Raw genomic sequence first — 69390 nt, forward strand, 5'->3', positions numbered from 1 at the left:
AGGTACAGAACATAATATCCAACATTAATAGAACACATGAATGGGGATACAAGCATCATAACCTCACCCTGGGACACATATACATAATCCCCAGGCCGTACATCATATACTGGTCCATCTAATTCTCTGCTTCGAGCCCCAGCCACATGTTTCTCAATTTCTCTAAGTTGTTTGTTTAGGGCCACCACATATTTGTGTAGGTTTTCTTCCCCTGCTTGAGTGGGTGTTGTCCCTTCTTGAATTCCATATGGCCTTCCATACAGTATTTCAAAGGCACTCAGTTTCTCCTTTACTCTTGCTTTGGTCTGGATTCATAATAATGCTAATGGAATGTCAGAACCCAGGATATTCCTCTGACTGCCCTGAAGGACTCGAGACCCTGGCAGGGGGCTCAGAGACCTTGGCATGAAGTCAAAGACACCCATGCCTTCAACTTTAACCCATGGAAACAATTACCAACTTTGTGCAAAGATGTACAGGCCACAAGAGTTTGAATAGAATGATAGTGAATTTATCACCGGGTAAAAATGTAGAATTTGGGGGTTTTTAGAATGGGGGTTCAAGAAGCAAGATGGAGGAATCTGGGCGTGTTCTGTCTTTCTCCTTCTTCATCTTCTTAGCCTCCATCTTCTGCTGTGATGGTGGCACTTTTGCATTGCTTTATTAGAGTAGAGACAAACTGTCTAACATAGGTGACAGGTATTGGAAAATTATTGTAAATAAAGTACACCTAGTTTTTAGTATAATAAGATAGCACCACCCTGAGGGCGGTCAGTGTGCCTGAACCCGACCCGCTAGACAGACCTCAGCGGGTCAGAGAAAGAGTGTTAGAGATAAGAAAAAATGAACAACCTTGAGAACGAGAGCCAAGGAATCCCTTCTTCTTCTTCGGTCTCGGGGCTGGGAAAAAGAGACATTCTAACACCTCGGGGTCATCTCGACCTCAGAGACCCCATCAATGGAAGAACCTGAGGCCAAGGTAACTGCACCTCTTGTCTCAGTATTATTATTTGCTGCTTTATCAAGTGATTCATTTTTTCCACTTGACTGCTTGACTGAGCATGATATGGAGTATGAAGTTCCCAGTCTATGCCTAAATGGTGGCTAGTTTGCTGCACAATTTTTGAAATACAATGTGGCCCTCTAGCTGAGGACATTGTGGCTGGGACTCCAAAATGCGGTATTATTTCTTGTAACAATGCTTTGGTTACCTCCCGCGCTTTGGCAGTTCTCGTAGGGAAACCTTCTGGCCACCCTAAGAAGGTATCTGTTAACACCAATGGGTATCGGTACCCCCCTTTCCTGGGCACTTCTGAAAAATCAATTTGCCATTGCTGCCCTCAGGTCCATAGCCTTTCCCAATTTGCCCAAGTTTTGGTTCAGGAATATTTCTGAGATTAGTTTGGAGGCAAAGGGTACATTGACGAGTCATCTGAATCAGTGTACTTTGCAAGTTTCTGGCTAGGATTCTGTCTTTCCAGTAATTATACAAGGCATCTATTCCCCAGTGTATTTTCTCATGTTCGTCTTTGACTAATGACCAAAGCATGGAAGAGGGGATCACAAGCCTTCCTTTCCCTTCATCTGTAACAGCCCATCCCTCTTGATTATAACTTCCATTCTCTTTCTCAATCAGCCTTTTTTCTTTTTTACTCTACCTTGGCTTACCTTCAATAGAATTTAGTCCATCTATGATTAACGCTGCCTCATGTGTCTCAACAACCTCATCTTTAGCTGCTTCTTTTGCCTCTCTGTTGGCCAGCTCATTTCCTTCCCTGATTCAGAGCACACTTTTTGGTGTGCCTTGATGGGCATGATGGCTACCTTTTCAGGTAACTGGACTGTCTCTAACAGTTTTATTATCTCTTGTGCATGTTTAATGCTCTTTCCTTGTGAGTTCAAGTCCTCTTTCCTTCCAGATAGCTCCATGCGCATGGACTACCCCAAACGCATACCACGAGTCTGTGTAAATATTGATTTTCTTTCCTTTTGCCACCTCTAAAGCCCAGGTTAAGGCAATTATTTCAGCCTTCTGTGCCGTGGTGTTGGTTGGTAAGGATCCAGACTCTATTACCTCTTGCCTTGTGGTAACTGCATACCCAGCGTGCCTTTTTCCGCTGACAACGTAGCTGCTTCCATCAGAAAACCAGGTCTCAGTGTCCTTGAGAGGGATGTCCATCAGATCTGGGTGACTGGAGTAGGTAGCTTCCATAGTCTCCAGGCAATCATGGATCACTGGTTCTCCCATACTACCACTGAGGAAAGAAGCTGGGTATCATAATGTTAGATTCCACAGTTTCTACATCATCTTGTTCTACCCTTATGGCTTGGTATTTCAAGAATCTCTGTGGGGAGACCCAATGTCCCCCGTTGTTGCAGTGCGGTTTCCTGTTTGACCCGTCCCAGCCCCCTCAGGTGCGCCAACCTTTCCTCCTCCCCCTTTTGCCCTCCTGCCTAAGAGCTGTCCATCAATCTTAACATTCCAGCAAGGCATCAAATGGTTGGCAGAATTTCAAAAGATGCCCCCAGGTCCGGGCTCATTGGCCTGTATATCCCCTGAGCCTTCCCCTCCTCACACCTTGTTGGCCCTCACCTGTCCCTCCCCTCCCCCTGTCCCCGGGGCTTAAAAGGATACGAGACCATGCGGCCAGTGTGTCTGTCTGAGAGCTGTTACCACATTCAGAAGTCTACCATGCTGAAAGAAAACTCTGGATTTAAGCTGTACGGCAGAACCCGCTTCTTTTCTCTTCACCATCTGAACCTTTTCCATCAAAGGTAAACTGAGTTCCTATTTTGCCTGGATTTGTTCTGAGCGCCCAGCTGCAGCACCCAGCCGGCCAAAGGTATCTCTGTGGTGAAAACACCACAGCTGCCGCCTTTGGTCCAACAGCAAGGCCAGACAAAGCCAGGCAGGACACACCCAGAAACATTCGGGGTCCAATATTTAATACCCCGTTTACTTCCAGCATTGCAGACACTGTGTGGGACACTAGCACAGTCCTCTTCTGGCCCAGGGTGAGTTTACGTGCTTCCTGGATGTTCACTGCCACTGCTACAACCGCTCTGAGGCATCCTGGCCATCCCTTAGCCACTGCATCCAGTTGCTTAGAGAGGAAGGCGACTGCCCTGTGCTACGGGCCCAGATCTTGTGCCAGCATTCCCAAAGCAATTCCCTGCATTTTGTGAGAAAACAAAAAGAATGGTTTGCTCACATCTGGAAGTCCCAGGGCTGGAGCTGACATGAGGGCCTTCTTCAGTTGGCTGAAGGCTTGTGTTGCTTCTTTTGTCCATTGGAGATCTCTGATTCCTTCCGTGATCAAGGCATGCAGGGGTTTGACTAACAGTCAGTAATTACAAACCCACAGCCTGCACCACCTGGTCATGCTTAAAAGGGTTCTCAGTTCTTTACTGTCTGGGGCTTTGGGGTCTGGCATATGGCTTCCTTGAGATCCTGTCCTAAAGTTCTTTGTCCAGCACTAACCTCGTAGCCCAAATAAACAACTGTTTGCTTCACCATTTGGGCTTTCTTCTGGGATACTCAATACCCCTGTAGGCCCAAAAAGTTTATGAGACTTTCCATCCATTCTATACATGGCTCTTGAGTTTTGGTAGCTACCAGAAGGTTGTCCACATTCTGTAACAGCTCTCCTTCTTCTGATGGAGCTTCCCAGGATTCCAGATCTTTTGCAAGTTGTTCCCCAGATGTTGTAGGGGAGTTCTTGAAGCCGTGAGGCAAAACTAACCATGTGAGCTGGGTTTTGTGTCCAGTTTTGGGATTTTCCCAGTCAAATGCAAAAATTTTCTGGCTTCCCTTATGGAGAGGAAGGTAAAAGAAACCATCGTTCAACTCAAAAACAGTAAACCATGTTGGTTCAGATGTTAAACGAGTTAACAGAGTGTAGGGGTCGGGTATAAATCCTCAGTTATCTTATTAACAGCTCTTAAATCTTGAACTATTTGGTATGATCCATCAGGCTTTTTAACAGGTAAAATAGGAGTGTGGAACTCAGACTGACACTCTTTCAATAGCCCTATCTGTGAAAAGTGTTCAGTTACTGGGCTAATCCCTTCTCTGTCTTCCTTTCTCAAAGGGTCCTACTTGACCCTAACCGGTTGTCTTCCTTCTTTAAGCCTAATTTGCACTGGGGGTGCATTCTTTGCTCTCCCTGGTATGTTAGAAGCCCACACCCCAGGAAATGCCTGATCCAGAATTTTCCTATGAATCTCATCTTCACTTTCAACTTTAGCCTCATTGGTTATTAGCATCAGGCTTAACATATTGTTGGTCCTTAACTGTGGATATTCTCAGTTCAGTCAAAGAAAGAACAGAGATAAATTCTCCCAGGCTGAGCCTGGGAAACTTAGAGAAAAGATTTAAAACAATTATTCTCTCTCTCTCTCTCTCTGTAACCATTGTTTATAGATATGGTTCTCCAGAGTGTTCTATTCACGGTTCACCAATAGTGTGAGAGGTTTTTACTTTGAGACCAATCAAGTCTCAGCTTAGCGAGTCACATTATAAAAGACCTGCTGCCTTCATTAAATTGTCTTCTGATTCATCTTCTGAAGACTGGAGTCTTTCATTCCGTCCCTGACTCAACAGTGTCACTTAACCTCCTTAACCTCCACAGTAATCTGTCCATTTGCTTCTAATTGTTCCAATAGATCTCTACCCAAAAGTGCTGATGGAGTATTGGGTAAATATAAAAACTTGTGAATTCCCCACTGTTTCCCAAGTTTATATTTCAATGACCTACAAAAATAAGCTCTTTCAAATTGGCCAGTTGGCCCCTTTACCATGACATCATCATCTGTTATTGGCATTAAAGCTTTATTTAGCACTAAATATGTTGCCCCTGTGTCCATCAGGAAATCCATTTCCTTTTCTTTGTTCCCAAGTTTCATTATAACCAGAGGGTCTCCTAGGGTAAGATCCTCGGGTCCATATCAGTCTTCCTTAACATGGGCAACCACCACCCCCCTTTTTGATCTCTTCTTTGTCCATCACCTTTTCTTTGTTCCGGGCACTGGTTCTTCCAGTGTCCAACTCTCTTGCAGAATGCACATTGATCTCTCCTTAGCCAAGGTGCTCCCTGCCTTTGTGGCCTTTGTCCACATTTCCCTTTTTCTTCTTCCCTTACTACTGCTAATAATTTTTTCATCCCTTCTTTGCACTTTTCTTCCTGGTTACTAAATACTCTCCATGCCTCCTCTAGCAAAGTCTCTAAATCTCATGCTGTCAGACCCTGTATCTTCTGAAGTTTGCGTTTAATGTCCCCTGCAGATTGTCCTAAGAATAAACTCACTAGATGTTGTATCCCTTCCTCAGATTCAGGATCTAAGGTTGTAGAATGACACATTGCAGCCCACAAATGTTCTAGAAATTCAGAAGGTGTTTGGGAGGGACCTGGCTTAATTGTATATAGGGCTGACCACTTCATTGTTTTAGGAATTGCCCTTTCTAACCCCCTTACTATGAAGTCTTGATAATCCTCTAGTCTTTCAACATCACTACCATCATTAGCATTCCAATGTGGATCCTGAAGAGGAATGTCATCTCTTCTATCACTCTGTATATTCTACAAGCATCTTCTGCTAAGCCCCCTGCTACCTTTAACATCAATTGTTTTTCTGTTGCAGTTAAGGCATCCAATAACAACTGGAGATCTGACCAATCAAGTCGATGCTGTTGAATCATAAACTTTAATTCCTTTGCAACACCTATCGGGTCACTCTGATAACGTTTAGCAAGCTTTCCTCAACCCTCCAAATCCATTGTAGAAAAAGGAATTTTCACTAACATTGTCTTCCCTTCAGGGCTTAGTGCCTCCCTCAAAGGTGCTTGTATCATTTTCTTAGTGTGTTTCCAAGTCCAGGAGGCTATAGGACCCTCTGGAGGGGACTCCTCTCGTTCGCTGTCTCTGCTGGGTAGTTGGAAAACTTGAGGAGTAGTTGAGGTGGGGGATAGAATAGAAACGGGAGTTGAACTTGACATAGAAGCCGGAGCTGGTTCAGCTGGGCTTAAAATCAGAGCTGGAGTTGAAATAGTAATAGCTTTGTTTAAAGCTGGAGCTGGGGCTGAAATAGTAGTGGCTTTAATTGGAGTGGGGGATGGAATATGAGCTGGAGTTTGGACAGAGGTGTTAGAGGGTGGAGCAAGAGCTGGAGTTGGACTTCAGGGTGAAGTCTTAGCGGGTGGAACAAAAGCTGAAGTCCAGACAGGGATGTCAGGGGGTGAAACAAAAGCTGGAGTTGGAGTTGAAGGTGTAGTCTCACAAGGTAGAATAAGAGTTGGAGTTGAGGTTGAGGTTGTTCCCAAATTTGCTGCCTCTCTCTGTCCCCCTTGCCTCCTAGGGGGTGGTTCAAACAGATCCCCCAACTCTTGCTTCAGTGAGTCAGCTGGGTATACCTCGTCTGGGTGTGTGCAGCACTGATTTATGGAGCATGCATTACAACACCATTTCAGCCTTCCCCTGTTAGCTTCATTATCTTTTTCCAGGGCCAACACAAAGGGGTTAGAGGGAGACCTGAGTCCAAAATCCCTCTGCCACTCAGGGTAATTGGGAGAAAAACATGTCAGCATACATCACCTCTTCCCATTCTTGCTCCCGCCTCAAAAACAACATATGCTGTAACAAAGTCTCATAATGTAGGGTTCCAGTCGGGGGCCATCTGACCCCCTCTTCGAGCCTATAGAGTGGCTTCCACTGTGTGGAAAATTTCACAAGGGTCCTTTTATTTTCTATCCCTCCATACCCTACTAGTTCCTTCCAGTGTGTCAAAATACACCCTAAAGGACTACTTTTGGGGATCTCTTTACTCTGGTTGCTTCCCATCGAGCCCAAACCAATGAAGCAAAGGAGTTCCTCCTGTCTGTCTGGCCAGATTGGATTCTCAGACCAAAACTATCCCTATTATAATTACAAACACAAACCCCGTACCTAAAACCACAAGTGAGCCCTTAGCAAAGGCTCCAAACAAACCAGTTGAACAACTTCACACTCAACGTGTGCTACACTTACAACTTTTGGCACAGGTTGGCAATGTTGCCTCAAAAATACATCACAGCTCCAAACGCGACTACAACAACACAATCTTCTTATTCCCGCGGGAAACACTTCATACAATCTAACAATATAGAAATACATTACACTAAAGCACTCAACTTGTATATTTCAATTCCACAAACATAAACACCCTTTTACCATGAACTCCACCTGTTACCATAAATTCTGTCCCCCATAACTAAAACGCAGACACACACACAGTCACAGTGGGGAGGGGATTTTATTAAGGATCATGCACCCCACTCACTTTGTTTTTCCCCAGCTGTTTCAGTCGCCCAAAAAGGGAACCGTGGGCCCAAACTTGCATCATGCTAACAGCACGTCTCAACAAATGCTCTCACAATCATTCTCACTGTCAGGACACATTCACAACAACAGAACCACTTTAGACCAGGATTTGCCCTTATGACTGGTAGCCCCAATTGCTACCCAACTGAGCCCTCTACGATGAAACAAATGGCAAAATCCCCTTCTTTCAAAAGCCCAAGCTCAGTACAATGGTTCAACAACTCTTTCTGCTGACAACCAGATTTCAACTGCAACTTCAGCCTGCAAGCACACTACAGAGGCACAAGTTGCGCATGGAACGTCTCCCACAGCTTAACAAATGGCCTTTCCTGACCACATGTACACCTTAGAGATCACTACTCAAAACTGTTTAAATTTTTTAACGTACCGTTTTGTTCAGTGTTTTAGTAGTCAGAGGTCCTTGTCTCCTGCTGGATGAACAGGCTGGGCAGCAGAGGCTGCTCTTCCAGGAATATCCCTGGGCTTACCCCGAGGACGTCCATGTCCTGAGCTGCTCTCACAGCTGAGCAGTGTCTCCTCCTGCCTTGGCTCGCCAATTGAATCGTTAAAACCGAAAATCACAGACAAAGACTCTCTAACTTGTCAAAGTTAGAAAGTGCTATGTTTATTACACCGGCGGGTGGCACCGTGGGGATAGTCCCCAAATGTGTGATTGTGCCACACAAGGATTTTTGCCTTCCATTATTTCCCAAAATAATACATATGCATACCCCCAGCACCTCCAATCCCCTCTCTGTAATTAAAATGAGTTTATTAGTCCTTCATGCCTCCACAATTCTTCCCTTGAATTGGGTGGGTGATCTCAAACTGGGTCAGTGGTCCCAGGGATTAAGTCAGGAAAGTCTTTGTCAGGTCTCTGGGACCCTCTGGCATGATCCAAGCCCCTCTGCTTCATGATGGATTGACATAGAGTCCAAGTGATGGGCATTGTCCTGTTGGTTTCAATAATGGCTCCTATAATGGTTCACTTGCTCCACTTTCTTTTACAAATGAGCTCATAATATAACAATTAGCTTTAGGTTAAGCATCTAATAATCATTAACCTATCGCTGGTGTATCTAACTTCAATATGAATTGGCTCTAACCCTCAGCTGAAATCTTAACCATTTAAAATGATGATTCAATTGGTTGTTGCTGTTGGCTCTGCCCCTTTATAGCAGTATATAACCCTGGACCTCTATATCCCACTGTCTTTGTTCCTGGACCCTTTCAGAGTGTAGGTGAAATAAACTACCACTGGAAACCTAAACAATGACCCTTCCTGCCTCTGCCATCGTCGATATTAAGCTGCTGTGTGTGAGCGTGGTATTTGCTGTGTGCTTGGTGGTGCGCTCTCCTTGTGGGGACACTTTAGGAAGACTGCAGCAACCAACCATCAGCCCACACTGCAACATGCACCCTCCTGGAGCTCTCTCCAGCTGGCAGAGGAGAGGAGCCGAAGGGCTGAGCACTTGCACCAAGCCCTGCCATACTTGGACAGCCCACAGGAGATCGTGCAACAGGAAGGCATCAGGTTCATCAGGAAACCACAAGCCAAAGATCCCCTTCATTATCCGCCCCACCCAGCCCTGCCCTCCTGTGCCCTGCCCCAAACTTCCTCCCCAACCCAACCCCATCTAAGCCTGCCCTATCCTGCCCTGCCCTGTTCTGCCCTGTCCTACTCCACGCAACCAAACCCCACCTTGCCCCTCCCCACTCTGCCCTGCAATCCCTGCCCCGGTGCCGAGGGCTCTGCTCCCTGTGCGCAGCAGGGCTGCCGTGGCCACAGCCCACACTTTGATTTCAGGCCCACGTGGGGCAATAGTGTCCGCTAGCTTCGGGCTCATCCCCTTGCTCCCTGCTCCCTCCTGGCCATGGCCAGAGCTGGCTGGCATGGCCCTGCCTCAGGGGTCTCCTTGGCTCCCTAAAGATCCGGGATCTGACCGTGCCTCTGTTCCTCTCTCTCGCAGCCCTTGAAGACAAGGCAGAGGACATCAGCCCTGCCACCAGAAGCCTGGCTCTCGAAACAGCCTTTGTCCTCCGGGCTGTGGAGAGAGCTCTGAGCTCCAGGCTCCATCTTGCAGAAGCTGCAAGATCAGTTTCACAGGGCCCGCAAGAAACGGCCTTGTCCCTGGGGCCACAGCTGGCTGTGCTACTGGAGCTCTGAGGAGAGCTGATTTGAGAGTCTCTCTGTCTGCTGGGGCCATCTGAGCCCCAGGGGCGATTTTTCTTTTCTTTTCTTTAAGATTGCTTTATTCCTTCTTTTTTGTTGTTCTTTAGGATATAAATATAGAATGTGTTCTAATACCCAGACTCCCAGGAGCTCTCTTTGGTGCCCAATGTCTGCAGGGCACGGGGGAAGAGGGGAAAAGGGGTCCTTGTGCCAAGCGAGCAGCCCTGGTGTGGAGTGGGAAAGGAGAAATGGCCAGAAGCCCCTTGGCCTTGGGTGGTTCTGCTGAAGCCTTTGTGCTGGCGACAGAGCGGCCGGGCAGGGGCCGGAGCTGCAGGGATCCCTGCCGGACTGGTGCCTGGAGATGGCCACAAGCCCTCCTGCCCAGCCAGGAAGGGCCATGTGTGTCCTCCTGCCCGTGTCTTGCTGGCTGCATTGCTGAGGCCTCTGAGGTGCCTCTCGATGTGGCTCCTCTGGAGCTCCCTCGGGGCTGTTCCACTGCCGGGCAGCTTGGCCGGGCTGGGGGAGAGCCTGAGGGGATGACGGGGTGATGGGAGGCCATGAAGGGATGAGGTGCTGCAGAGGCCCTGATGGGACAAGGAGCTGGGAAGGCACGAGGGCCCTGTGGGAGGGAGTGGCTGGCAGGAGGCTCCAAAGGGACAGGAGGCCCCTGAGGGGCCGGGCTGCTGGGAAGCCCTGAGGAATTGGGTGTCAGCCTTGTTCCTGACAGCCGGGCGCTTCCCCAGAGAGGCTCCCACGCCTCGGGCAGAAGCCCTGGAGGCTGGGCCTCAGCAGGAGGATGGGGACCCCCCGAGGTGTCCAGACTGGCCTGGCTGGGGACAAGGAGGGCAAGGGGGCCCTGCCGGGGCACGGTCACTGCTTGCTGCCAGGGCAGTGGGCAGAGCAGGGCTGGCGGCCAGCCCAGGCCCCCGCGGCTGCCCAGGCCATGGTGCTGAGGATGAGGCCCTGCTGACACAGAGCTCTGGGCCCACAGAGCTTCTGCCTCTGTGGCCAGGGCGGCGATGTCTCCTCAAGCAGGGCTGCTGAGTCGCTGATGCCAAAGCGGCTCTGGACACCACAGAAACAGCACCAGAGCGTGCACAGGAACAGCAGCAGCCCCAACGCCGGCACCTGCTCCAGGAGGCGTCTGCAGCAGCCGCCATTCCAAAGGGGCCATACTCTGGGCACTATTGCGTGTGATTTAGCAAAAGCCTTCAGCGCACTCAGCCACAATGGCTTTCCCTTGGCTTGCCAGCCTCACGGCAATGCTTGGCAGCTGCCGCTGCAGCCTGGGCCCCTGACTGACTACAGTGACTGTGCTTGAGGGCAGACTCGCCCTCCACTGTCAGGCGTCCCAAGGCAGCGGCATTGATGCCATCGTGAGAGGCAGCACGAGCCCTGCGCTGCAGCTGCCGTCCCTCTCCTCTGTGCAGGCACCTTAAAAACATGTGCATGAGCTTCCAACCTAAATCCGGGATGGGCTTGGAACAAAGGAAGCAGTAGCAGGCGCTGAAGAAAGGCAGGCACTTGTGGCCAACATTCAGGGCTGGAGGGAAGCACTTTGGTGTCTGCTGAGGACATGGCTCGCTTCACAAGCTTAGGCTTTTCTGCTGGAAGATCCTGCTTTGCTCTTGCTGGAGCCCCTTCCCTACCAATGCAGGGGCTTCCATTTTTTCCTGGATCAAGTCTGGTGGACCTGTGGGCAACAAGTCTGTCCCGTGTGCATCTGAGAGCAGAAAAGAGCAGGACATGGCTGCTTCCAGCACTTGTCTTGGCCGTGCCTTCAGGGGGCTGGCAGCATCATCAGAGACACAGAACAGCTTCTCCTCCCAGAGTTATCCCTATCCTCTGCACTTCCCCAGGTGTCTGTCTTGATGTTCACCGGGGACCTCCCTGTTTGTGGCCGTCCTTTGCCATGCTCAGCAGGCAGCCAGTTGTGTTTGCACGTGAGCTGCCACAGGAAGACACACAGTAAGTGGAGCGTTGAATAGCAGAGGCTGGGCCAATTCTTTTTCTTTCAGAATGCAAGAAAGACAAAAAAGCAAAAGGAACATGACAGTGTTTTGGTGGAGTCTCTTTGTCCTGTGAAATTCTGTAGCTACTGGTCTTTCTGTGCTACTGCTAATCCCTTCCTTGAAAAGATCATTCCAGGAAGGAGCAACATCATCTGACACGTTCCAAGTGTTGCCACCAGTTGCTCCAGGTGCTCCTACCAAGAGCCCCTGTAGGATGGAGCCCAGGCCCCAGTGCACAAAGTCGGCTTTGGCTGCCCTCTGGCAGAGAAGCCCTCTGGAGGCACAGGTCCCTGGGGCAGGAGATGGGCACCAGCACTGCCAGGGGCTCAGGGGGACTCTGCTTTGGCAGGGACTCTGCCACACCTGCTGATATCAGGGCTCCCTGGGCCCCAGGGCTCAGAGCAGCATTTGTGCTCTGGCTCACACATTCCTTGTCTCTGTCACACGGTCACACTTATCAGCAGTGTCACTGAGTCCTGTTCAGACGATGTCTTTGCCTTTCAGAGTCACTTTGCATTGGCATGTGGGGCACTGATATGTAATACGTTGTGTCCAAAATTTCTGCAGGACCCCTGTGGAACCAACCCCCACCCCTCTGTTCACCTATCAGGGGTGCAGATATGGGTGCTGTTGGGGAAAGTTTTGTTATAAATACATATTACAATATTGGCTTTTTGCAAATATTAAGATGGATTCTATATGTGTATTAGAGTAACTTTGCTATAAAAACATAGGGTTTTTTCTGTTGTTAACTAAACCTAGACATAGTAGTTAAATAGCTGATATAGCATGTTTGTGTTAAACTGCCTGCTTGGTTGGGATAACATTCAATAAACCTATGATGGAGACCCCTGCTGCTGACATGCCAATTATCAGCACCCACCATCTCTAGAAAAAATGGACCAAAGCCCAAACAGGAGGTGATAACAAGGGCGAACTCAAATCACCGCCACAAAATGCACAGGCTCTGAAAAGGTGGGCTCAAAGAGGAGACATGCTAAACAATTCTTAGAACATGTAAAGTAATTTGGGGAAAAGTTTAAATATGCATAATTGCTTATGACTATGCAGTAGACTGATGTAATAGAAAGGATATGTAAAGGACATCTCTGAAATAGCACGTGTGCTCTTGGCTGAATGCCAAGCACCTGGCCACAAAAACATTGCTTTATTCTCTTTGTCTCTTATTGTCCTTTATTCAACTTTTAAATTTTTACTGGAGAGTGAACCTTGTTTTTCACAATGAGGATGTGTAAAATGGGGCTTGGGGTGCTCAAATGCCTCAAGAAAGCACCAAAAACACCCAAGCACCACATTCCCCTCATGGCTGGGCTGGTGGTCCAGCAGCTCAAGTAGAAGAGGCCTCCAGGAGCTCAGGGGAGCAGCAGCCCTCGTGCTGAGGCACAGCCTGTGGAGAAAGGGGTCAGTGGCCCAAATGCGTGCTTTGGAAATCTGAGCTGGGTTCCTAAATCCCATTGGAAGTGTCTGTAATAGACCTGTGGTGGCTGAGGGATGTACGTGGGAAGGGTTTGGCAGTCTGGAAGTGGACTTGTTGGTGCTCTGAGCTCTGTTGTGTCTGGGAGCCTGTTCCTTTGCCCTTGCCCAAGGGCAGAGTGTTGGTGAGGGCTGGAGTTGGAGGCTGTGTCTGCCCCGAGAGCCGGTACCGTGGGGCTGCAGGTGCTCCTGCCAGCGTGGGCTTGTCTGAGCCGGGCCTTGTGCCTCTTTCAGGTGTCCCTGCTGCAGTCACAGCTGGCCCAAGAGCGACAGCAGCGGCAGAACTCCACTGAGAGCTGCGCAAGGACCAGGCAGGAGCTGTCAGACCTTCACCAGGAGCTGTGCTGCTCCTTTGCAGCTGTGCAAGGAGCCCAAAGCTGCTCTTGTGGAAGCAGAGACTTGAAGCTGCATCACTCTCTGAACCTTAACTTGGCAGTGACATCCTTGGGCCGTCCCTCTCTGGAGAGAGAGGCCTTACAGAAGGCAGCTGCAGCTCTGCTCTTCCACACAGGATTTGTGCCCTGCTCAGAAGCCAATTCCTGTCAACGCGGGCACAAAAATCCTCCCTAGGACACAGATGAATGCAACCAAAAATGAGGGCAAAAATACCTGCCAAAGTTTCTGCAAGCAGACCCATTTGGTTCTTGAAGATCTGTTCCTAGTGAGGAATCTTTGATGGAAGCAGCAAGATTTTCTTCTGCCTACAAGACCTAGTGATATATTGCCAAACAGAGAGCAGAGAAAAAAATGTACTCGTGGTTGTCTCATTTTATGAGCCTTAAAAACTGCAGCTCTCAGCATTTCTCTGTAGAAATTTGAAAAGCCCCTGAAACACCATTCTTCCTCCTCATATGGCTGTTCTAAAGGCAAAGCTTTATTTTCCATGAATATTTGTAGGCACCAAGAACCTTTTTAGGCTTTTTCTTTCATGTGCCCTTTGTCAGAGAAGACAGAAGAATTCCTGTGACTCAGGAATGAAGTGCATCCCTAAAGAGCCTGCAAGTCTTGAGAATGCTGAGCCTTAAAACTGACTTCTGAGCCAGGTCCCTGCCCAGCTGCCCAGGAGGGCTCTGGGGACATGGGGGAGGCAGGGCCAGTGCCAGGACCAGCAGGGAGCAGGGATGGGGGAAGAGCCAGGGAGGGCCTCCCAACAGCCCCTGGAATGCTGGGCTTTGGGCCCTGGCAGCCATCACAAAGGCCATGGAACATTGGGGGTATGACCCTGGCAAGTGTCACAAAGGCCATGGAATGCTGGGGGTTGGATCCTGGCAACAATCAACAGCTCCTGGCTATTGGGGTTTGGACCCTGGAGCTGTCAACAGCTCGTGAACTTTGGGGCTTGGACCTTGCAAAGGCCAACGGCACTTAGATTGTGTGCTATTGACCCTGCAAAGGCCAAGAACCTTTGAATATTGGTGTTTACACCCTGCAAAGGCCAAGGGCCTTTGGATATTGGTGTTTACACCCTGCAAAGGCCAAGGGCCTTTGGATATTGGTGTTTACACCCTGCAAAGGCCAAGGGCCTTTGGGTTTTTGGGGTTTAGACCCTGCAAAGGCCAAGGGCCTTTGGATATCAGGGTTTAGACCCTGCAAAGGTCAAGGGCCTTTGGGCACTGGGCTTTAGACCCTGCAAAGGCCAAGGGCATTTGGATATCAGGGTTTAGACCCTGCAATTGCCAAGGGCCTTTGGATATTTGGGGTTTAGAGCCTGCAAAGGCCAAGGGCCTTTGGTCACTGGGGTTTCGACCCTGCAAAGACCAAGGGCCTTTGGTCACTGATATTATCTGTCTCTGATATTATCTGTCTCTTCGTGCGAGGGGCGGATGGAGACCCGGAGGGTGAGTGACAAAGCCGCTGCTCTCCTTGTGCCAAGCCCAGCAGGGACCTGGGTGGGCCTGGGCTGTGCCTTAGGGAACAGTTCCCTTTGGGATCTGCAAGGGATTAACAGTTGGCTGTTCCAGAGCTGGCAGCAGCTGTGGTGCTTGCCCTGGGGACAGGCCTGGGAGGGAATGGGGGGCTCCTGGCTATCCCAGAGCACAGCCACATCTCCTCCACTCTCTTTGTCCCACTGGAGGCCGTGGGCACAAACAAGGGAGCAGCTTTTCATTGCCTTCCCCTCACCCAAATTACAGCGCAGCCTCAGCGCTTCCCAGAGTCAAGAATGAGTTGCTCCCAGACATCTCCAAAATGATCCCCAGTGGCCCAGAGGAGGTCACAAGGATGATAGGAAGATGCTGCAAGGGCTGGAGCACCTGTGCCAAGGGAAAAGGATGCAAGAGTTGGGGTTTTCCTGACTAGAGAAGGTTCCAGGGTGACCTTAGAGTCCCTTCCAATGCATGAAAGGGCTGCAAGAGAGCTGGAGAGGGACTTAAGCCAGGGGCCTGCAGGGACAGGACAAGGCTTCCCAGTGAGACATGGCAAGGATGGATGGGATATTGGGAGGGGATTCTGCCCTCTGAGGGTGCTGAGGCCCTGGCACAGGTTGCCCAGAGAAGCTGTGGCTGCCCCTGGATCCCTGGGAGTGTTCATGGCCAGGTTGGATTGGGCTCTGGGCAGCTCCCCTTCTGGTGTTCTTAGAAGTGATCAGACACCTTGCAGCATGTTTGTTTGCACTGCTGTCAAACTCCTGGGCTGAAAATATTGCCAAGGAAGGGAGGAGGAGCTCAGCTGGAAGTGCTGTGCTCTGGGACAGGCTGGGAAGCACTTAGAGGCAACTGCCTGAGGGGCAGCCATGCAGTCTGAGTGTGCTCTTGCCTGTGCACTTGCAGGGAGCTCGAGGGCTTTCTCACCAGGGACGTTCCTCCAGAGCCCCTCAGGTGAGTAAACTGTGCTGAGCTGGCTGGTCTTTTGAAACTGGTTCTCCATGAATGGACACTGGTTCTTGTGGGATCAGAAGAGGCATCTCAGTGCTACTTTGGAACAGGAACAGAATACCTGACTAACAGCTGGATGTGGCCTTTCAGGTGCTGGTAGACGGCGGTGACAGCATGGCCAATTCCATCATCTGCACCGACAATCCTGGGAACATCCTCTCAACTCTGACATCCACTGATGAACAGCATCCCTTTGAACTGGCTCGGGAAGCTACAGAGAATTGTGAGCGCATGTGGCAACAGTTTGATCAAGTAGAGGAGAGAACCCAGAGGATCAGAAGCCAATACCAGATCATAGACTCTCTGCTAGAAGAAATCTGTAGGTGAGCATTTCCTCCTCCTCCTCCTCCTCCTGCATTCCAGAGGCAATCTGCTTCCAGGTCTGGGAGGTCAGAGGTGTCCTGGATGAAGAAATCACCTGCCTACCATGTGTAGGCCTCAGTGTGGATCTCGAGCAATGTCCTGTCTGGGTTTTGGATGCTCTACTGTGACTCCCAAGGCTGTCTGGGAGATGCAGAGCCATATTGGAATAGAAGACTCCTTCTTCTTGCCGTGCTGCTTCCTGAATTCTGTTCCTTGCATGCCCCTGCCCAGCCACTGCTTGTCACTGAAGGAAGGCAAAATCCTGCCTTCCTTTCCCTTTGCCTCTGGAGGATTTCCTTGGGAGGGAAAGAGCAAGGTCTTCCTTAGCCCACTGCCCCCAGCTCCATCCTGGTGTGCTGAAAATGGCATTGCTGACTCTTCAGGCCTCTTGCTTCTTCTGACTGGGCCTTGTCTCTGCAGTGACTGTGCAAAAATTGAGAAGTCCAAGGAAATGCTGCGGCAATGCACTGGAATCCCGGAGACAGCAGCCTTTTGTCTGCAGCAGCAGAACACCAAGCAGCAGAAGGAAGCGTCAGTCCAGGCAGAAGAGGCAGAACAGCAGGACTGGATGGAGGTTGGTTTTGGAAATGAGATGGTTTTCCCTTGAAAACTCATCTTGCCCCTTCTTGTACAGTGGAGGACTTGGCTGCACTCGAGGGAGAAGGGCCATCCTTGCAGAGGGAGCTGGAAGTCAAGAGGCAGACTTTGGAGGAATTGCAGCTTCAGAGGGATGTGCTGGAGCAAGGGAGGGATGATGGTAGCAGGGCTCTGAACACCTTATTGCTAGGCAGCACCTGTGGCAGTGGGAGTTGTGGCAGCCAGATCAGCCTGATGCTCTTTCAGGCACTAGAAGACAGGCACACTGCTGTGCACACCTGGCTCAAGAGGGCACACGCATTTCTTAGCCAGGGATATGCATGTTCATCAGCAAAGTGTTGCATGCTTCTGCAAAATGTGTTGCTTGGGGCAGCCACAGAGCCTCTAAAAGAGGGAAGGGAGCTGGGGAAGGGTCTGGAGCACAGGTGTGACCAGGAGCAGCTGAGGGAGCTGGGGGGGCTCAGCCTGGAGAAAAGAAGGCTCAGGGCGCACCTTCTTGCTCTCTCCAAGTCCCTGTGACAGGAAGCTGCAGCCAGGTGAGGGTCAGGCTCTGCTTCCAGGGAACAAGGGACAGGAGAAGAGGAAACAGTCCCAAGCTGTGGCAGGGGAGGTTTGGATTGGATGTTACAGGATAGCTGCAAGAGAAGGCTATGTTTCAGAGGGTCTCTGTCAGACACTCTCAGGTCTGGACAATGTGGTAGGTTTGGCAAATGCACAGCAGAGGTTTTGCTTTGGCCACATCAGCCAGACATCCATCAGTCACTAAATATCTGCTCGTCACAAGAGCCGTTTCCCAGTAAAGCATCCTCTCCTTGCAGAGAATTGCTTGGAGTATGTGAAGAGGTGACACTGTGATGCGGGTTTTCTTCTATTAGGGAGAAGTCCTGTATATTTTCCCTTGATTCAGCTGAATTTCCCTTGATTCACTGAAATAGATCCAGAGAGAAATTTTGTTAGCCCAGTGGCAGTTGTGGAAGGTGCAGTGGTTTTATGTGGCAACACAGAGTTTGCAGTAGGGATGTTTGTTGGGAAGGAGCTGTCTGGGCCCGGGCAAGGCAGCAGGGCCTGCCACAGCACTTCCAAGGGAACACTGCCAGAAGCTTTTGGCAGGCCAGGCTATCAGAGCTGCATGGGGCAGATGCTGTGAAACTTTGAGGCCAGGGCACAGGGGCTCCTTGTCCTCTGGCTGCCTGTGAGGTGGCACTGGCTGGCTCTGCACAGGGCTCCCGAGGAAGGGCTCCAGCTGTACCTTGTCCCACTTGCAGGTTTCCGAGGAAGAAGAGTCATCGAGCTGGTCTCTGGAGCTGCTGAGCCAGGAATCCTCTGGCCAAGGGCATGAAGTGGCCCAGGCGTGGCGAGAGGAGGAGCTGCTGGCCCAGAAGGCTGACCTTGAGGGCCGACTGGCAGCCACCGAGTGGCTCCGACAAGACCTTGCCAGGCAGCTGGAGGAGACCAGGTAAAGGCAGGGAGTTGAAACTTTTCAGATGGTTTTACATTCCGTGGACACAATATGTGGAAGCGTCTCAAGGAAAAAGTATAAATGCCACAATGTGAAGATTGTTTTCCTGTCATGTGAAGCCAGCAAAGCTCCCGTCAGCCTTGGGCTCCTGTTTGTGCCGCCGAGCACGCTCCTGTGGGATGTCAAAAGCAATCCAGCCAGCCCTGAACTGAGGAGTAGTTGAACCATGCAGATGCTGAGTGAAACCTCAAGTTTCTCTTGGGTTTGGTTCCTCGTTCTGGGCATTGAACATCCCTCGTTCCTTTCTGAGTCGCTTGACATGATCCTGACCTTCAGACCAGGAAGCCTCATCTTCAGCATTCCAGGCTCTTACCTTGGCACGTTGGGAGTAGCACGCTGCCATTCAGGGTGAAGCCAGAGGCTCCTGCTGACCATCTTGAGGCATTTCTGCTTCCAAGCACACTCTTGAGAAGTGTGGGACAGGATGTAGAGCTGGTTAGAGAGCAGCAGGGAAAGCTCTCTGGAATTCTCAACAGCCTCTGGGCATTCTTGCTGATTGTTGGTGGGCACCCAGCTGCCAAACCTGCCAAGGTGCCTTTGCATGGTCCCTCTCACTGTGTAAAGAAGGACAAGTCCCTTGGGCTACTGCCTGCTTGTTCAGCAACACTCAAATAAAGGCAGCAAGTCTACTCCTGGACCTTGCAAGAGTTGAGACTGCAGTCTCTGCATCGAGGTAGTTGTTGTTCAGACAAAAGGGTGATCTGATTTTTCACAGGTGCTGCCACGACCATGAGATTTTACTGTATCTGCCAAGTAGTTCTGAAGCCTCGTTAAATCCCGGGTGTCTGGAAGATGATGTACCTTTCTGTCCATTATCAAGAGCATTAAAAAGTCAGGAGTCAGCCAGGACAAGAGTCTGTTCTGTCCCCCTGCAGAGCAGCTTGGAAGTGCTGATGAGAGAAGGGCTGTGAGCAGGGACTGGGCTTTTGCTTGTTGCTCCAGCCTGTTTAGGCACAGCTACCCAGAGTCATAGGTCAGGAGCAGCAAGTGAAGGTTTGGCTGTTGAGGCCAAGTTGGGCTGGGCTGCCTGTGCTATGGCAGGCCATAAGGAAGGCCTGGGCAGTCCCTCAGAGGCCCTGCTCTGCTCTGGAAATGGCCCAGATGTGCCTTCTCTGGACGAGTTTCCAGCTGAGCCATTTTCCATCCTCAGGCGTGGGGATCTTGAGCCACGTCGTCCTGGAATAACCGGCTGTGGGTGTCTGGAGCAAGCAACTCACGGCTGTCCATCTTTGCAACTTGTAGGTCAGCAAAGGAGAGCCTGCAATCCAGGCTGTTTGCTGCTCAGCAGCAGATGGCTCAGCTGGAGATGACCTGGAAGCGTGTGGAGGCAGAGCTGCAAGGGGAGCTGCAGGGAGCTCGCAGAGAAGGCCAGGCAGCGCAGAGGAGGCACGAGGAAGAGCTACAAGGCCTCAAAGAGGAAAGGAATCTCCTCCTTGAGCAGAGGGAGGCTCTAGAAAAGCAGGTGAGTGAAAGAGCAGTGGCACTGCAGTCATGCAGCAAGGGGTCTGTGGCCTTCTTGCTTTTCCATGGCAGAGCAGCAGCTGCTGGGGTGAGCCCTGGGGCTGTCTCGTGCTCTGGGGGCTCCATGGCAGCTGCTCTGAAGGACACTCAGTGCTCTGCTGAATGTCAGCTGCTGCTCTGGACAGCTGGGCTAGTCCTCTGTGCTGCTGGCCAGCAAGCAGCAGCATGGATTCCTGCTGGCCTCTTCTTGCTAGCCTTGCTTTGGCAGGTGCTTTCTCAGGTGCCCTTGCGGGTGGGCCACTTAGAGAGTGAAACAAGTTGTCCATGTCCTTTGTGAATCTGGTGCTCTCAGGACAGGGAGGAGTGGAAAGTTGTCCTTTACCTTTGCTCACAGCCTGTGCTGTGGCTGAGTGTGAGAAGCTGTGGCTGTAGCCTCTGACTGCTTTGTTCTGTTTGACTGGAGGTGGCAGAGTTGACATCTCAGCTGGCAGCCTCCCAAGAGTGCCAGGAAAGGACTGCACAGAGAGCCCAGCAAGATGTGAGGGAGACACAGGAAGAGTCCAGGCAGAAGCTGTTGGAGCTTGAGAAGATCCAGAAGATGCTGGAGGAGGCACAACATCAGAACAAGGAGCTGCAAGTGCATCTGGAGTACTTGGAGAGGGAATGGATTCAATGGGAAGAAGTGGCACAGCAAAATTCAGAATTGCAGGCTTCTGTCAATGCTCTAGAGAAGGAAAAGGCCAGGTAAATGAAAGCCTGTGGGACTCTGCATTGTGCTGAATGGATTCCCTCTTTGCCATCTTTGCACCTGCCAGGGACTCTGGCAGCATTTCCTACATGGCAGGTTCTGCACTCCCCGTGCAGACACGTCTCATTATCTGAATGCTGAGTTTCATTTTCTTTTCTTTCAAGCCTTCAGATAGAGTTTTTCTGAAGACAAAGTCTTCTGGGGAAGCCCTTTCCCTCTAGGGGTTATTGTGTGGTTAGGTGGGTGTGTTGACACTGCCCGAGGTGCACTGTAAGGAGCTGCATACATCCATCAGCTCTACCTTGGATCCTGTAACTTGAAGCCTTTGGGGTCTGGATCAGCCTGGCATCTGATGCTTTTTCTGGGCAGAACCATCTTAAGGCCCTGAGTGCTGCTCTAGGCCAGCTTGGCCTTGGAGGCAGCCCAGAAACAAGAATGTCTCTGTTGCATGGTTCCTCATCCAATGTCCCCCGCTGCCTGCAGGGGGTCAAGCAGGGTCCCTGCCACCCTGCACAGTCACAGGCATTTCTGACTGTGCAAAGAATGCAAGGAACAGGACCAAGCTATGGGGGGCTCATGTAGCTGATCAAATCCTGCCAGGCTTCAGTGCCACAGGATTCTTCCTCCAAGAAGAAGACAAAGCAAAGGCAGGGCACTCCTGCTTGCCTGGAGCCTTCTGCATCTTCCATCAGTTTGTGCTCCAAGCCTCAGTTGCCCTTTTGGCCTTTGTTTCTCCAGCTGAAAGTAGGATGGGTGCTGGTAAATCTTCGGGAACTTGCCAGAGATTCCCTGGCTCTAGGGTGCTGCTCCTGCTACCTGGATGTGTAAGATGGGGGAAGGAAATGTCTCTTCCATGCTGACCAAGCCTCCCTGCTTTGGAGCCTGGTTAGTCAGAAGAAAATTGTTCCTCTCCCCTAATGTCTGCATTGCAAGACTTTGTTAGGTTTGTATTCACATTCCCATCTCAGAAAGAACGTATGGCATGCAGGCAGGAACTCGCTGTTCATTCTGGGACAAAAGCAGAGTAGGCACATGCTGGTCAGGGACTGCAGGGGGAACAGTCAAGTCTAAACAGCCATATTGTTGAGAGAAACCTCATCAGGCAGAGCAGTTTCCCCCTGAGGTGGTGTGAGTCCTAAGAGTTGATAAAAGGTGATATCATTTAGTAATGTGTTGCTTGCTTTCCTTCTAGGCTGATTCTGTCTCTTGAAGAAAAGAATGTGTGCCTCAGGACACTGGAAGAGCAGAACTTGGCACTGCAAAATCAGGTGTCTCAGTGTCAATCTGCTCTTCAGGAGACAGAGCAGCTCTATTCTGAGCATAGAAGAGAACTGCTGGGGCTCAACACACAGGTAAGCTGTGCAGTGGCATCCTCTTCTCCAGGGACACACAACAGCACCTTTGCCTTGCAGGCCCCAGCCTCTTTCCCCTGCCAGCAGCATCCACAGTTGCCGTGTTTTGCCCGGGGCTGCTGCTGCACCCTGAGGCTGAGCCTGGATCTGGTCTCTGCTGCAGAAGTTTTCCCCCATCCTCTCCTGGGTCCCAGCAGGAAATGTGGGAGGAGAAGCAGCAGCAGACTCCTCTGGAGCTTCTCTGTCCCTCTGTTGGCAGTGTTGTCCCAGACAGAGTTGGTGCCTGTGCCCGGCACTGAGCAATGTGGGGACACAGAGGTGGCTGTGGCAGGCTGGGCAGGGCACTTCCAGCACAGCCAGTTCAGCCGCTGTTCCGAGCTGCAGCCCAAGGATGCCCATTGCCTCCCTTTCCCTGTTTTCTCTCCATCTGTCTCCATTGGCATCCTTGCTTCTGTGCCTTCTGCGTTTGGCTTGAAGTCATTTCTCCTTTGTGGCTCTCCCTGTGGCCCGCTGTGCAGCCTCAGGAGCAGCCCTGTCCCTGAGGCTCTGTGCATCCATCTTCCAGGCCTGGGCCCTGCTGGAGGCAGTGAAGGAGAAGGCAGCTTTCTTGGAAACTCGACAGAAGCAATTGGAAACTGAGGAGTCTGAGCTGCTTGTGAGGCTCCAGAGCTCTGAGGAAATCTCAGTGGACATTGCCACACAGTGTAAGGCCATGGAGCTGGAGCTGAGGAAGAGACAGGCTCAGAGAGACAATCTCAGGGCTCGCAATAAGGAGCTGCTGAAACAGCTGGAGCAAAGTGAGCAAGGTACAGCTTCTCCTCTCCCATCCACTGCCCCATGCTGTCTGACCTGTGGGGATCTCACTGATGCCTCGCAGAGGAAAAGTGCCCAGAGATGGCAGAGGAGAAAAACAGCCAGCAGGAGATTTCTCCATCCACATGCCAGTGAAAGCTTTCTCTTGAGAAAGGTGCTGTGGCTGGCAGTGCCCTCTGGCTGTGCTAGGGCTGATCCCGTGCACAGCTGGTGCCTCTCAGGCTCCGTGTCTGTGCTAAGGAGCTGTAGCTGGATGCCTCAGCTCCATTCCCCCCAAACTCCAGGCCCTGCCAGAGCCTCCAGGCTATTGGCCTCTCTGGAGCAGGGCTGCACAGGCATCCCCTGTGCTTTGTCTCTCTTAGATTGTTCACTCTGCACAAGGCCAAGAGCAAACACACTTTTCTATCCCTCTTATCCTTGCCCCTTTCATGCCTGCCTTTTTCTCTGCCCGGAAGTTTCCTTCATTTCTGTCCGCTTTGGAGCCTTTGTGGGCTTAGGGCCTGGCAAACACAGGCAGGTAGAGAAGACAGTGCTGTTGTCTCTGCAGGATGCACATCAGTTTAACTTGACTTTTCTTTTCCCCTCCTCCTTCCCCTTCCTTCCTCCAGCAATGTTGAGAGCAGAACACCAGAAAATCTCTCATGAAAATTCCCAGAAGCAAGACGCCATCGCCCTGAAGGAAGATGATGTGACTCTTTGTCACTCTTTGCAAAGGAATTTAGAGGACCTGGAGAAGGAAAGGAAGGATGTGCTGGTGAGATTGGCAGATGCCACAAAGGGCCCTTTCCTAGCTATGTTTGGACCTTGTGCTCATAGTTCTAAAGAGCACCTTTTCCCAGTTAAACTTTTCTAATTGCATTCTACTGAATAAGGAGGAGAAGATGTTGTAGTCATGGGAAAGCCAGTTAATGCTGAGGCTGCTGATTTTCCTCCCTGCTGGGCTTCTGTGCTCTAGAACCTTTAGTTCTCAATGTCCTCAGTGTCCCTATTGACATGGCATGGTTTGGGGAATTCCTGGTGTCCAATGCCATGTTCAGCTTTCTAAATATCTGGATGTGGAAAGAGGGAGGAGAACACAAAGTTTGCTGTTAATAGAAAGGTGTTTGGCCTTGGCCATGGGAGAGCAGCCAGTGGGGAGAGAGGAGAGGAAAGCCAAGGTCTGATCCCCAGCAGGACGTGTGCCTGCAAGGGGAGAACTGGTCCTGAGTGGCAGCAGAGAATGACAGACTGATCTGGCCATTGCTGCTCCCAGAGAGGGCAGTGGGGCTCTGGGGCATGGAGCCATGGGAACTCTACACAGGAGAGGTGGAAAAGCACTGCTCTCAGCCCAGCCCCAGGGAATGAAAGGCTGCGGCTGTTTGCTCTTCCCTTCCTCCCTGATGGAGAGCACATCCTCGTGGCACTGCCTGAATCCCGCTTAGCGGGCACTTGAAATCCTGGCTGCAGTTCTGGCAGCTCCTCCCCAAAGGAGCCCTGGAGTGGAGCTGCAGGAGGTCAGGCAAGGGCAGAAGGGAAGCTGGGATGGGCTGAGTGAGCTGGGAAAGATGCAGCATCAAGGGGAGGGGGGCCCAGCAAAGCTCTGCAGCATGCTGAGAGGCTGAGAGAGAGGGGCAGTCTGTGCCTGCCCCTGCAGCAGGAGTCCAGATCTGGTATGAAAAGCAAAGCAAGAGAGGGAATGAGTGATCCTTTTTCTCCCTGTTTTGGCAGCATGAAAGGGAATTGTACCAGCAGCAGATGAGATATCTGGAAAAGAAGAATCAAATGCATGCACCTGAGATGAGCAATCATAAGGGAAATAATCAAGAATTACAAGTGGAGAGGGAAGAGTTGCAAGAAGATTTGGAGCATGGGGCTGCTGCTTTGAAGAAATCGAGGGACAAGACTCAAGTACTGAGTGCTGCACTGAACAAGAGTGAACTTGCCAGAGGGGCTCTGAAGCAACACTTGGGCTCCCTGAAGGGAAAGATTTGTATCCAGGCAGGCAGAGACATTGACCTTCAGTCCACTCCAGTGTCCCTGAATTATTCAAGTGATGTTTCCCATGAAGAGGTGGGTCTCTATCCCTGTCAGTGCAGGCCTGCTTGGGTAAAGAGCCTTGTCTGTCTGCCTGGCTCCAGCCAGAGGCCACTGACTGCCAGACTGATTCCTGGCACACCCAGAATGACTGATCCAGCTCTGGAGCTTGCTGTTCAAAGCAGCTCCAGGCCAAAAGCTGGGCATGGGGAGCTGCTTCTCCTGTGCCCACAAAAGGGGAGGCAACACATGGGGGTTTGGATTGGGTGTGGGAAGGAATGGAGCCGGTGAGCAGAGTGATGGACTAATGCCAGTTGAGTTTTGGACTAATGGCTGAAAATGTTCAGCACAGCTGGTGCTTAGAGTCAATTATATTGGCAGTTATGGAAGATGCAGTGGTTTTGGGTGGCAACACAGAGTTTGCAGTAGGGATGTTTGTTGGGAAGGAGCTGTCTGGGCCCGGGCAAGGCAGCAGGGCCTGCCACAGCACTTCCAAGGGAACAGTGCCAGAAGCTTTTGGCAGGCCAGGCTATCAGAGCTGCATGGGGCAGATGCTGTGAAACTTTGAGGCCAGGGCACAGGTGCTCCTTGTCCTCTGGCTGCCTGTGAGGTGGCACTGGCTGGCTCTGCACAGGGCTCCCGAGGAAGGGCTCCAGCTGTACCTTGTCCCACTTGCAGGTTTCCGAGGAAGAAGAGTCATCGAGCTGGTCTCTGGAGCTGCTGAGCCAGGAATCCTCTGACCAAGGACATGAAGTGGCCCAGGCGTGGCGAGAGGAGGAGCTGCTGGCCCAGAAGGCTGACCTTGAGGGCCGACTGGCAGCCACCGAGTGGCTCCGACAAGACCTTGCCAGGCAGCTGGAGGAGACCAGGTAAAGGCAGGGAGTTGAAACTTTTCAGATGGTTTTACATTCCGTGGACACAATATGTGGAAGCGTCTCAAGGAAAAAATATAAATGCCACAATGTGAAGGTTGTTTTTCTTGCACCGAAAGCCAGCAAAGCTCTCGTCAGCCTTGGGCTCCTGTTTGTGCCACCGAGCACACTCCTGTGGGATGTCAAAAGCAATCCAGCCAGCCCTGAACTGAGGAGTAGTTGAACCATGCAGATGCTGAGTGAAACCTCAAGTTTCTCTTGGGTTTGGTTCCTCGTTCTGGGCATTGAACATCCCTCGTTCCTTTCTGAGTCGCTTGACATGATCCTGATCTTCAGACCAGGAAGCCTCATCTTCAGCATTCCAGGCTCTTACCTTGGCACGTTGGGAGTAGCATGCTGCCATTCAGGGTGAAGCCAGAGGCTCCTGCTGACCATCTTGAGGCATTTCTGCTTCCAAGCACACTCTTGAGAAGTGTGGGACAGGATGTAGAGCTGGTTAGAGAGCAGCAGGGAAAGCTCTCTGGAATTCTCAACAGCCTCTGGGCATTCTTGCTGATTGTTGGTGGGCACCCAGCTGCCAAACCTGCCAAGGTGCCTTTGCATGGTCCCTCTCACTGTGTAAAGAAGGACAAGTCCCTTGGGCTACTGCCTGCTTGTTCAGCAACACTCAAATAAAGGCAGCAAGTCTACTCCTGGACCTTGCAAGAGTTGAGACTGCAGTCTCTGCATCGAGGTAGTTGTTGTTCAGACAAAAGGGTGATCTGATTTTTCACAGGTGCTGCCACGACCATGAGATTTTACTGTATCTGCAAAGTAGTTCTGAAGCCTCGTTAAATCCCGGGTGTCTGGAAGATGATGTACCTTTCTGTCCATTATCAAGAGCATTAAAAAGTCAGGAGTCAGCCAGGACAAGAGTCTGTTCTGTCCCCCTGCAGAGCAGCTTGGAAGTGCTGATGAGAGAAGGGCTGTGAGCAGGGACTGGGCTTTTGCTTGTTGCTCCAGCCTGTTTGGGCACAGCTACCCAGAGTCATAGGTCAGGAGCAGCAAGTGAAGGTTTGGCTGTTGAGGCCAAGTTGGGCTGGGCTGCCTGTGCTATGGCAGGCCATAAGGAAGGCCTGGGCAGTCCCTCAGAAGCCCTGCTCTGCTCTGGAAATGGCCCAGATGTGCCTTCTCTGGACGAGTTTCCAGCTGACCCATTTTCCATCCTCAGGCGTGGGGATCTTGAGCCACGTCGTCCTGGAATAACCGGCTGTGGGTGTCTGGAGCAAGCAACTCACGTCTGTCCATCTTTGCAACTTGTAGGTCAGCAAAGGAGAGCCTGCAATCCAGGCTGTTTGCTGCTCACCAGCAGATGGCTCAGCTGGAGATGACCTGGAAGCGTGTGGAGGCAGAGCTGCAAGGGGAGCTGCAGGGAGCTCGCAGAGAAGGCCAGGCAGCGCAGAGGAGGCACGAGGAAGAGCTACAAGGCCTCAAAGAGGAAAGGAATCTCCTCCTTGAGCAGAGGGAGGCTCTAGAAAAGCAGGTGAGTGAAAGAGCAGTGGCACTGCAGTCATGCAGCAAGGGGTCTGTGGCCTTCTTGCTTTTCCATGGCAGAGCAGCAGCTGCTGGGGTGAGCCCTGGGGCTGTCTCGTGCTCTGGGGGCTCCATGGCAGCTGCTCTGAAGGACACTCAGTGCTCTGCTGAATGTCAGCTGCTGCTCTGGACAGCTGGGCTAGTCCTCTGTGCTGCTGGCCAGCAAGCAGCAGCATGGATTCCTGCTGGCCTCTTCTTGCTAGCCTTGCTTTGGCAGGTGCTTTCTCAGGTGCCCTTGCGGGTGGGCCACTTAGAGAGTGAAACAAGTTGTCCATGTCCTTTGTGAATCTGGTGCTCTCAGGACAGGGAGGAGTGGAAAGTTGTCCTTTACCTTTGCTCACAGCCTGTGCTGTGGCTGAGTGTGAGAAGCTGTGGCTGTAGCCTCTGACTGCTTTGTTCTGTTTGACTGGAGGTGGCAGAGTTGACATCTCAGCTGGCAGCCTCCCAAGAGTGCCAGGAAAGGACTGCACAGAGAGCCCAGCAAGATGTGAGGGAGACACAGGAAGAGTCCAGGCAGAAGCTGTTGGAGCTTGAGAAGATCCAGAAGATGCTGGAGGAGGCACAACATCAGAACAAGGAGCTGCAAGTGCATCTGGAGTACTTGGAGAGGGAATGGATTCAATGGGAAGAAGTGGCACAGCAAAATTCAGAATTGCAGGCTTCTGTCAATGCTCTAGAGAAGGAAAAGGCCAGGTAAATGAAAGCCTGTGGGACTCTGCATTGTGCTGAATGGATTCCCTCTTTGCCATCTTTGCACCTGCCAGGGACTCTGGCAGCATTTCCTACATGGCAGGTTCTGCACTCCCCGTGCAGACACGTCTCATTATCTGAATGCTGAGTTTCATTTTCTTTTCTTTCAAGCCTTCAGATAGAGTTTTTCTGAAGACAAAGTCTTCTGGGGAAGCCCTTTCCCTCTAGGGGTTATTGTGTGGTTAGGTGGGTGTGTTGACACTGCCCGAGGTGCACTGTAAGGAGCTGCATACATCCATCAGCTCTACCTTGGATCCTGTAACTTGAAGCCTTTGGGGTCTGGATCAGCCTGGCATCTGATGCTTTTTCTGGGCAGAACCATCTTAAGGCCCTGAGTGCTGCTCTAGGCCAGCTTGGCCTTGGAGGCAGCCCAGAAACAAGAATGTCTCTGTTGCATGGTTCCTCATCCAATGTCCCCCGCTGCCTGCAGGGGGTCAAGCAGGGTCCCTGCCACCCTGCACAGTCACAGGCATTTCTGACTGTGCAAAGAATGCAAGGAACAGGACCAAGCTATGGGGGGCTCATGTAGCTGATCAAATCCTGCCAGGCTTCAGTGCCACAGGATTCTTCCTCCAAGAAGAAGACAAAGCAAAGGCAGGGCACTCCTGCTTGCCTGGAGCCTTCTGCATCTTCCATCAGTTTGTGCTCCAAGCCTCAGTTGCCCTTTTGGCCTTTGTTTCTCCAGCTGAAAGTAGGATGGGTGCTGGTAAATCTTCGGGAACTTGCCAGAGATTCCCTGGCTCTAGGGTGCTGCTCCTGCTACCTGGATGTGTAAGATGGGGGAAGGAAATGTCTCTTCCATGCTGACCAAGCCTCCCTGCTTTGGAGCCTGGTTAGTCAGAAGAAAATTGTTCCTCTCCCCTAATGTCTGCATTGCAAGACTTTGTTAGGTTTGTATTCACATTCCCATCTCAGAAAGAACGTATGGCATGCAGGCAGGAACTCGCTGTTCATTCTGGGACAAAAGCAGAGTAGGCACATGCTGGTCAGGGACTGCAGGGGGAACAGTCAAGTCTAAACAGCCATATTGTTGAGAGAAACCTCATCAGGCAGAGCAGTTTCCCCCTGAGGTGGTGTGAGTCCTAAGAGTTGATAAAAGGTGATATCATTTAGTAATGTGTTGCTTGCTTTCCTTCTAGGCTGATTCTGTCTCTTGAAGAAAAGAATGTGTGCCTCAGGACACTGGAAGAGCAGAACTTGGCACTGCAAAATCAGGTGTCTCAGTGTCAATCTGCTCTTCAGGAGACAGAGCAGCTCTATTCTGAGCATAGAAGAGAACTGCTGGGGCTCAACACACAGGTAAGCTGTGCAGTGGCATCCTCTTCTCCAGGGACACACAACAGCACCTTTGCCTTGCAGGCCCCAGCCTCTTTCCCCTGCCAGCAGCATCCACAGTTGCCGTGTTTTGCCCGGGGCTGCTGCTGCACCCTGAGGCTGAGCCTGGATCTGGTCTCTGCTGCAGAAGTTTTCCCCCATCCTCTCCTGGGTCCCAGCAGGAAATGTGGGAGGAGAAGCAGCAGCAGACTCCTCTGGAGCTTCTCTGTCCCTCTGTTGGCAGTGTTGTCCCAGACAGAGTTGGTGCCTGTGCCCGGCACTGAGCAATGTGGGGACACAGAGGTGGCTGTGGCAGGCTGGGCAGGGCACTTCCAGCACAGCCAGTTCAGCCGCTGTTCCGAGCTGCAGCCCAAGGATGCCCATTGCCTCCCTTTCCCTGTTTTCTCTCCATCTGTCTCCATTGGCATCCTTGCTTCTGTGCCTTCTGCGTTTGGCTTGAAGTCATTTCTCCTTCGTTGCTCTCCCTGTGGCCCGCTGTGCAGCCTCAGGAGCAGCCCTGTCCCTGAGGCTCTGTGCATCCATCTTCCAGGCCTGGGCCCTGCTGGAGGCAGTGAAGGAGAAGGCAGCTTTCTTGGAAACTCGACAGAAGCAATTGGAAACTGAGGAGTCTGAGCTGCTTGTGAGGCTCCAGAGCTCTGAGGAAATCTCAGTGGACATTGCCACACAGTGTAAGGCCATGGAGCTGGAGCTGAGGAAGAGACAGGCTCAGAGAGACAATCTCAGGGCTCGCAATAAGGAGCTGCTGAAACAGCTGGAGCAAAGTGAGCAAGGTACAGCTTCTCCTCTCCCATCCACTGCCCCATGCTGTCTGACCTGTGGGGATCTCACTGATGCCTCGCAGAGGAAAAGTGCCCAGAGATGGCAGAGGAGAAAAACAGCCAGCAGGAGATTTCTCCATCCACATGCCAGTGAAAGCTTTCTCTTGAGAAAGGTGCTGTGGCTGGCAGTGCCCTCTGGCTGTGCTAGGGCTGATCCCGTGCACAGCTGGTGCCTCTCAGGCTCCGTGTCTGTGCTAAGGAGCTGTAGCTGGATGCCTCAGCTCCATTCCCCCCAAACTCCAGGCCCTGCCAGAGCCTCCAGGCTATTGGCCTCTCTGGAGCAGGGCTGCACAGGCATCCCCTGTGCTTTGTCTCTCTTAGATTGCTCACTCTGCACAAGGCCAAGAGCAAACACACTTTTCTATCCCTCTTATCCTTGCCCCTTTCATTCCTGCCTTTTTCTCTGCCTGGAAGTTTCCTTCATTTCTGTCCGCTTTGGAGCCTTTGTGGGCTTAGGGCCTGGCAAACACAGGCAGGTAGAGAAGACAGTGCTGTTGTCTCTGCAGGATGCACATCAGTTTAACTTGACTTTTCTTTTCCCCTCCTCCTTCCCCTTCCTTCCTCCAGCAATGTTGAGAGCAGAACACCAGAAAATCTCTCATGAAAATTCCCAGAAGCAAGACGCCATCGCCCTGAAGGAAGATGATGTGACTCTTTGTCACTCTTTGCAAAGGAATTTAGAGGACCTGGAGAAGGAAAGGAAGGATGTGCTGGTGAGATTGGCAGATGCCACAAAGGGCCCTTTCCTAGCTATGTTTGGACCTTGTGCTCATAGTTCTAAAGAGCACCTTTTCCCAGTTAAACTTTTCTAATTGCATTCTACTGAATAAGGAGGAGAAGATGTTGTAGTCATGGGAAAGCCAGTTAATGCTGAGGCTGCTGATTTTCCTCCCTGCTGGGCTTCTGTGCTCTAGAACCTTTAGTTCTCAATGTCCTCAGTGTCCCTATTGACATGGCATGGTTTGGGGAATTCCTGGTGTCCAATGCCATGTTCAGCTTTCTAAATATCTGGATGTGGAAAGAGGGAGGAGAACACAAAGTTTGCTGTTAATAGAAAGGTGTTTGGCCTTGGCCATGGGAGAGCAGCCAGTGGGGAGAGAGGAGAGGAAAGCCAAGGTCTGATCCCCAGCAGGACGTGTGCCTGCAAGGGGAGAACTGGTCCTGAGTGGCAGCAGAGAATGACAGACTGATCTGGCCATTGCTGCTCCCAGAGAGGGCAGTGGGGCTCTGGGGCATGGAGCCATGGGAACTCTACACAGGAGAGGTGGAAAAGCACTGCTCTCAGCCCAGCCCCAGGGAATGAAAGGCTGCGGCTGTTTGCTCTTCCCTTCCTCCCTGATGGAGAGCACATCCTCGTGGCACTGCCTGAATCCCGCTTAGCGGGCACTTGAAATCCTGGCTGCAGTTCTGGCAGCTCCTCCCCAAAGGAGCCCTGGAGTGGAGCTGCAGGAGGTCAGGCAAGGGCAGAAGGGAAGCTGGGATGGGCTGAGTGAGCTGGGAAAGATGCAGCATCAAGGGGAGGGGGGCCCAGCAAAGCTCTGCAGCATGCTGAGAGGCTGAGAGAGAGGGGCAGTCTGTGCCTGCCCCTGCAGCAGGAGTCCAGATCTGGTATGAAAAGCAAAGCAAGAGAGGGAATGAGTGATCCTTTTTCTCCCTGTTTTGGCAGCATGAAAGGGAATTGTACCAGCAGCAGATGAGATATCTGGAAAAGAAGAATCAAATGCATGCACCTGAGATGAGCAATCATAAGGGAAATAATCAAGAATTACAAGTGGAGAGGGAAGAGTTGCAAGAAGATTTGGAGCATGGGGCTGCTGCTTTGAAGAAATCGAGGGACAAGACTCAAGTACTGAGTGCTGCACTGAACAAGAGTGAACTTGCCAGAGGGGCTCTGAAGCAACACTTGGGCTCCCTGAAGGGAAAGATTTGTATCCAGGCAGGCAGAGACATTGACCTTCAGTCCACTCCAGTGTCCCTGAATTATTCAAGTGATGTTTCCCATGAAGAGGTGGGTCTCTATCCCTGTCAGTGCAGGCCTGCTTGGGTAAAGAGCCTTGTCTGTCTGCCTGGCTCCAGCCAGAGGCCACTGACTGCCAGACTGATTCCTGGCACACCCAGAATGACTGATCCAGCTCTGGAGCTTGCTGTTCAAAGCAGCTCCAGGCCAAAAGCTGGGCATGGGGAGCTGCTTCTCCTGTGCCCACAAAAGGGGAGGCAACACATGGGGGTTTGGATTGGGTGTGGGAAGGAATGGAGCCGGTGAGCAGAGTGATGGACTAATGCCAGTTGAGTTTTGGACTAATGGCTGAAAATGTTCAGCACAGCTGGTGCTTAGAGTCAATTATATTGGCAGTTATGGAAGATGCAGTGGTTTTGGGTGGCAACACAGAGTTTGCAGTAGGGATGTTTGTTGGGAAGGAGCTGTCTGGGCCCGGGCAAGGCAGCAGGGCCTGCCACAGCACTTCCAAGGGAACAGTGCCAGAAGCTTTTGGCAGGCCAGGCTATCAGAGCTGCATGGGGCAGATGCTGTGAAACTTTGAGGCCAGGGCACAGGTGCTCCTTGTCCTCTGGCTGCCTGAGAGGTGGCACTGGCTGGCTCTGCACAGGGCTCCCGAGGAAGGGCTCCAGCTGTACCTTGTCCCACTTGCAGGTTTCCGAGGAAGAAGAGTCATCGAGCTGGTCTCTGGAGCTGCTGAGCCAGGAATCCTCTGACCAAGGACATGAAGTGGCCCAGGCGTGGCGAGAGGAGGAGCTGCTGGCCCAGAAGGCTGACCTTGAGGGCCGACTGGCAGCCACCGAGTGGCTCCGACAAGACCTTGCCAGGCAGCTGGAGGAGACCAGGTAAAGGCCGGGAGTTGAAACTTTTCAGATGGTTTTACATTCCGTGGACACAATATGTGGAAGCGTCTCAACGAAAAAATATAAATGCCACAATGTGAAGGTTGTTTTTCTTGCACCGAAAGCCAGCAAAGCTCTCGTCAGCCTTGGGCTCCTGTTTGTGCCACCGAGCACACTCCTGTGGGATGTCAAAAGCAATCCAGCCAGCCCTGAACTGAGGAGTAGTTGAACCATGCAGATGCTGAGTGAAACCTCAAGTTTCTCTTGGGTTTGGTTCCTCGTTCTGGGCATTGAACATCCCTCGTTCCTTTCTGAGTCGCTTGACATGATCCTGATCTTCAGACCAGGAAGCCTCATCTTCAGCATTCCAGGCTCTTACCTTGGCACGTTGGGAGTAGCATGCTGCCATTCAGGGTGAAGCCAGAGGCTCCTGCTGACCATCTTGAGGCATTTCTGCTTCCAAGCACACTCTTGAGAAGTGTGGGACAGGATGTAGAGCTGGTTAGAGAGCAGCAGGGAAAGCTCTCTGGAATTCTCAACAGCCTCTGGGCATTCTTGCTGATTGTTGGTGGGCACCCAGCTGCCAAACCTGCCAAGGTGCCTTTGCATGGTCCCTCTCACTGTGTAAAGAAGGACAAGTCCCTTGGGCTACTGCCTGCTTGTTCAGCAACACTCAAATAAAGGCAGCAAGTCTACTCCTGGACCTTGCAAGAGTTGAGACTGCAGTCTCTGCATCGAGGTAGTTGTTGTTCAGACAAAAGGGTGATCTGATTTTTCACAGGTGCTGCCACGACCATGAGATTTTACTGTATCTGCAAAGTAGTTCTGAAGCCTCGTTAAATCCCGGGTGTCTGGAAGATGATGTACCTTTCTGTCCATTATCAAGAGCATTAAAAAGTCAGGAGTCAGCCAGGACAAGAGTCTGTTCTGTCCCCCTGCAGAGCAGCTTGGAAGTGCTGATGAGAGAAGGGCTGTGAGCAGGGACTGGGCTTTTGCTTGTTGCTCCAGCCTGTTTGGGCACAGCTACCCAGAGTCATAGGTCAGGAGCAGCAAGTGAAGGTTTGGCTGTTGAGGCCAAGTTGGGCTGGGCTGCCTGTGCTATGGCAGGCCATAAGGAAGGCCTGGGCAGTCCCTCAGAAGCCCTGCTCTGCTCTGGAAATGGCCCAGATGTGCCTTCTCTGGACGAGTTTCCAGCTGACCCATTTTCCATCCTCAGGCGTGGGGATCTTGAGCCACGTCGTCCTGGAATAACCGGCTGTGGGTGTCTGGAGCAAGCAACTCACGTCTGTCCATCTTTGCAACTTGTAGGTCAGCAAAGGAGAGCCTGCAATCCAGGCTGTTTGCTGCTCACCAGCAGATGGCTCAGCTGGAGATGACCTGGAAGCGTGTGGAGGCAGAGCTGCAAGGGGAGCTGCAGGGAGCTCGCAGAGAAGGCCAGGCAGCGCAGAGGAGGCACGAGGAAGAGCTACAAGGCCTCAAAGAGGAAAGGAATCTCCTCCTTGAGCAGAGGGAGGCTCTAGAAAAGCAGGTGAGTGAAAGAGCAGTGGCACTGCAGTCATGCAGCAAGGGGTCTGTGGCCTTCTTGCTTTTCCATGGCAGAGCAGCAGCTGCTGGGGTGAGCCCTGGGGCTGTCTCGTGCTCTGGGGGCTCCATGGCAGCTGCTCTGAAGGACACTCAGTGCTCTGCTGAATGTCAGCTGCTGCTCTGGACAGCTGGGCTAGTCCTCTGTGCTGCTGGCCAGCAAGCAGCAGCATGGATTCCTGCTGGCCTCTTCTTGCTAGCCTTGCTTTGGCAGGTGCTTTCTCAGGTGCCCTTGCGGGTGGGCCACTTAGAGAGTGAAACAAGTTGTCCATGTCCTTTGTGAATCTGGTGCTCTCAGGACAGGGAGGAGTGGAAAGTTGTCCTTTACCTTTGCTCACAGCCTGTGCTGTGGCTGAGTGTGAGAAGCTGTGGCTGTAGCCTCTGACTGCTTTGTTCTGTTTGACTGGAGGTGGCAGAGTTGACATCTCAGCTGGCAGCCTCCCAAGAGTGCCAGGAAAGGACTGCACAGAGAGCCCAGCAAGATGTGAGGGAGACACAGGAAGAGTCCAGGCAGAAGCTGTTGGAGCTTGAGAAGATCCAGAAGATGCTGGAGGAGGCACAACATCAGAACAAGGAGCTGCAAGTGCATCTGGAGTACTTGGAGAGGGAATGGATTCAATGGGAAGAAGTGGCACAGCAAAATTCAGAATTGCAGGCTTCTGTCAATGCTCTAGAGAAGGAAAAGGCCAGGTAAATGAAAGCCTGTGGGACTCTGCATTGTGCTGAATGGATTCCCTCTTTGCCATCTTTGCACCTGCCAGGGACTCTGGCAGCATTTCCTACATGGCAGGTTCTGCACTCCCCGTGCAGACACGTCTCATTATCTGAATGCTGAGTTTCATTTTCTTTTCTTTCAAGCCTTCAGATAGAGTTTTTCTGAAGACAAAGTCTTCTGGGGAAGCCCTTTCCCTCTAGGGGTTATTGTGTGGTTAGGTGGGTGTGTTGACACTGCCCGAGGTGCACTGTAAGGAGCTGCATACATCCATCAGCTCTACCTTGGATCCTGTAACTTGAAGCCTTTGGGGTCTGGATCAGCCTGGCATCTGATGCTTTTTCTGGGCAGAACCATCTTAAGGCCCTGAGTGCTGCTCTAGGCCAGCTTGGCCTTGGAGGCAGCCCAGAAACAAGAATGTCTCTGTTGCATGGTTCCTCATCCAATGTCCCCCGCTGCCTGCAGGGGGTCAAGCAGGGTCCCTGCCACCCTGCACAGTCACAGGCATTTCTGACTGTGCAAAGAATGCAAGGAACAGGACCAAGCTATGGGGGGCTCCTGCAGCCAATCAAGTCCTGCCAGGCTTCAGTGCCACAGGATTCTTCCTCCAAGAAGAAGACAAAGCAAAGGCAGGGCACTCCTGCTTGCCTGGAGCCTTCTGCATCTTCCATCAGTTTGTGCTCCAAGCCTCAGTTGCCCTTTTGGCCTTTGTTTCTCCAGCTGAAAGTAGGATGGGTGCTGGTAAATCTTCGGGAACTTGCCAGAGATTCCCTGGCTCTAGGGTGCTGCTCCTGCTACCTGGATGTGTAAGATGGGGGAAGGAAATGTCTCTTCCATGCTGACCAAGCCTCCCTGCTTTGGAGCCTGGTTAGTCAGAAGAAAATTGTTCCTCTCCCCTAATGTCTGCATTGCAAGACTTTGTTAGGTTTGTATTCACATTCCCATCTCAGAAAGAACGTATGGCATGCAGGCAGGAACTCGCTGTTCATTCTGGGACAAAAGCAGAGTAGGCACATGCTGGTCAGGGACTGCAGGGGGAACAGTCAAGTCTAAACAGCCATATTGTTGAGAGAAACCTCATCAGGCAGAGCAGTTTCCCCCTGAGGTGGTGTGAGTCCTAAGAGTTGATAAAAGGTGATATCATTTAGTAATGTGTTGCTTGCTTTCCTTCTAGGCTGATTCTGTCTCTTGAAGAAAAGAATGTGTGCCTCAGGACACTGGAAGAGCAGAACTTGGCACTGCAAAATCAGGTGTCTCAGTGTCAATCTGCTCTTCAGGAGACAGAGCAGCTCTATTCTGAGCATAGAAGAGAACTGCTGGGGCTCAACACACAGGTAAGCTGTGCAGTGGCATCCTCTTCTCCAGGGACACACAACAGCACCTTTGCCTTGCAGGCCCCAGCCTCTTTCCCCTGCCAGCAGCATCCACAGTTGCCGTGTTTTGCCCGGGGCTGCTGCTGCACCCTGAGGCTGAGCCTGGATCTGGTCTCTGCTGCAGAAGTTTTCCCCCATCCTCTCCTGGGTCCCAGCAGGAAATGTGGGAGGAGAAGCAGCAGCAGACTCCTCTGGAGCTTCTCTGTCCCTCTGTTGGCAGTGTTGTCCCAGACAGAGTTGGTGCCTGTGCCCGGCACTGAGCAATGTGGGGACACAGAGGTGGCTGTGGCAGGCTGGGCAGGGCACTTCCAGCACAGCCAGTTCAGCCGCTGTTCCGAGCTGCAGCCCAAGGATGCCCATTGCCTCCCTTTCCCTGTTTTCTCTCCATCTGTCTCCATTGGCATCCTTGCTTCTGTGCCTTCTGCGTTTGGCTTGAAGTCATTTCTCCTTCGTTGCTCTCCCTGTGGCCCGCTGTGCAGCCTCAGGAGCAGCCCTGTCCCTGAGGCTCTGTGCATCCATCTTCCAGGCCTGGGCCCTGCTGGAGGCAGTGAAGGAGAAGGCAGCTTTCTTGGAAACTCGACAGAAGCAATTGGAAACTGAGGAGTCTGAGCTGCTTGTGAGGCTCCAGAGCTCTGAGGAAATCTCAGTGGACATGGCCACAGAGTGTAAGGCCATGGAGCTGGAGCTGAGGAAGAGACAGGCTCAGAGAGACAATCTCAGGGCTCGCAATAAGGAGCTGCTGAAACAGGTGGAGCAAAGTGAGCAAGGTACAGCTTCTCCTCTCCCATCCACTGCCCCATGCTGTCTGACCTGTGGGGATCTCACTGATGCCTCGCAGAGGAAAAGTGCCCAGAGATGGCAGAGGAGAAAAACAGCCAGCAGGAGATTTCTCCATCCACATGCCAGTGAAAGCTTTCTCTTGAGAAAGGTGCTGTGGCTGGCAGTGCCCTCTGGCTGTGCTAGGGCTGATCCCGTGCACAGCTGGTGCCTCTCAGGCTCCGTGTCTGTGCTAAGGAGCTGTAGCTGGATGCCTCAGCTCCATTCCCCCCAAACTCCAGGCCCTGCCAGAGCCTCCAGGCTATTGGCCTCTCTGGAGCAGGGCTGCACAGGCATCCCCTGTGCTTTGTCTCTCTTAGATTGTTCACTCTGCACAAGGCCAAGAGCAAACACACTTTTCTATCCCTCTTATCCTTGCCCCTTTCATTCCTGCCTTTTTCTCTGCCTGGAAGTTTCCTTCATTTCTGTCCGCTTTGGAGCCTTTGTGGGCTTAGGGCCTGGCAAACACAGGCAGGTAGAGAAGACAGTGCTGTTGTCTCTGCAGGATGCACATCAGTTTAACTTGACTTTTCTTTTCCCCTCCTCCTTCCCCTTCCTTCCTCCAGCAATGTTGAGAGCAGAACACCAGAAAATCTCTCATGAAAATTCCCAGAAGCAAGACGCCATCGCCCTGAAGGAAGATGATGTGACTCTTTGTCACTCTTTGCAAAGGAATTTAGAGGACCTGGAGAAGGAAAGGAAGGATGTGCTGGTGAGATTGGCAGATGCCACAAAGGGCCCTTTCCTAGCTATGTTTGGACCTTGTGCTCATAGTTCTAAAGAGCACCTTTTCCCAGTTAAACTTTTCTAATTGCATTCTACTGAATAAGGAGGAGAAGATGTTGTAGTCATGGGAAAGCCAGTTAATGCTGAGGCTGCTGATTTTCCTCCCTGCTGGGCTTCTGTGCTCTAGAACCTTTAGTTCTCAATGTCCTCAGTGTCCCTATTGACATGGCATGGTTTGGGGAATTCCTGGTGTCCAATGCCATGTTCAGCTTTCTAAATATCTGGATGTGGAAAGAGGGAGGAGAACACAAAGTTTGCTGTTAATAGAAAGGTGTTTGGCCTTGGCCATGGGAGAGCAGCCAGTGGGGAGAGAGGAGAGGAAAGCCAAGGTCTGATCCCCAGCAGGACGTGTGCCTGCAAGGGGAGAACTGGTCCTGAGTGGCAGCAGAGAATGACAGACTGATCTGGCCATTGCTGCTCCCAGAGAGGGCAGTGGGGCTCTGGGGCATGGAGCCATGGGAACTCTACACAGGAGAGGTGGAAAAGCACTGCTCTCAGCCCAGCCCCAGGGAATGAAAGGCTGCGGCTGTTTGCTCTTCCCTTCCTCCCTGATGGAGAGCACATCCTCGTGGCACTGCCTGAATCCCGCTTAGCGGGCACTTGAAATCCTGGCTGCAGTTCTGGCAGCTCCTCCCCAAAGGAGCCCTGGAGTGGAGCTGCAGGAGGTCAGGCAAGGGCAGAAGGGAAGCTGGGATGGGCTGAGTGAGCTGGGAAAGATGCAGCATCAAGGGGAGGGGGGCCCAGCAAATCTCTGCAGCATGCTGAGAGGCTGAGAGAGAGGGGCAGCCTGTGCCTGCCCCTGCAGCAGGAGTCCAGATCTGGTATGAAAAGCAAAGTGAGAGAGGGAATGAGTGGCCCTTTTTCTCCCTGTTTTGGCAGCATGAAAGGGAATTGTACCAGCAGCAGATGAGATATATGGAAAAGAAGAATCAAATGCATGCACCTGAGATGAGCAATCATAAGGGAAATAATCAAGAATTACAAGTGGAGAGGGAAGAGTTGCAAGAAGATTTGGAGCATGAGGCTGCTGCTTTGAAGAAATTGAGGGACAACAATCAAGTACTGAGTGCTGCACTGAACAAGAGTGAACTTGCCAAAGGGGTTCTGAAGCAACACTTGGGCTCCCTGAAGGGAAAGATTTGTATCCAGGCAGGCAGAGACATTGACCTTCAGTCCACTCCAGTGTCCCTGAATTATTCAAGTGATGTTTCCCATGAAGAGGTGGGTCTCTATCCCTGTCAGTGCAGGCCTGCTTGGGTAAAGAGCCTTGTCTGTCTGCCTGGCTCCAGCCAGAGGCCACTGACTGCCAGACTGATTCCTGGCACACCCAGAATGACTGATCCAGCTCTGGAGCTTGCTGTTCAAAGCAGCTCCAGGCCAAAAGCTGGGCATGGGGAGCTGCTTCTCCTGTGCCCACAAAAGGGGAGGCAACACATGGGGGTTTGGATTGGGTGTGGGAAGGAATGGAGCCGGTGAGCAGAGTGATGGACTAATGCCAGTTGAGTTTTGGAGTAATGGCTGAAAATGTTCAGCACAGCTGGTGCTTAGAGTCAATTATATTGGCGGTTATGGAAGATGCAGTGGTTTTGGGTGGCAACACAGAGTTTGCAGTAGGGATGTTTGTTGGGAAGGAGCTGTCTGGGCCCGGGCAAGGCAGCAGGGCCTGCCACAGCACTTCCAAGGGAACAGTGCCAGAAGCTTTTGGCAGGCCAGGCTATCAGAGCTGCATGGGGCAGATGCTGTGAAACTTTGAGGCCAGGGCACAGGTGCTCCTTGTCCTCTGGCTGCCTGAGAGGTGGCACTGGCTGGCTCTGCACAGGGCTCCCGAGGAAGGGCTCCAGCTGTACCTTGTCCCACTTGCAGGTTTCCGAGGAAGAAGAGTCATCGAGCTGGTCTCTGGAGCTGCTGAGCCAGGAATCCTCTGACCAAGGACATGAAGTGGCCCAGGCGTGGCGAGAGGAGGAGCTGCTGGCCCAGAAGGCTGACCTTGAGGGCCGACTGGCAGCCACCGAGTGGCTCCGACAAGACCTTGCCAGGCAGCTGGAGGAGACCAGGTAAAGGCCGGGAGTTGAAACTTTTCAGATGGTTTTACATTCCGTGGACACAATATGTGGAAGCGTCTCAAGGAAAAAATATAAATGCCACAATGTGAAGGTTGTTTTTCTTGCACCGAAAGCCAGCAAAGCTCTCGTCAGCCTTGGGCTCCTGTTTGTGCCACCGAGCACACTCCTGTGGGATGTCAAAAGCAATCCAGCCAGCCCTGAACTGAGGAGTAGTTGAACCATGCAGATGCTGAGTGAAACCTCAAGTTTCTCTTGGGTTTGGTTCCTCGTTCTGGGCATTGAACATCCCTCGTTCCTTTCTGAGTCGCTTGACATGATCCTGATCTTCAGACCAGGAAGCCTCATCTTCAGCATTCCAGGCTCTTACCTTGGCACGTTGGGAGTAGCATGCTGCCATTCAGGGTGAAGCCAGAGGCTCCTGCTGACCATCTTGAGGCATTTCTGCTTCCAAGCACACTCTTGAGAAGTGTGGGACAGGATGTAGAGCTGGTTAGAGAGCAGCAGGGAAAGCTCTCTGGAATTCTCAACAGCCTCTGGGCATTCTTGCTGATTGTTGGTGGGCACCCAGCTGCCAAACCTGCCAAGGTGCCTTTGCATGGTCCCTCTCACTGTGTAAAGAAGGACAAGTCCCTTGGGCTACTGCCTGCTTGTTCAGCAACACTCAAATAAAGGCAGCAAGTCTACTCCTGGACCTTGCAAGAGTTGAGACTGCAGTCTCTGCATCGAGGTAGTTGTTGTTCAGACAAAAGGGTGATCTGATTTTTCACAGGTGCTGCCACGACCATGAGATTTTACTGTATCTGCAAAGTAGTTCTGAAGCCTCGTTAAATCCCGGGTGTCTGGAAGATGATGTACCTTTCTGTCCATTATCAAGAGCATTAAAAAGTCAGGAGTCAGCCAGGACAAGAGTCTGTTCTGTCCCCCTGCAGAGCAGCTTGGAAGTGCTGATGAGAGAAGGGCTGTGAGCAGGGACTGGGCTTTTGCTTGTTGCTCCAGCCTGTTTGGGCACAGCTACCCAGAGTCATAGGTCAGGAGCAGCAAGTGAAGGTTTGGCTGTTGAGGCCAAGTTGGGCTGGGCTGCCTGTGCTATGGCAGGCCATAAGGAAGGCCTGGGCAGTCCCTCAGAAGCCCTGCTCTGCTCTGGAAATGGCCCAGATGTGCCTTCTCTGGACGAGTTTCCAGCTGACCCATTTTCCATCCTCAGGCGTGGGGATCTTGAGCCACGTCGTCCTGGAATAACCGGCTGTGGGTGTCTGGAGCAAGCAACTCACGTCTGTCCATCTTTGCAACTTGTAGGTCAGCAAAGGAGAGCCTGCAATCCAGGCTGTTTGCTGCTCACCAGCAGATGGCTCAGCTGGAGATGACCTGGAAGCGTGTGGAGGCAGAGCTGCAAGGGGAGCTGCAGGGAGCTCGCAGAGAAGGCCAGGCAGCGCAGAGGAGGCACGAGGAAGAGCTACAAGGCCTCAAAGAGGAAAGGAATCTCCTCCTTGAGCAGAGGGAGGCTCTAGAAAAGCAGGTGAGTGAAAGAGCAGTGGCACTGCAGTCATGCAGCAAGGGGTCTGTGGCCTTCTTGCTTTTCCATGGCAGAGCAGCAGCTGCTGGGGTGAGCCCTGGGGCTGTCTCGTGCTCTGGGGGCTCCATGGCAGCTGCTCTGAAGGACACTCAGTGCTCTGCTGAATGTCAGCTGCTGCTCTGGACAGCTGGGCTAGTCCTCTGTGCTGCTGGCCAGCAAGCAGCAGCATGGATTCCTGCTGGCCTCTTCTTGCTAGCCTTGCTTTGGCAGGTGCTTTCTCAGGTGCCCTTGCGGGTGGGCCACTTAGAGAGTGAAACAAGTTGTCCATGTCCTTTGTGAATCTGGTGCTCTCAGGACAGGGAGGAGTGGAAAGTTGTCCTTTACCTTTGCTCACAGCCTGTGCTGTGGCTGAGTGTGAGAAGCTGTGGCTGTAGCCTCTGACTGCTTTGTTCTGTTTGACTGGAGGTGGCAGAGTTGACATCTCAGCTGGCAGCCTCCCAAGAGTGCCAGGAAAGGACTGCACAGAGAGCCCAGCAAGATGTGAGGGAGACACAGGAAGAGTCCAGGCAGAAGCTGTTGGAGCTTGAGAAGATCCAGAAGATGCTGGAGGAGGCACAACATCAGAACAAGGAGCTGCAAGTGCATCTGGAGTACTTGGAGAGGGAATGGATTCAATGGGAAGAAGTGGCACAGCAAAATTCAGAATTGCAGGCTTCTGTCAATGCCCTAGAGAAGGAAAAGGCCAGGTAAATGAAAGCCTGTGGGACTCTGCATTGTGCTGAATGGATTCCCTCTTTGCCATCTTTGCACCTGCCAGGGACTCTGGCAGCATTTCCTACATGGCAGGTTCTGCACTCCCCGTGCAGACACGTCTCATTATCTGAATGCTGAGTTTCATTTTCTTTTCTTTCAAGCCTTCAGATAGAGTTTTTCTGAAGACAAAGTCTTCTGGGGAAGCCCTTTCCCTCTAGGGGTTATTGTGTGGTTAGGTGGGTGTGTTGACACTGCCCGAGGTGCACTGTAAGGAGCTGCATACATCCATCAGCTCTACCTTGGATCCTGTAACTTGAAGCCTTTGGGGTCTGGATCAGCCTGGCATCTGATGCTTTTTCTGGGCAGAACCATCTTAAGGCCCTGAGTGCTGCTCTAGGCCAGCTTGGCCTTGGAGGCAGCCCAGAAACAAGAATGTCTCTGTTGCATGGTTCCTCATCCAATGTCCCCCGCTGCCTGCAGGGGGTCAAGCAGGGTCCCTGCCACCCTGCACAGTCACAGGCATTTCTGACTGTGCAAAGAATGCAAGGAACAGGACCAAGCTATGGGGGGCTCATGTAGCTGATCAAATCCTGCCAGGCTTCAGTGCCACAGGATTCTTCCTCCAAGAAGAAGACAAAGCAAAGGCAGGGCACTCCTGCTTGCCTGGAGCCTTCTGCATCTTCCATCAGTTTGTGCTCCAAGCCTCAGTTGCCCTTTTGGCCTTTGTTTCTCCAGCTGAAAGTAGGATGGGTGCTGGTAAATCTTCGGGAACTTGCCAGAGATTCCCTGGCTCTAGGGTGCTGCTCCTGCTACCTGGATGTGTAAGATGGGGGAAGGAAATGTCTCTTCCATGCTGACCAAGCCTCCCTGCTTTGGAGCCTGGTTAGTCAGAAGAAAATTGTTCCTCTCCCCTAATGTCTGCATTGCAAGACTTTGTTAGGTTTGTATTCACATTCCCATCTCAGAAAGAACGTATGGCATGCAGGCAGGAACTCGCTGTTCATTCTGGGACAAAAGCAGAGTAGGCACATGCTGGTCAGGGACTGCAGGGGGAACAGTCAAGTCTAAACAGCCATATTGTTGAGAGAAACCTCATCAGGCAGAGCAGTTTCCCCCTGAGGTGGTGTGAGTCCTAAGAGTTGATAAAAGGTGATATCATTTAGTAATGTGTTGCTTGCTTTCCTTCTAGGCTGATTCTGTCTCTTGAAGAAAAGAATGTGTGCCTCAGGACACTGGAAGAGCAGAACTTGGCACTGCAAAATCAGGTGTCTCAGTGTCAATCTGCTCTTCAGGAGACAGAGCAGCTCTATTCTGAGCATAGAAGAGAACTGCTGGGGCTCAACACACAGGTAAGCTGTGCAGTGGCATCCTCTTCTCCAGGGACACACAACAGCACCTTTGCCTTGCAGGCCCCAGCCTCTTTCCCCTGCCAGCAGCATCCACAGTTGCCGTGTTTTGCCCGGGGCTGCTGCTGCACCCTGAGGCTGAGCCTGGATCTGGTCTCTGCTGCAGAAGTTTTCCCCCATCCTCTCCTGGGTCCCAGCAGGAAATGTGGGAGGAGAAGCAGCAGCAGACTCCTCTGGAGCTTCTCTGTCCCTCTGTTGGCAGTGTTGTCCCAGACAGAGTTGGTGCCTGTGCCCGGCACTGAGCAATGTGGGGACACAGAGGTGGCTGTGGCAGGCTGGGCAGGGCACTTCCAGCACAGCCAGTTCAGCCGCTGTTCCGAGCTGCAGCCCAAGGATGCCCATTGCCTCCCTTTCCCTGTTTTCTCTCCATCTGTCTCCATTGGCATCCTTGCTTCTGTGCCTTCTGCGTTTGGCTTGAAGTCATTTCTCCTTCGTTGCTCTCCCTGTGGCCCGCTGTGCAGCCTCAGGAGCAGCCCTGTCCCTGAGGCTCTGTGCATCCATCTTCCAGGCCTGGGCCCTGCTGGAGGCAGTGAAGGAGAAGGCAGCTTTCTTGGAAACTCGACAGAAGCAATTGGAAACTGAGGAGTCTGAGCTGCTTGTGAGGCTCCAGAGCTCTGAGGAAAGAGCAGAGGCCATGGCCACAGAGTGTAAGGCCATGGAGCTGGAGCTGAGGAAGAGACAGGCTCAGAGAGACAATCTCAGGGCTCGCAATAAGGAGCTGCTGAAACAGCTGGAGCAAAGTGAGCAAGGTACAGCTTCTCCTCTCCCATCCACTGCCCCATGCTGTCTGACCTGTGGGGATCTCACTGATGCCTCGCAGAGGAAAAGTGCCCAGAGATGGCAGAGGAGAAAAACAGCCAGCAGGAGATTTCTCCATCCACGTGCCAGTGAAAGTTTTCTCTTGAGAAAGGTGCTGTGGCTGGCAGTGCCCTCTGGCTGTGCTAGGGCTGATCCCGTGCACAGCTGGTGCCTCTCAGGCTCCGTGTCTGTGCTAAGGAGCTGTAGCTGGATGCCTCAGCTCCATTCCCCCCAAACTCCAGGCCCTGCCAGAGCCTCCAGGCTATTGGCCTCTCTGGAGCAGGGCTGCACAGGCATCCCCTGTGCTTTGTCTCTCTTAGATTGCTCACTCTGCACAAGGCCAAGAGCAAACACACTTTTCTATCCCTCTTATCCTTGCCCCTTTCATTCCTGCCTTTTTCTCTGCCCGGAAGTTTCCTTCATTTCTGTCAGCTTTGGAGCCTTTGTGGGCTTAGGGCCTGGCAAACACAGGCAGGTAGAGAAGACAGTGCTGTTGTCTCTGCAGGATGCACATCAGTTTAACTTGACTTTTCTTTTCCCCTCCTCCTTCCCATCCCCTCCTCCAGCAATGTTGAGGGCAGAACACCAGAAAATCTCTCATGAAAATTCCCAGAAGAAAGATGCCATTGCTGTGAAGGAAGAGGATTTGGTTCTTCGTCATTCTCTGGAGAATGAATTGCAGAGCCTGCAGGAGGAAAGGAAAGATGTGCTGGTGAGATTGGCAGATGCCACAGAGCGCCATTTTATACCTAGGGTTGGGCCTTGTGTCCATATTTCTAAGAAGCATCCTTTTCCATTTTAACTTTTCCAATTTCATTTTTCTGAAAAAAGAGGAGAAGATGTTGTAGTCATGGCAAAGCCAGTTAATGCTGAGGCTGCTGATTTTCCTCCCTGCTGGGCTTCTGTGCTCTAGAACCTTTAGTTCTCAATGTCCTCAGTGTCCCTATTGACATGGCATGGTTTGGGGAATTCCTGGTGTCCAATGCCATGTTCAGCTTTCTAAATATCTGGATGTGGAAAGAGGGAGGAGAACACAAAGTTTGCTGTTAATAGAAAGGTGTTTGGCCTTGGCCATGGGAGAGCAGCCAGTGGGGAGAGAGGAGAGGAAAGCCAAGGTCTGATCCCCAGCAGGACGTGTGCCTGCAAGGGGAGAACTGGTCCTGAGTGGCAGCAGAGAATGACAGACTGATCTGGCCATTGCTGCTCCCAGAGAGGGCAGAGGGGCTCTGGGGCATGGAGCCATGGGAACTCTACACAGGAGAGGTGGAAAAGCACTGCTCTCAGCCCAGCCCCAGGGAATGAAAGGCTGCGGCTGTTTGCTCTTCCCTTCCTCCCTGATGGAGAGCACATCCTCGTGGCACTGCCTGAATCCTGCTCAGCGGGCACTTGAAATCCTGGCTGCAGTTCTGGCAGCTCCTCCCCAAAGGAGCCCTGGAGTGGAGCTGCAGGAGGTCAGGCAAGGGCAGAAGGGAAGCTGGGATGGGCTGAGTGAGCTGGGAAAGATGCAGCATCAAGGGGAGGGGGGCCCAGCAAATCTCTGCAGCATGCTGAGAGGCTGAGAGAGAGGGGCAGCCTGTGCCTGCCCCTGCAGCAGGAGTCCAGATCTGGTATGAAAAGCAAAGTGAGAGAGGGAATGAGTGGCCCTTTTTCTCCCTGTTTTGGCAGCATGAAAGGGAATTGTACCAGCAGCAGATGAGATATATGGAAAAGAAGAATCAAATGCATGCACCTGAGATGAGCAATCATAAGGGAAATAATCAAGAATTACAAGTGGAGAGGGAAGAGTTGCAAGAAGATTTGGAGCATGAGGCTGCTGCTTTGAAGAAATTGAGGGACAACAATCAAGTACTGAGTGCTGCACTGAACAAGAGTGAACTTGCCAAAGGGGTTCTGAAGCAACACTTGGACATCCTGCAGGAAAAGATCCCGGCAGACACTGGCATTGTCCTTCAGTCCACTCCAGTGCCCCTGAAATATTTCATTGATGTTTCCCATGAAGAGGTGGGTCTCTATCCCTGTCAGTGCAGGCCTGCTTGGGTAAAGAGCCTTGTCTGTCCGCCTGGCTCCAGCCAGAGGCCACTGACTGCCAGATTGATTCCTGGCACACCCAGAATGACTGATCCAGCTCTGGAGCTTGCTGTTCAAAGCAGCTCCAGGCCAAAAGCTGGGCATGGGGAGCTGCTTCTCCTGTGCCCACACATGAAGAGGCAACACATGGGGGTTTGGATTGGGTGTGGGAAGGAATGGAGCCGGTGAGCAGAGTGATGGACTAATGCCAGTTGAGTTTTGGAGTAATGGCTGAAAATGTTCAGCACAGCTGGTACTTAGAGTCAATTATATTGGCGGTTGTGGAAGATGCAGTGGTTTTGGGTGGCAACACAGAGTTTGCAGTAGGGATGTTTGTTGGGAAGGAGCTGTCTGGGCCCGGGCAAGGCAGCAGGGCCTGCCACAGCACTTCCAAGGGAACACTGCCAGAAGCTTTTGGCAGGCCAGGCTATCAGAGCTGCATGGGGCAGATGCTGTGAAACTTTGAGGCCAGGGCACAGGTGCTCTTTGTCCTCTGGCTGCCTGTGAGGTGGCACTGGCTGGCTCTGCACAGGGCTCCCGAGGAAGGGCTCCAGCTGTACCTTGTCCCACTTGCAGGTTTCCGAGGAAGAAGAGTCATCGAGCTGGTCTCTGGAGCTGCTGAGCCAGGAATCCTCTGGCCAAGGGCATGAAGTGGCCCAGGCGTGGCGAGAGGAGGAGCTGCTGGCCCAGAAGGCTGACCTTGAGGGCCGACTGGCAGCCACCGAGTGGCTCCGACAAGACCTTGCCAGGCAGCTGGAGGAGACCAGGTAAAGGCAGGGAGTTGAAACTTTTCAGATGGTTTTACATTCCGTGGACACAATATGGAAGAGTCTCAGGGAAAAAAAAAAAAAAAGCCACAATGTGAGGGTTGTTTTTCTGTCATGTGAAGCCAGCAAAGCTCTCGTCAGCCTTGGGCTCCTGTTTGTGCCACCGAGCACACTCCTGTGGGATGTCAAAAGCAATCCAGCCAGCCCTGAACTGAGGAGTAGTTGAACCATGCAGATGCTGAGTGAAACCTCAAGTTTCTCTTGGGTTTGGTTCCTCGTTCTGGGCATTGAACATCCCTCGTTCCTTTCTGAGTCGCTTGACATGATCCTGATCTTCAGACCAGGAAGCCTCATCTTCAGCATTCCAGGCTCTTACCTTGGCCCGTTGGGAGTAGCACGCTGCCATTCAGGGTGAAGCCAGAGGCTCCTGCTGACCATCTTGAGGCATTTCTGCTTCCAAGCACACTCTTGAGAAGTGTGGGACAGGATGTAGAGCTGGTTAGAGAGCAGCAGGGAAAGCTCTCTGGAATTCTCAACAGCCTCTGGGCATTCTTGCTGATTGTTGGTGGGCACCCAGCTACCAAACCTGCCAAGGTGCCTTTGCATGGTCCCTCTCACTGTGTAAAGAAGGACAAGTCCCTTGGGCTACTGCCTGCTTGTTCAGCAACACTCAAATAAAGGCAGCAAGTCTACTCCTGGACCTTGCAAGAGTTGAAACTGCAGTCTCTGCATTCAGGTAGTTGTTGCTCAGAAAAAAGGGTGATCTGATTTTTCACAGGTGCTGCCACGACCATGAGATTTTACTGTATCTGCCAAGTAGTTCTGAAGCCTCGTTAAATCCCGGGTGTCTGGAAGATGATGTACCTTTCTGTCCATTATCAAGAGCATTAAAATGTCAGGAGTCAGCCAGGACAAGAGTCTGTTCTGTCCCCCTGCAGAGCAGCTTGGAAGTGCTGATGAGAGAAGGGCTGTGAGCAGGGGCTGGGCTTTTGCTTGTTGCTCCAGCCTGTTTGGGCACAGCTACCCAGAGTCATAGGTCAGGAGCAGCAAGTGAAGGTTTGGCTGTTGAGGCCAAGTTGGGCTGGGCTGTCTGTGCTAGGGCAGGCCATAAGGAAGGCCTGGGCAGTCCCTCACAGGCCCTGCTCTGCTCTGGAAATGGCCCAGATGTGCCTTCGCTGGACGAGTTTCCAGCTGAGCCATTTTCCATCCTCAGGCGTGGGGATCTTGAGCCACGTCGTCCTGGAATAACCGGCTGTGGGTGTCTGGAGCAAGCAACTCATGTCTGTCCATCTTTGCAACTTGTAGGTCAGCAAAGGAGAGCCTGCAATCCAGGCTGTTTGCTGCTCAGCAGCAGATATCACAGCTGGAGATCACCAGGAACCATCTGGAAGCTCGAGTGCTCACAGTCACACAGGACAAAGTGGTGATAGAAGGTGAGAACCTCGTGTGCTTTGTTTGTGCTGCTGCCCCTGACTAGAGAAGCTGAGCACCCTGTAAAGCTGTCTCTGTCCACAGAACTTCTGAGGAGTAGTGGGGCTGGAGGCACTGAAAGGGCCTGTGGTCAGTAAAGTCAGTCAAGAATGTGAATCTTGCTGTTGGTCATGTTTGCAGGAGAAGTGAAGTGCCTGCAAGGTGAGCTGGAAGCAGAGAGAGCTCTCAGGAGGCAGGAACAGGAAGACACAGCTCAACAGCTCTTGCAGGCAGAGCAGCAGCATCAGGAACGCCTCAGGCTTCAGGGAACTGCTCAGCAACTGGAAATAAAGAAGCTCCTGCAAGACCTGGTAGGGGACCATATGCTTCTGAATTGTCCAAGCCAGCCCTGTGGGTTGGTGCAGCACAAGCAGAGGCTGAGGGTGTGAAAGGGCAGCAATCCTCTGCCAGAGGCCTCCCGCTGCCTGGCCGGGCAGCAGAGCCAGCAGCTGAGACTTGGAGGAGTGTGAAGGCCCCCAGGATGGTGCTGGGACAGTAAATGCAGCCATGGCTTCAGTGAGGGTGTAAGAGGAGTTCCAGAGCAGGTTGGGCAGTGCCAACCCAAAGCGTGGCAGCCCAGGGCAGGATCATCCCCGAGTGCCACCTGCCACAGAGCAGATGCCAGCGTGGAGCAGATGCCAACAGTGCTGCTGGCTGCAGGCGTGGGAACTCGTTTCCTTTCTCCCTGTGCTTCCATGGTGGACAGAGGGATTAGCTTTGGGCTGGAAGCAAATGGAACAGGCCCCTTGTTCCTGGTCCTTCAGTCCTTGTGACTGGGGCATCAGAGAGGGGAAGGTGACACCTCCTCCTCTGAGTGCTTGGACTCGGTGCTTGGGAAGGTCTTTGCCAGCAGAAGAGGTTCCACAAGTCTGTGATTCTTGCACCTGCTGAGCCTCCTTTTGAATTCCCTGACAGGACACAGCTTCTGGAGTGCAGAAAGCCAGTGCTGTTGTCTTTTCCAGTTGGGGGTTGTGGGAGGGATGGAGCTTCACATCTTTCAGCCAGGAGCTTGCCTGGGGCTTCATCTTGCAAATTTTTCCTCCCCTCCTCAGGCAAGTGAGCGTGAAAGGCACCGTGCAGAAATGGAGGAGACGCTGGAGCAATGGGAAAAAGAGAAGGCAGAGAGAGAGCAGGAGCACAAGAAGGTGCTGTTTGAGATGAGGCAGAAAGTTGCCACCCTGCTGGCCCAACAAGAAGAGCTAAAGAGATTTGAGAATGCCAAGCAAGAGGTAATGATTGTGAGAGGAGAGCTGGTGTGATTTTTTGCAAGGCTGGAGCTGTGGGAGATGGCAGGATAGGGGGCTGTGTGGAGCATGCCCTCCGTGTCTCCTGCATTGAATTAGGGGAGGTGAAAGCTGAACAGGGCTGTCTTTGGCCCCAGGAATGAGCCCTCTCATAGGAAGCCAGGCAGAAACATCAGCTGTCAGCTGAGATTTTTGTGCTGCTCTTGTGCTCTGTTGTTCTAAGATGCACCTCAGGGTATCTTCACTGTTCTCCTTCTGCTCCCCTTTTGGTGTGTACTGGTAGATGTTCATGGCCAAGGTGAGTTTGTAGGACTTTTCTTTTGTGGGCATGGGAAGGGTGCAGCAGGAACGCTGACAAGAGAAAAATCTTTTAAAAGGCTTGCCTGGAGTATTTCTGAACAGTAACGCAGAGATGTCTTCTGGGCTGTGTTTTAAGTCACTTCCTGGGAAGCTGTGTCTCCCCCAGGGCAGGCAGTGGCCCAGGGGAGCAGCAGCCAAGTGCTCTGAGAGCACGTGAGCCCATCAGTCTTTGCCCCTTGCCACACGGATGCTGCAGGAGGAGCGTGAAGCCCTCTGCTCTTTCCTCCTGTGCAGGTCCTGCTGGAAGAGCAGAAGGAGAAGAATGCTTTATCAGAGGCACTGCTCCAAACTCAGGGAGAGCTCAGCCGAGCCCGCCAGCAGGTGCAGCAGCTCAGGCAGGAGGTGACAGAGCAGCAGGAGAAGGGGCAGGTAAGTGTGAGTAGGCAGGCAACAGAGGGCAGGGCAGTGACAAGGGCACAAAAGGCAGCTCCTGGGACTGAGGAAGCAAGGGCTGCTTCAGGCCCTGGGAGCACAGAGCCTGGTAAGCTCCAGAGCTCAGCCCCAGGAAGGAAGGCTTGCAGTGGAAGCAGAGCTGGGTAGAGCAGCCAAAAGAAGCAGCTGAGGGAATGGCATTTTGAGGCAGCAAGTGGAAAAAGCTGAGCCTGAGGGCAGGTCCCAGGAAGTTGCTCTGTGTTTTGTTGCCAGACCATCAAGGCAAATCTGCAAGATGAGCTGCAGGAAGCACACAGTGAAGCCCAGGCAGCTCAGAGGAGGCACGAGGAAGAGCTACAAGGCCTCAAAGAGGAAAGGAATCTCCTCCTTGAGCAGAGGGAGGCTCTAGAAAAGCAGGTGAGGGAAAGAGCAGTGGCACTGCAGTCATGCAGCGAGGGGTCTGTGGCCTTCTTGCTTTTCCATGGCAGAGCAGCAGCTGCTGGGGTGAGCCCTGGGGCTGTCTCGTGCTCTGGGGGCTCCATGGCAGCTGCTCTGAAGGACACTCAGTGCTCTGCTGAATGTCAGCTGCTGCTCTGGACAGCTGGGCTAGTCCTCTGTGCTGCTGGCCAGCAAGCAGCAGCATGGATTCCTGCTGGCCTCTTCTTGCTAGCCTTGCTTTGGCAGGTGCTTTCTCAGGTGCCCTTGCGGGTGGGCCACTTAGAGACTGAAACAAGTTGCCCATATCCTTTGTGAATCTGGTACTCTCAGGACAGGGAGGAGTGGAAAGTTGTCCTTTACCTTTGCTCACAGCCTGTGCTGTGGCTGAGTGTGAGAAGCTGTGGCTGTAGCCTCTGACTGCTTTGTTCTGTTTGACTGGAGGTGGCAGAGTTGACATCTCAGCTGGCAGCCTCCCAAGAGTGCCAGGAAAGGACTGCACAGAGAGCCCAGCAAGATGTGAGGGAGGCCCAGGAAGAGTCCAGGCAGAAGCAGTTGGAGCTTGAGCAGACCCAGAAGCTGCTGGAGGAGGCACAACATCAGAACAAGGAGCTGCAAGTGCATCTGCAGAACTTGGAGAGGGAAAGGAGTCAATGGGAAGAAGTGGCACCGCAAAATTCAGAATTGCAGGCTTCTGTCAATGCCCTAGAGAAGGAAAAGGCCAGGTAAATGAAAGCCTGTGGGACTCTGCATTGTGCTGAATGGATTCCCTCTTTGCCATCTTTGCACCTGCCAGGGACTCTGGCAGCATTTTTTAAGTGGCTGATTTTAACTCTCCGTGCAGACACTTCTCATTGTCTGGATGTTGAGTTTCACTTTCTTTTCTTTTAAGCCCTCAGATAGAGTTCTTCTGAAGATAAAGGCTTTGGGGGTAGCCCTTTCCCTCTAGGGGTCATTGTGTGGTTAGGTGGGTGTGTTGACACTGCCCGAGGTGCACTTTAAGGAGCTGCATATATCCATCAGCTCCACCTTGGGGCCTGTAACTTGAAGCCTTTGGGATCTGGATCAGCCTGGCATCTGATGCTTTTTCTGGGCAGAACCATCTTAAGGCCCTGAGTGCTGCTCTAGGCCAGCTTGGCCTTGGAGGCAGCCCAGAAACAAGAATGTCTCTGTTGCATGGTTCCTCATCCAATGTCCCCCGCTGCCTGCAGGGGGTCAAGCAGGGTCCCTGCCACCCTGCACAGTCACAGGCATTTCTGACTGTGCAAAGAATGCAAGGAACAGGACCAAGCTATGGGGGGCTCCTGCAGCCAATCAAGTCCTGCCAGGCTTCAGTGCCACAGGATTCTTCCTCCAAGAAGAAGACAAAGCAAATGCAGGGCACTCCTGCTTGCCTGGAGCCTTCTGCATCTTCCATCAGGTTGTGCTCCAAGCCTCAGTTGCCCTTTTGGCCTTTGTTTCTCCAGCTGAAAGTAGGATGGGTGCTGGTAAATCTTCGGGAACTTGCCAGAGATTCCCTGGCTCTAGGGTGCTGCTCCTGCTACCTGGATGTGTAAGATGGGGGAAGGAAATGTCTCTTCCATGCTGACCAAGCCTCCCTCCTTTGGAGCCTGGTTAGTCAGAAGAAAATTGTTCCTCTCCCCTAATGTCTTCATTGCAAGACTTTGTTAGGTTTGTATTCACATTCCCATCTCAGAAAGAACGTATGGCATGCAGGCAGGAACTCGCTGTTCATTCTGAGACAAAAGCAGAGTAGGCACATGCTGGTCAGGGACTGCAGGGGGAACAGTCAAGTCTAAACAGCCAAGTTGTTGAGAGAAACCTCATCAGGCAGAGCAGTTTCCCCCTGAGGTGGTGTGAGTCCTAAGAGTTGATAAAAGGTGATATCATTTAGTAATGAGTTGCTTGCTTTCCTTCTAGGCTGATTCTGTCTCTTGAAGAAAAGAATGTGTGCCTCAGAACGCTGGAAGAACAGAACCTGGCACTGCAAAATCAGGTGTCTCAGTGTCAATCTGCTCTTCAGCAGGCCGAACAGCTCTCCTCAAACCGCGCTGGACAACTGCGGGAGCTCAACACACAGGTAAGCTGTGCAGTGGCATCCTCTTCTCCAGGGACACACAACAGCACCTTTGCCTTGGAGGCCCCAGCCTCTTTCCCCTGCCAGCAGCATCCACAGCTGTCGTGTTCTGCCCGGGGCTGCTGCTGCACCCTGAGGCTGAGCCTGGATCTGGTGTCAGCTGCAGAAGTTTTCCCCCATTTTCTCCCGGGTCCCAGCAGGAAATGTGGGAGGAGAAGCAGCAGCAGACTCCTCTGGAGCTTCTCTGTCCCTCTGTTGGCAGTGTTGTCCCAGACAGAGTTGGTGCCTGTGCCCGGCACTGAGCAATGTGGGGACACAGAGGTGGCTGTGGCAGGCTGGGCAGGGCACTTCCAGCACAGCCAGTTCAGCCGCTGTTCAGAGCTGCAGCCCAAGGATGCCCATTGCCTCCCTTTCCCTGTTTTCTCTCCATTTGTCTCCATTGGCATCCTTGCTTCTGTGCCTTCTGGGTTTGGCTTGAAGTCATTTCTCCTTCGTTGCTCTCCCTGTGGCCCGCTGTGCAGCCTCAGGAGCAGCCCTGTCCCTGAGGCTCTGTGCATCCATCTTCCAGATCCGGGCCCTGCAGGATGCAGTGCTGCAGATGGAGGCTTCCCAAGCAACTCGACAGAAGCAGCTGCTGAAGGAGCTGGAGGAGTCTCGAGCAGGAGAACGCTCTTTGAGGGACTCTGTGCACGTGCTGCAGGCTGAGGTGTCTGAGCTGCGTGTGAAGCTCCAGAGCTCTGATGACAAAGCTCTTGCCTTGGCCATACAGTGTGAGGCTGTGGAGCTGGAGCTGAGGAAGACACAAGCTCAGAGAGACAACCTCAAAGCCCACAATCTGGAGCTGCAGAAGGAGTTGGATGAAAGTGAGCAAGGTACAGCTTCTCCTCTCCCACTCACTGCCCCATGCTGTCTCACCAGCTGAGGAGCTGTAGCTGGATGCCTCAGCTCCATTCCCCCAAACTCCAGGCCCTGCCAGAGCCTCCAGGCTATTGGCCTCTCTGGAGCAGGGCTGCACAGGCATCCCCTGTGCTTTGTCTCTCTTGAGTTGCTCACTCTGCACAAGGACAAGAACAAACACACTCTCCTATCCCTCTGAACCTTGCTCCTTTCATTCCTGCCTTTTTCTCTGCCTGGAAGTTTCCTTCATTTCTGTCAGCTTTGGAGCCTTTGTGGGCTTAGTGCCTGGCAACCACAGGCAGTTAGAGAAGACAGTGCTCTTGTCTCTGCAGGATGCACATCAGTTTGCCTTTGCTTTGCTTGCCTCTTTCTCCTTCTCCTTTCCCCTTTCCTGCTGCAGATTGGTGGAAGGAGGAAGTCAAGCACATTTCTCGAGAATCTGCTCTGGAAAAAGAGGCCACTGAAAGGCAGGAAGAGGCTGTGGCTCTTCGTCAGGAGGTGGCATCTCTGAAGAAGAAATTGGAAATCCTGGAGAAGCAAAGGAAGGATGTGCTGGTGAGATTGGCAGATGCCATAAAGGGCCATTTCCTAGCTATGTTTGGACCTTGTGCTCATAGTTCTAAAGAGCACCTTTTCCCAGTTAAACTTTTCTAATTGCATTCTACTGAATAAGGAGGAGAAGATGTTGTAGTCATGGCCAAGCCAGTTAATGCTGAGGCTGCTGATTTTCCTCCCTGCTGGGCTTCTGTGCTCTAGAACCTTTAGTTCTCAATGTCCTCAGTGTCCCTATTGACATTGCATGGTTTGGGGAATTCCTGGTGTCCAATGCCATGTTCAGCTTTCTAAATATCTGGATGTGGAAAGAGGGAGGAGAACACAAAGTTTGCTGTTAATAGAAAGGTGTTTGGCCTTGGCCATGGGAGAGCAGCCAGTGGGGAGAGAGGAGAGGAAAGCCAAGGTCTGATCCCCAGCAGGACGTGTGCCTGCAAGGGGAGAACTGGTCCTGAGTGGCAGCAGAGAATGACAGACTGATCTGGCCATTGCTGCTCCCAGAGAGGGCAGTGGGGCTCTGGGGCATGGAGCCATGGGAACTCTACACAGGAGAGGTGGAAAAGCACTGCTCTCAGCCCAGCCCCAGGGAATGAAAGGCTGCGGCTGTTTGCTCTTCCCTTCCTCCCTGATGGAGAGCACATCCTCGTGGCACTGCCTGAATCCCGCTTAGCGGGCACTTGAAATCCTGGCTGCAGTTCTGGCAGCTCCTCCCCAAAGGAGCCCTGGAGTGGAGCTGCAGGAGGTCAGGCAAGGGCAGAAGGGAAGCTGGGACTGGCTGAGTGAGCTGGGAAAGATGCAGCATCAAGGGGAGGGGGGCCCAGCAAATCTCTGCAGCATGCTGAGAGGCTGAGAGAGAGGGGCAGCCTGTGCCTGCCCCTGCAGCAGGAGTCCAGATCTGGTATGAAAAGCAAAGTGAGAGAGGGAATGAGTGACCCTTTTCCTCCCTGTTTTGGCAGCATGAAAGGGAATTGTACCAGCAGCAGATGAGATATATGGAAAAGAAGAATCAAATGCATGCACTCAACATGCAAAGTCAGCAGGAGAGAATGCAACACTTAGACAGTGAAAAGCAAGCCATGCAGGAAGAGTTGAAGCATGGGACTGCTGCTTTGAAGGAAGGAAGAGGGAGCACTCTGAGTGCTGCACTGAACAAGTGTAAAATTGCCAGAGGGTCTCTGAAGAAACACTTGGGCTCCCTGAAGGGAAAGACTTGTATCCAGGCAGGCAGAGACGTTGACCTTCAGTCCACTCCAGTGTCCCTGAAATATTCCAGAGATGTTTCCCCTGAAGAGGTGGGTCTCTATCCCTGTCAGTGCAGGCCTGCTTGGGTAAAGAGCCTTGTCTGTCTGCCTGGCTCCAGCCAGAGGCCACTGACTGCCAGATTGATTCCTGGCACACCCAGAATGACTGATCCAGCTCTGGAGCTTGCTGTTCAAAGCAGCTCCAGGCCAAAAGCTGGGCATGGGGAGCTGCTTCTCCTGTGCCCACACATGAAGAGGCAATACATGGGGGTTTGGAATTGCGTATGGGAGGGAATAGAGCAGCTGAGCAGAGTGATGAACTAAACCCTGCTGAGTTTTGTACCGAGAGGGCTGAACAGCAGCTGCACTGCTGGTGCTTCGAGGATGCTGCCTGAGATGGAGATTTCTGAGGGACAGCTTCTGTGGTGTTTGAAATATGGGCATCATCTCCTCTCTGAACACCCAGCAGGCTGTTGGAGCACAAGAGGAGCAGCTGTTAGGTGGCTCAAGGACCAGTCTGGAATCTAAGGAACCACTTGCATCAGCAGAGAAGGAGAAGAGAGAGAGGCCTGGATTATCCACTGTGCCCAGGAGATGTGGCCAGCAGGTAAATTGGGCTTTGGCTGCCTCTTCAGAGCCTCAGGCTCCTCTGGAACAGAAGCCTGTGGTGTCAGGAAAGAAGAGTTAGAGGAGTTTCAAGGCCTCGGCATTGCTTGAAGGCTCATTCTTCCCCTGGGCTTGGTTTCCCACATTGTGCTCTGCTCCATGTGCAATGCTACCATGTTTGGGAGAGGGAGAATTTGCTCCCTGACCTTGGGCTGCCTTTGCAGGAACATGCTGATCAAACATCTCCAGGCCAAAGCTGGGCATGGGGAGCTGCTTCTCCTGTGCCCACAAAAGGGGAGGCAACACTTGGGGGTTCGGATTCTGTGTGCAAAGGAATGGAGCAGGTGAGCAGAGTGATGAACTAAACCCGGCTGAGTTTTGTACTGAGAGGGCTGAACAGCAGCTGCATTGCTGGTGCTTTGAGGATGCTGCCTGAGACTGAGATTTCTGAGGGACAGCTTCTGTGGTGTTTGAAATATGGGCATCATCTCCTCTCTGAACACCCAGCAGGCTGTTGGAGCACAAGAGGAGCAGCTGTTAGGTGGCTCAAGGACCAGTCTGGAATCTAAGACACCACTTGCATCAGCAGAGAAGGAGAAGGGAGAGAGGCCTGAATTATCCACTGTGCCCAGAAGTGGTGAGCAGGTAAATTGGGCTTTGGCTGCCTCTGCAGAGCCTCAGGCTCCTCTGGAACTTGGCACCTTAGGCCAGGCAGTGCTTTGGAGACCTCTGCTTGTTGCCTTGCCTCTCCCTGTCCCTGCTGTGGCACACCCCTTTGTTCTCTCTCTTGTGGCAGCCCATGGCTTTCACAAGGGCACCTTCACTGCGCTGCCTCCCTCCCTGGCCCCGTGTCCCTGCACACACACACTGGCCTCTCTTGCACAGCCTCCAGCGAGAGCTTTTTGCCCCCACTGTTGTCTGGTGCACTTCAGGGTCTCAGAGCAGGGATCTCCTTGCCTTGATGTCCAGAGGTCCTTTTGCTCCATGTTTGCTGACAGGTTTCTGTGACCCTCTCTCCCATCCAATGTGCAGGTGGACCCTGAAAGGAGAAGAATCAGAACTTTTAGGAGAGTGTTCCCCCCAGACTACTTTATCTTGCCTGTCCCTGAGTCTGAAATAGAAGAGTCCTCCAGTATCTCAGAGGAGCAGCAGCCCTCATACTGAGGCACGGCCTGTGGAGAAAGGGGTCAGTGGCCCAAATGTGTGCTCTGGAAATCAGAGCTGGGTTCCTAAATCCCATTGGAAGTGTCTGTAATAGACCTGTGGTGGCTGAGGGATGTACGTGGGAAGGGTTTGGCAGCCTGGAAGTGGACTTGTTGATGCTCTGAGCTCTGTTGTGTCTGGGAGCCTGTTCCTTTGCCCTTGCCCAAGGGCAGAGTGTTGGTGAGGGCTGGAGTTGGAGGCTGTGTCTGCCCCGAGAGCCGGTACCGTGGGGCTGCAGGTGCTCCTGCCAGCGTGGGCTTGTCTGAGCCGGGCCTTGTGCCTCTTTCAGGTGTCCCTGCTGCAGTCACAGCTGGCCCATGAGCGACAGCACCACCTGGAGAGCTGTGCAGGGAGCAGGCAGGAGACACAAGGTGCAGAAGGGACCTCCTTGCTTCCTGAACGTCTCAGAGAGGAGCCAGGCTGCAGCTGGATGTAGTTTTAGACTTAGTCAGTAGTTTATGTTTAAAGGATAGTATAGGTGTAATTGAACCTTTATACAACTGTGTTCCATAGGATGAAAGATATATTTATAGAAAAATAAAGAGTTTCTTATGATTGCCATTAAACTAATAAATCTGTATCAGGCTTATTTACTACCCAGTGCAGAGACCTCTAACTTCCAGTATAGTGCATTATATTTTGAAGCAACATTGAAGCAATTTCTGTCAAGCCAGCAATAACCAATTCTTAACGATTGATGCTACTCACCCAAACCAATGATAATGGGCAAACATTTCTCTCAGCCTCAAGGCGTGACCTTGAGGAGCATCCTGACTCCAGGGAGGAATCTGCAGAAGGGAGACATGTGCCATGAACCACTTTGGTGAGGGCAGGAGAAACCTGCCATGTGTGGAGCTTTTTCATTTGTCCTTAGGAAGCTGCAGCCTGTTTGTTCTCAGAGTCACAGAATCTCAGGCTGGGGGAGGCTGGAGGCACCTCTGGAGGTCACCTGGCCCAGCCCCTGCTCCATCAGGGCCACCCAGAGCCGGCTGCCCAGGATGTGTCCAGGTGGCTTTTGAGTCTCTGCAGGGATGGAGACTCCCCCAGCTCCCCGGGCACCTGCGGCAGTGCTCGGCCACCCTCCCAGTGCAGAAGTGTCTCCTGAGCTCGGAGGGCCCCTCCTGTGGGTCACTTTGTGCCCGAGGCCCCCGGGGCTGTCCCTGGCCCTGTCCCCTCTGCAGCCTCCCCCTGGCTTTTCATCCACAGGGATGAGATGCCCTGAGCCTGCTCTGCTCCAGGCTGGGCAGGGCCAGCTCTCTCAGCCTCTGCTTATGGCAGAGACGCTCCAGTCCCTCCATCAGCTTCATGGCCCTGTGCTGGACTCTGTCCAGTCTGTCCCTGTGTCCCGTCCTGGGCAGCCCAGCTCTGGGCCCAGCACTCCAGGGCTGGCCTCACTGGTGTGGAGCAGAGGGAATGGATCCCCTCCCTCTGCCAGCCGTGACACAGCTCCCAGTGCAGCCCAGGACGCTGTTCTGCATTGCTGCAGGAGCACATTGCTGGCCCATGGGCATCCTGGTGTCCAGCAGAACCCGCACAAACTTCAGTTTTCCAACTGGGTGGCCCCCAGCAGTCACCGCTGCCTGTGGTTGTTCCCTGCCAAGAACAGGACTCAGCACTTGTCATTGGACCGTCCCCCTTGCTGAACTGTCCCTCTGCATGGCAGCACTTGTCTCTGGCAGATCAGCCACTGCTCCTGGTTTCTGGGAGGGCACAGCCTGGCCCCCTCACCCAGTTTACTGACAAAGCACTCAGGAAGGACTGGGCTCAGCATTGTCCTTCCAGGGTCCACTGCTAGACTCTGTGCCACTGATCACCAGGGATCCAAGAAGGTAGATCCTGTGCAAGGCATCTTGGCTTGTATGTACTTATTCAGAAAGATTTGGCAGGATTTACAACAGAGACTTCTGATCCATACCTTATGTGGGAAAAAATGGAATGATCCACACTCCCTCTCACTGGTGGTGGGTAAAGTGGTCCTGTTGTTGGTGGCAGTGGATGTCACCTGCACAGGAACTGTGCCAGACTGGTGTGACATACTGTGGGAAGGAGCACTCTGAGGGAAGTAAAAGCTGGGCTGTAGAGATCATTCAAAGACTATTCTTTGAGGCATGGAAGCCCCTGTTTTGTGAAGATCAGGAACAATTCCTAGGCAAGGGCTGAAGCCTAATATCTGTGAGTTCCTTTACCTCCTAGGTCAATTTCTCCATTAATGATAGCAGATTGTCCTGGTTTAAAAGACAGGTGTCTTCCAAGGAAGCTGGGAATCTTCCTGGAATGGAGAGATAGCCCCCTCCCTCCAAATCATTATAACTTGAAATTACAGGGCTTCCAGGCAAAGATATGGGAAGAGAAATATCACTTCTTCACTAGAATATACATATATATATATAAATATAGGTGAAGAAGAGAGAAGAGGCAGCAGCGCCCCCAAAGCAATGCCAGACTCTTCCCACCCGTTGAGCAGTTCTGCCTTTGCTGTAGTTCTGACCTCAGCCGGCAGAGGGCGCTGTGAGCTGAGGCCAGGCAGAGTGGCTGCAGTGACTCTGCCCTGGCTCCAGGGGGCGCTGTCGGCCCAGGCGGCTTCAGGGGCCACGGCTGCGAGCCCTGAGCCAGCCCAGGGGTTAACGGCAGCCTCGGGGACACAGGGAAGCTGGGGCTGTGCTTTTCCCAGCTTCTCACCTGGCTCTTGCAGTATCCTGGCAATGGTAGCTCTGCTCTGGTTCCAGCCAAGACACCCCTGGGGCTCCCTCTCTCCAGAGAGAGAGAGAATAGGTGGGGTGGTCCCGTTTCCCCCCAAGCACCCATGCAGATGGTGAGGATCTTCCTTGGTGATGGTGAGTGTGGAAAAGTCCCCGTCAACCAGCATCTGCAGCAACCAATGGGCTCACCTATGGATGGCAAGGAGAATCCTGAAGCAGTGCCAGGTCCATCACCAAAAACTGCCCAAAGTGCCCTGCTCCTAGCATGGCCAGCTGGTTCTTCCCTTGGCAAGCCAGTGCCCAACCCTGCCTTCCCTCCCTGGAAGTTTCCAGTGGAATGGGAGAGTCATTGGCCAGTTCTTTTGCATCTCAGTTGCCCCACAGGCAATTCATTCCCCACAGGCATCAACTGCCCTCTCCTTGCCACGTCCCCCTTTTCAGGTAACAAAGGAGAGAAAATTCCCCAAAAACCCACCCCAAACACACAACATTTTCCACCCTGAATTTTTCCCATACCAACACGTTACATCAAACTTTCACTTTTAAACTATATACATCCATACATTATCCTAATTGTATATATACATACATACATACATGCAGATACGGATACAGGCACAGTGTTTTGGGCAATTCACCCCAGAAACAAGGTCCCCTGGAGATGTCCATTGTGTTGATCCATCTTTCTGCATCATCCACCAAGTCCAATCCAGTCCCTGAGCAAAGACAGGTGGGTTTGTCTTTGCTCAAGGCAGAATGAATCCCAACAGTCTTTCCTAGCACACCTCTCATGTGCACCACCAGAACTTTGTCTCCACCCGCTGTGCACAGGGCTTCGCATTGGGCATGGCCAGCTTGGTTGGTGGAATCTCTGCTATTAACTAACCATGCAGCCTTTGCTAAATGCAGCTCCCACTGCCTGAGGGTCCCATCCCCCCATTGCCTTCAATATGTTTGTGAAGAGTTCATTGCACTGCTGACCTTTCCTGGCCGCTGGTGCACGGTAGGGAATGTGATATACCCACTCAGTGCCAGGTTCTCTAGCCCAGGTGTTGATCAGGCTGTCCTTGAGATGAGTCCTTTTGTTGGACTCAATTCTCTCACAGGTACTGTGCCTCCAAAGGACCTGCTTTTCAAGGCCCAGCATGGTGTTCTGGGCAGTGCCATGAGGCACAGGGTAGGTCTCCAACCTTCCAGTGGTGGCTTCTACCATTGGGAGCATGTAGCACTTGCCTTGGCGGGCTTGAGGCAGCGTGATGTAGTCAATCTGCCAGGCCTCGCCATATTCTGTTTGAACCATGGCCCCCATACCAGAGGGGCTGCACCCGCTTAGCTTGCTTGATGGCAGCTCACATCTCACAATCATGGATAACCCGGGAGATGCTGCCCATGGTTACATCCAGCCCAGGCTCTTGTGCCCACTTAGAGCTGGCATCTCAGCCCCGATGGCCTGAGGCACCATGGGCCCATCAAGCTGGGAACAACTGTCCCTTGTGTTGCCAATCCAAACCTATCTGTAACACCTCGATTTTTGCAGCCTGATGCACCTCTTCATTCTTTCAGTGCTCCTCATTAGCTCAACTCTGGGGCACGTGGGCACCCACATGACAGACTTTCAAAGGGAGCTTCTCTACCCGCCTGGCAATGTCTTGCCATTCGTCTGCAGCCCAGATTGCTTTTCCCCTATGCTGCCAATTGGCCTTTTTCCACCTTTCCAGCCAGGAAAGGCCTCCACAGAGCAATGTCTACCATCCACAAGTCAGTGTTTTCTTCTTGTTGGTCGGTGGAGACATTGCTGTGATCTTGTTGATTACCTCAGGGGTATCTGGCATTGTCTGTCCTGCCACTTTGCTCCCAGGAACTGGACCTCCTGGACAGGTCTCTTGACTTTGCTCTTTTTGATGGAGAAGCTGGCTTCCAGCAGAATCTGGATGATTTTTTCTCCTTTCTCAAATACTTCCATTTCCCAGTTCCCCACACAATGATGTCACTGATGTACTGCAGATGTTCTGGAGCTTCACCCTTTTCCAGTGCAGCCTGGATCGGTCCATGGCAGATGGTGGGGCTGTGTTTCCACCCCTGGGGCAGTTGGTTCCAGGTGTACTGCATGATTCTCCAGGAGAAGGCAAACTGAGGCCTGCATTCAGCTGCCAGAGGAATGGACAAAAATGCATTGGCAATGTCAGTAGTGGCACACCACTTTGCTGCCTTGGACTCCAGCTCGTACTGGAGCTCCAGCATGTCCGGCCCAGCAGCGTCCAGCGGTGGAGTCACTTCATTCAAGGCACAATTGTCCACAGTCAATCTCCATTCTCCATCAGACTTGTGCACAGGCCAAATGGGGCTGTTGAAGGGTGAGTGGGCCTTGCTGACCACCCCTTGGCTCTCCAGCTCTTGGATCATTTTGTGGATGTGGATCATGGCATCTCAATTTCTCTGATATTGTGGTCAATGCACCTCTGAGGTGGCAATTGGTACTTGTTGTTCTCCTGCCTTCAAGAGTCCAACAGCAGCAGGATTTTCAGACATCCCAAGCAAGAACTTTCCTTTGCCTAACGCCCTCTGCCTCCACAGCAGCTGTTTCAAAAGCCCACTGAGTCCTTTTGTGTCTTTGAAATAACTACTCTGGAGGAAATCTATGCCCAGAATAGACGGGGCCTCTGGGCCAGTCACAATAGGATGTTTCTTCCACTCTTTCCCAGTCTAACTCTCCTCAGCTTCCAGCAGGGTCAACTGCTGCTGAAATGGAGGTTTTGGGGATTGCTTAAATTAGCAATATGAATTAAGCATTTAAGTTTTAGCTTGTAGATTTGTGCATTGAATTTTAACCTTTTACTTAAGAAACCTCTGCCATGGTACAAAGGGCATAGGAAAATGCAAATTTCTGAAGCTTCTTGCATGAAGAACAATACCAGGAGAAGACTGAGGAATGCAAGAAACCTAAATAAAGGGGCTCCTCTGTCTCCAAGCTGATCAAAATCAACAGACGTACTCAGATAAGCACCAAGGGACCAAAGCAGGCGTGCAAAGGACAAAAGTTCAAAAGATCAATCATGAGGAAGACCACGGCCTTCAGCCTCAGAGACCACCAAAAGACCCCCATGCAACCACCACCGTGAACAACGCATGCTCAGAAGGGCGTGGATCTCATTACCATGTGAGGCCAGGAGAGGCGGGGCCAAGGGGCGAATATGCACGGAAAGGTTGTGCAATGTGATGTATATGGAACACCTCTGTGAATAAAGATGTGGCTCAGACCAGGGCTCAGGGCACAAGTTTTCACGAGAGCTATTGTGCTGGTGCCAGGTGCTGACAATACAAGTCTACTTCATACCTACATCAGGGTGTGGAGTCTATTTATTCCGTGTATCATTTCACTGCGATCCCCCATCACCCCAGCAATAGAAACGGGCTCTGCCCCCACATGTCCTGATGGGATTGGAGTACACTGTGCACCAATGCCAACAAAAGCCTCGGATTTCTATGGCTCTCACACAGCCCAAAAGACACAATTTTCCCTGGCCTCTACCTGGCCATCCAGGAAGAGCCACAGGTCAACTCATGGGGTGTACTCCCTCTCCCTAGCTGGGGATGTTGGGCACTGACACTGGGGCCTCTGGTTTTGTTACAAGATGGATAATGAGATGATTGGCTCTGGCAATTCAGGGATAACTATTGTGTGAATATTAAGAAAAGCTTTAATGATGTATAGTTATGTTATTGTAGTTTAGATGTCCTCTGCTCTCCCCATAGTTCCCTTTTCCCCCCCTGTATTGTTACCATCAGACAGCCGGGGTTGTCTAGGACAGGTACAAAGAAGGCTGCACATGTGCCCCTTGCATGGGGCAGTTGGGAATGGACAAGCTTGGTGCTTAAGGGGGGTGGCATGGCAACACCTGATCTCCAATCCAGTTACAAGAAAGCAGTCTCCAATGATAAATGGCAAAGAAGAGCTGGCTGGCAGACCTTGGGAGGGGCCAGGGCTGGCTGATGCAACCCCCAGGGGTATAAAACACTGAGCATCCATCTTGAAGATGAACCTGCCACCTGGTATGCACAACAGCAGTCCCCAGCACTGCAAATTTTTCCTTTTGTAGTCCTTTTGTTGTATTTTTGTCAAGGTTTAATAAACCTTTTTTAAATTTTCAAAGCGAGCAGTTGTTTCTCACAGGTTTGCACCGGTGTCACATGGGAACTATTCTTGCTTAGCTCCTTTCTCATCTTCTCTCTGAATTTTTCCTGTTCATCCTTGAAACTCAACCACAGAAGAGACATGAGTGTGTATCAGGCCATGGACGATGGTCTCATCATTCCTGAGCTTGCTTGCTACAGAACTCACAGTCTCTTGGTTGTCTGTGACTGTGGTCACAAGGGTTTTCAGGAGGAAGAAGAGACGAGAATGTTGACTCCATGATCAGAAGGCTTGATTTATTATTTTATGATATATGTTACATTAGACTATACTAAAAAGCAATAGAAAGGAAAAGGTTTCTTCCGAAGCTAGCTAAGCTAAGAATAGAAAAGAATGAATAACAAAGATCTGTGTCTCCGACAGAGCAAGAGCCAGCTCTGCCATGAGTGGTCAGGAAATCCCAACATCCACAGGAGACCAATCACAGGTCTATCTGTTGCATTCCACAGCAGCAGATAACCATTGTTTACTTTTGGTTGCTGAAACTGCAGCTTCTCACAAGGAAAAATCCTAAGAAAGGATTTTTCATGAAAGATGTCTGCGACAGTGTTGTGTGCGCTCTGATGTGAGTGATAAAATATTCTTGTTCCCTGCTTTCTAGCAATGTTTTCATGCTTGCCAGATATGAATATAAAACTTTACTGCTGACTTCTTTCAAGAGTGAACCTTCCAATCATCTGACCACACCCGCAACGTATGCGGAATCCGTGACCAAATTGAGCGGTTGTTGAAACAACTGAAATGCTCAGACAACAGCTGCCAATTCCACAATTTGTGGAGAGCCTTGAACCGTCTTCACATCTGATTCCCATTCCCCTGTCGTTGAGTTCATCCACATGATCACTGACTTGTGTGTCTTCCCTGAGCCATCAGTGAACACTGTGATCCCGTCCAGAGGTTCTTCACTTATTCTTGGCTTTGCTCTGTAACATATATGTGATTGCAACATTTTGTGCTGTGGAAAATTGCACAAAATTGATTGTGCAGGTTCCTGGAAAAGCTAACAATGCGATTAACAAATCTTTTGATTTCTGCATCGCCCAGTTGAAATAATCTTTCTTCAAAGGTAAATAAATCTTTGAGAATTCTCGTCCTGCCATTGTCAGCAACCTTGTTCTCGCCTTTATGATGATCTGTGCTGCCATCTCCAGATCTGTGAGAATTGGTTTTGAAGGCCTGTATGGTAAGAAAATCCACTCTATGATTATCAAAGGATCTCTTTGAGATGAATCTCATTGGAAGATCAAACCATGGAATTGCGTTTTCCTTCCCAGCACTGCCAACTGAAAAGGCAACGATTCAACGAATCAATGTGCTTGTCTCTTCTGAATAGCATCTGTAACTTTCTCCAATTCTTTTTTTGCTTCCTGTGTGAGTGTCCTGGGAGATCAAATATCTGTGTCTCCTCTCAAGAGATTGAGCAACGCTGGAATGTCACTGTTCGTGATTCCCAAAATTGATCTCATCCAGTTGATCTCTCCTAGCAGTTGCTGTAAATCATGCAGATTGTTGACTTTTGTGCTGATCTCCATTTTTTGTGGTCTTATTGTTTTCTCCAAGATCTTCCACCCTAGATATTTCCAAGGCGCGACCTCCTGAATCTTTGAAACACTGATTTCCAGACCTGCCTTTTGCACTTCGGCAATCACACAGTCACGAGCTTTTTGCAGCTCTTGTTGTGTTGGTGCCGCAATGAGCAAATCATCCATATAATGAATGATTTTCACCTTCGGAAATTTCTTCCGCGCTGGTGACAAAGCTCATGCCACATACTATTGGCAGATTGTTGGCGAGTTCTTGTGGCCCTGTGGAAGAACCACCCAATGGTACCGCTGCAGAGGGGTTTCCTTGTTAATACTTGGAACAAAAAAGGCAAGCCTTGGAACATCATCTGGATGAAGCGGAATACTGAAAAAAAATCCTTGAGGTCAATGACCACAAGCGGCCAATCTCTAGGAATCATCGAAACAGATGGAAGACCCAGCTGAAGCGGTCCCATGTCTTCGAGAACTTCGTTGATCTTCCTGAGATCGTGCAACAGCCTCCATTTGCCTGACAGCTTCTTTTTGATGATGAACACTGGAGAATTCCAAGGGCTGTTTGTTGGCTTGATGTGTCCCTTCTGCAATTGTTCTTGGACCAGGTTTTTCAGCGCACTCAACTTTTTTCGCTCCAGGGGCCACTGATCCACCCAAACTGGATCATCTGTTTTCCAAGTCAACTTCAGTGTGGCGAGTGCCACAGTGACCCCTACTAAAAATCCACCTCGATCTTCATGCCCCATTGTGCCAAAAGATCTCGTCCCCAAACTGTGATTGGCTTCTGCACAACGAAAGGACGAATTATCGCTGTCTTGTTTCCTGGTCCCAGGACAATGATGGAATTCTCACTCTGCAGACACAGAGAAACTCCCCCTATGCCTGAGAGAGATCCCAAAGGTGCAATCAAGCTCCAATTGTGGGGCCAAAAGACGTAAGATATTACTGTGACATCTGCCCCTGTGTCGAGCATGCCTCTGACCGCTATTGTTCTGTCTCCACAAGCCAACTGACAAGTGAGTGTGGGTGGGTCTCGACATATGTGCTTTATCCATGTAGTATGTATTTCAACATGCTCCTTCAAAGGAAGCCCTTCCTCATCGAAGATTGACATGATTTCTTCAATGGCGTGTGGTGGCAAGGCGAAAGCTCTCATGACCTGAGTGTTTTCTGCCACAGTCAACGGTGGACAAAGCGCTTTTGCCAAAACTGTCAGCTCTGTATTTTTGTCCGCTGAAACAACTGTTGGATAAACAATGAGTCCAAGGATGCTGCTTTTGTCCTGTCCTATTATTAAGAAATCTTGTCTCTTACATGAATCTCCGCGGATACCTGTTGGAATCTCCGCATGTCTTTCATCCAGAAAGCATACTAATTTTGAAGCTGCCAATGTGCACTGTGCTCCTGGTGGAAGGAGGTCTGGGTCACTGGGAACTGGCTGAAGACTTTGCTGAGGGTGTCTGCTTGACGTTCTCCGATGACTGTTCTGTTTGCTGTTGTGTCACCGCCATCACTTGTGTCAACGCGTGCTGACGGTTTGTGGGCGCGCTCCTTTTCCCGTTTCCCTGATACGGTAAAGGATTCCCTTCCACATCCGTCTGAGAATAACATTCTTTCACAGAGTGTCTTCCTCTTCCGCATCGTGCACCAAGTGGCTTTTCTGGTTTTTGCATCTGCACTTGTGCATGCGCTTGTGGACAATTCTTCTTCAAATGCCCAAACGCTCCACACTTGTAGCATTTTTGTCCTCCTGACGAATTGTTCTTTTTCTGGATGGTTGCAAGAACTTTGCTCTGTTGTTGAAGCACTTCTTCCAGAATTTTTTCCACCACCTTGTCTTCCGGCTGCTTTTCCGAGTGTTTTTTCATCTGTTCTTCCCATTCTCCTCTCAGCTCTTTCCTCACGATTGACGCAACATGCCGAGGTGTTCCCACCTTGCTGCATGCCTCCACCAGCTCTGCCAATTGTGCTGATTACCCGTTGACAATCTGGGTTGGCATTGCCAAAGGCTAGACTTTCCATGAGAGGTCTTTTCACTGCCTCATCAGTCACTTGTCGATCCGCAACTTGTGAGAGTCGATCTATGAATGACGAGAATGGTTCCATGGGACCTTGCCTGATGCATGAGAATGGAACATCCGGAACTCCCGCTGGAGCAATCTGCAAGATCGCTCTGCGTGCTGCTTCCTTGATGTCATTCAACACTCGTCGTGGAAGTCGTGCTGCTTGCTCTGCTGGATTGTCATCTGGAGGATCCCCTGCCAACTGTGCCTCTGTGAGATTTGCGTTTGGCACAGCTTGATAACTGTTTCTCAACTCTGTGAGATACCTTCGCCATCTTCTTTCCCAGATGAGACTCTGTGTGTCCGTGAGAATCATTGACACAAGGCTTCGGATATCTATATGGTGTGAGGTCGTACATATTGAATGTCCCCCTCAGGAGTTGTTTGAAGAATTGTGAATTCAGCCCATTATTTTGAATGGCCTTTGCTAAGTCTTTGACTACTTCATGACCCAACCTTTCCCACCTTGGATTTTGACCTTGTGCATCGTATGTCACTGGCATTATTATATCTCCTGATCCTTTAATCAAACCCTTTTCTTTTGCCAACATTTTTCTAATTTTTTTCCAGTCTATGGTTCCATTGGCTGTTCTTCTTCCTCCTCTGAAAACCCCATTGGCAGTTGCATGCACAATGGAATCGTGGAGGTCCTTGGTGATTCTTTGTTCCACATTCTTTGTTTTGAAGTTTTTGGTCTTGTTCCCAAATCCGAAAAAGAAACTTGAGGTTCTCGTGATTGTGTTCTTCTTGCTATATCAAAAGACTGCAGAAGATTTTTTGCTGCTTCCGCTGCCGAAAACATCCATGCCGAAATTCTTTCTGATACTGTGATTCGTATCATGTCTTCT

At 51.8% G+C, this 69390-nt stretch overlaps 1 protein-coding gene across 1 annotated transcript; it reads left to right on the forward strand.

Annotated features, from left to right (window-relative positions):
- Positions 1 to 14857: 14857 nt before the first annotated feature.
- Positions 14858 to 50450, forward strand: LOC139604299 (trichohyalin-like). The gene is made up of 34 exons (XM_071455422.1): positions 14858 to 14872; positions 15803 to 15850; positions 15998 to 16230; positions 16691 to 16844; positions 18133 to 18323; positions 19629 to 19848; positions 20311 to 20591; positions 21788 to 21947; positions 22513 to 22753; positions 23369 to 23514; positions 25452 to 25642; positions 26948 to 27167; positions 27630 to 27910; positions 29107 to 29266; positions 29832 to 30072; positions 30688 to 30833; positions 32771 to 32961; positions 34267 to 34486; positions 34949 to 35229; positions 36426 to 36585; positions 37151 to 37391; positions 38007 to 38152; positions 40090 to 40280; positions 41586 to 41805; positions 42268 to 42548; positions 43745 to 43904; positions 44470 to 44710; positions 45326 to 45471; positions 46425 to 46760; positions 47403 to 47593; positions 48899 to 49026; positions 49205 to 49374; positions 50116 to 50292; positions 50445 to 50450. The coding sequence occupies exons 1-34, from the start codon at positions 14858 to 14860 to the stop codon at positions 50448 to 50450; spliced, it is 6414 nt and encodes a 2137-aa protein (XP_071311523.1).
- Positions 50451 to 69390: the final 18940 nt, after the last annotated feature.

The sequence above is a fragment of the Agelaius tricolor genome, unplaced genomic scaffold (assembly GCF_023055355.1).
Source record: "Agelaius tricolor isolate 1412-34295 unplaced genomic scaffold, bAgeTri1.0.p SCAF_49, whole genome shotgun sequence".
Taxonomy (NCBI): domain Eukaryota; kingdom Metazoa; phylum Chordata; class Aves; order Passeriformes; family Icteridae; genus Agelaius; species Agelaius tricolor.

Coding starts and splice junctions, on each gene's coding strand:
- LOC139604299 (XM_071455422.1), top strand. Junction 27,168..27,629: donor GGGAGGCTCTAGAAAAGCAG/GTGAGTGAAAGA, acceptor GTTTGACTGGAG/GTGGCAGAGTTGACATCTCA. Junction 36,586..37,150: donor TGCTGGGGCTCAACACACAG/GTAAGCTGTGCA, acceptor TCCATCTTCCAG/GCCTGGGCCCTGCTGGAGGC.